This window comes from Mustelus asterias, chromosome 21 (assembly GCF_964213995.1).
Source record: "Mustelus asterias chromosome 21, sMusAst1.hap1.1, whole genome shotgun sequence".
Taxonomy (NCBI): Eukaryota; Metazoa; Chordata; class Chondrichthyes; order Carcharhiniformes; family Triakidae; genus Mustelus; species Mustelus asterias.
This window is the reverse complement of record NC_135821.1, coordinates 13,566,990-13,638,834: the sequence shown is the minus strand read 5'-3', so window position 1 is coordinate 13,638,834 and position 71,845 is coordinate 13,566,990. Positions and strand designations below refer to the sequence as shown.

General features: G+C 49.0%; 1 protein-coding gene and 1 pseudogene across 1 annotated transcript; one reads left to right on the top strand and one right to left on the bottom strand.

Moving 5' to 3' along the window:
- Positions 1-20,886: 20,886 nt before the first annotated feature.
- On the bottom strand, positions 20,887-66,411 carry LOC144509101 (interleukin-2 receptor subunit beta-like). Its single transcript, XM_078237457.1, has 9 exons — positions 66,290-66,411; positions 44,068-44,158; positions 41,534-41,654; positions 35,669-35,853; positions 33,731-33,876; positions 32,414-32,609; positions 29,991-30,075; positions 27,218-27,308; positions 20,887-22,786 (listed from the first exon to the last, which is right to left on the bottom strand). Exons 1-9 carry the CDS (start codon positions 66,314-66,316, stop codon positions 21,929-21,931), a joined length of 1,800 nt encoding a protein of 599 aa, XP_078093583.1. The 5' UTR covers positions 66,317-66,411; the 3' UTR covers positions 20,887-21,928.
- Positions 31,592-31,692, top strand: LOC144509588 (U2 spliceosomal RNA; annotated as a pseudogene).
- Positions 66,412-71,845: the final 5,434 nt, after the last annotated feature.

The following is a 71,845-nucleotide window of genomic DNA, read 5'->3' as shown; positions in this document are numbered from 1 at the left end:
TTTCCACCCAGCGAGTGGTTGGGATCTGGGATGCGCTGCCTGGAAGTGTGGTGGAGGCAGGTTCAGTCGGGGCATTCAGGAAAGAATTGGACGATTATTTGAATGGAAGCAATGTGCAGGGGGTACGGGGAAAAGGCAGGGGAATGGGCACTGAGCTCGTTTGGAGAGCCAGTGCAGACACGATAGACCGAATGGCCTCCTTCCGCGCCGTAACAATTCTGTGATTCACACCTCACTCAACATGACATAAACAAATTGTCTGAAATTTTACCTCATTTCTTTTTGTGTGGGAGTCGGTTGTTTATGAACCAATTGTTATGATTCCTCCATTACGCTCGATTGTCTGTGGAACATCATAAAGTCATGAAGGTAACCTTTTCCATTGTTTATAGCTTTATGCAATTTTTATTCTTCATCAACTTCAGGCGCTGAGGTAAACAGCTGGCGCGTCACCTTGTTGTCCAATGCTCCATTTTGTGACCTGGGTATAAGAATTGCTAAGTATAAACTGCGGTCAGTGCAGCCCACCATTGAGGGACAACATTTCATTGCTCACTGGAGGAACTTGGTTTGTTCTCACTGGAACGACGGAGGTTGAGGGGGCGACCTGATAGGAGTCTACAAGATTATGAGGGGCATGGACAGAGTGGATAGTCAGAAGCTTTTTCCCAGGGTGGAAGAGGCAATTACTAGGGGGCACAGGTTTAAGGTGCGAGGGGCAAGGTTTAAAGGAGATGTACGAGGCAGATCTTTTACACAGAGAGTGATGGGTGCCTGGAACTCGTTGCCGGGGGAGGTAGTGGAAGCCGATACGGTAGTGACTTTTAAGGGGCGTCTTGACAAATACATGAATAGGATGGGAATAGAGGGATATGGTCCCCGGAAGGGTAGGGGGTTTTAGTTCAGTCAGGCAGCATGGTCGGTGCAGGCTTGGAGGGCCGAAGGGCCTGTTCCTGTGCTGTAATTTTATATGTTCTTTGTACCCCCACAAAAAAGCATAAGAAATTGGGGGATCTCGCCGGGGGACCGGTCCTCCCATACCGCACCATGTTGAAGAAGAGCAAGAGAGATCTCCCTCAGTGTCGCGCCGAAAGTTTATCCTTCAATCAACATCACAAAAAAAACAGAATATCTCGGTCATTATCACATTGGTGTCTGTGGGATCGTGCTGTGCACATCTTGCCTGCCGCCTTTCCTACACTCCAATGGCACCGACATTTCAGAAGTGCTTAACTGGCTGCGAAGAGCTTTGAGACTCATAGAAGATCTGATATACTCGAAAGTCTTTCTCCTTTTTTCTCCATGGCTTGGAGTCTTGGTGAGACAGAATCATAGAATCCCTACAGTGCAGAAGGAGGCCATTCAGCCCATCGAGTCTGCACCAACAACAATCCCACCCAGGCCCCATCTCCATTACCCCATGCATTTACCCTCGCTAGTCCCCCTGACCCTCAGGGGCAATTTAGCATGGCCAATCCACCCAATCTGCACATCTTTGGACTGTGGGAGGAAACCGGAGCACCCGGAGGAAACCGACGCAGACACGGGGAGAATGTGCAAACTCCACACAGACAGTGACCCAAGCCGGGAATCGAACCCGGGTCCCTGGGGCTGTGAGGCAGCAGCGCTAACCCACTGTGTCACTGTATCGCCCGTTCCAGCAGTGCATCTTGTCGATAATATACACGGCTGCTACTGAGCGTTGGTGGTGGAGGGAGCGGATGTTTGTGGACGGGGTGTTAATCAAACGGGCTGCTTTGTCCTGGATGGTGTCGAGCTTCTTGAGTGCTGTTGGAGCCGCACCCATCCAGGCAAGTGGGGAGTCTTCCATCACACTCCTGACTTGTACCTTGTAGATGGTGGACAGGCTTTGAGGGAGTCAGGAGGTGAGTTACTCACCACAGTATTCCAAGCCTCAATGTGGGAAAACATCCTAAGTTGCGTCACTCGAGCGCGATAAAGGTAAACATTGACACCAAAACAAGCTGAGAGGACAAGTGACCAAAAAGCTTGCTCAAAGGAAGAAGTACTCAAGAATATCTTAAAGAAAGAGGGTGGAGAGGTACTTGAGTTCCAAGACCTAGGGTCTAGTGAACTGAAGGCAGCGCGGCCATTGGTGAAGGAATGAAAATCAGGAATGTGTGAAAGGGCAAAAACATTTGGGGCGGGATTTTCGAGCCACGCTCACCCCAAAGCCGCAAATTCCCGCCCGAGATCGACAGACCTTTGCATGACCCGCTGAATTTCCTGTCCCACCCGCTACGCTTCCTGTGAAGAGCGGGACAGGAAAATCCTGCCTCTGATGTTGAATCAACTATTACGGAATAGTATTTGGCGTCTTGTACTTCACGAGTGACTTGATTCCTGAGCCGCTCTGCCAATATAGTGATGGAGTCACCATAAGGTTTGGATGTTAAAATGTTGGTCTTCCCTGTTAGGGTCTGTCACAATGATTTTTTGTTTTAGGGAAAACTATCGTTCTCCTTAAGTAGCCAGACAAAGTCGCAGAGTGGTTTAAGATGATTTATTATTGTAGCTACAGGACTCTGACCGAAGACCAGGCGGAGAGCAGAATTCAGAAATACACAGGCAATTATAGTTTCAAATTCAAGTACAAGTAATTAGCATAAACCAATTCAGATTGTCCGAATTGTGCCTCATTTCTGTGTGAGAGTGTGTGTGTGAGTGTGTGAATGTGTGTGTGAGTGTGTGTGAGTGTGAGAGTGTGTGTGAGGGTGTGTGTGTGCGTGTGTGAATGTGTGTGTGTGTGAGTGTGAGTGAGTGTGAGTGTGTGTGTGTGAATGTGTGTGTGAGTGTGTGAGTGTGTGTGTCTGTGTGTGTGAGTGTGTGAGTGTGTGTGTCTGTGTGAGTGTGTGTGTGTAAGTGAGTGTGTGTGTGTGTGCGAGTGTGTGTGCGAGTGTGAGTGTGCATGTGTGTGTGAGTGTGCGTGTGAGTGTGTGTGTGAGTGTGTGTGTGAGAGTGTGTGTGTGAGAGTGTGACTGTGTGTGAGTGTGAGAGTGTGTGTGTGTGTGGGAGTGTGTGTGTGAGTGTGTGTGAGCGTGTGTGAGTGTGTGTGTGAGTGTGCGTGTGTGTGTGTGTGTGTGTGAGTGTGTGTGTGAGTGTGTGTTTGTGTGTAAAACAGAGATGAGGAGGAATTTCTTCAGCCAGAGAGTGGTGAATCTGTGGAACTCTGTGCCGCAGAAGGTTGTGGAGGCCAGGTCATTGAGTGTCTTTAAGACAGAGATAGATAGGTTCTTGATCAATAAGGGGATCAGGGGTTATGGGGAAAAGGCAGGAGAATGGGGATGAGAATCGTATCAGCCATGATTGAATGGCGGAGCAGACTCGATGGGCTGAGTGGCCTAATTCTGTTCCTATGTCTTATGGACTTATGGTTTTATGGTGTCTGTGTGTATGTGTGTGTGTGTGTGTGTGTGAGTGAGGAGTTGGTTGTTTATGAACCAGTTGCCGCGAATTCTCCATTACAACAGAGACGACACTTCAAAAAACACTTGACTGTCCGTGAAATGCTTTGGAACATCCTGAAGTCGCCACAATAACCTTTTCCATTGTTTACAGTTTAAGTAAGTTTTATCCTTCATTAACTTCAGGCGCCATGGTAAACCTCTCTCACATCCCCCCGTCCCCCCAGTCCCCCATCTTGTGGCTTCTATCTCGAAATTACTAAACTGGGGAGGCGATGGCCTAGTGGTATTATCGCTAGACTATTAATCCAGAAACTCAGCTAATGTTCTGGGGACCCGGGTTCGAATCCCGCCACGGCAGATGGTGGAATTTGAATTCAATAAAAAATATCTGGAATTAAGAATTGACTGATGACCATGAAACCATTGTTGATTGTTGGAAAAACCCATCTGGTTCACTAATGTCCTTCAGGGAAGGAAATCTGCCGTCCTTACCCGGTCTGGCCTACCTGTGACTCCAGAGCCACAGCAATGTGGTTGACTCTCAACTGCTCTCTGGCAATGAGGGATGGGCAATAAATGTTGGTCCAGCCGCTCTGCCATTATAGTGATGAAGTCATTGTAAGTTTTGTACGTTAAAAAGTTGGTCTTGCCTGTTAGGGTCTGTCACAATGATTTTTTGTTATAGTTAAAACTCTCATTCCCCTTAAGTAGCCGGACATGGGACGCCCATGAATGAATTAAAAAAATGATCACCAGGTATGGAGGGGGTGGGGGACGGAGATCTCCTCGTCAACCTGCTCCTGGGCCTGGCCAGCTCCCCATCAACGGAGCCAGGCAGCGGGCAACCGAGGGGGCGTCATCCGACCTGACTGTCCGCCCATCTACATTTGTGGCCGGGTGTCCCTGGAGGGTGGTGCCCGCGGGCACTTTCGAGGCCTTCTGTGCTTCCTGGGCACCGCAGAGACTGGGGTGCCTTATTGTCCCTTTTAATCATCTTTGCTTTAATGTTTTATGTGATTTTCTTTCGCTCCAGGTGGTTCCTCTTTAAGGGGTTGCCCCTTTTATTTTTGTCCTTCACCTTATTTCATTTAGTTTAATAGTTTTACAAAAGAGTGGCCTGCATTCCCATGGCGACTTCACTCCAAAAGCATTTCATTGGCTGTAAAGTGCTTTGAGGCTTTGGCTGGTTATAAAGGACGTGGTATCACAGAATCATACAGTGCAGAAGGAGGCCATTCGGCCCATCGAGTCTGCACCGACCACAATCCCACCCAGGCCCAATTCCAGTCAGCCCACATATTTACCCTGCTCATCCCCCCGACACTAAGGGGCAATTTAGCACGGCCAATCCACCTAACCCGCACATCTTTGGACTGTGGGAGGAAACCGGAGCACCTGGAGGAAACCCACGCAGACACGGGGAGAATGTGCAGACTCCACACAGACAGTGACCCGAGGCCAGAATTGAACCCGGGTCCCTGGCGCTGTGAGGCAGCGGTGCTAACCACTGTGCTCCCGTGCTGCCCCTTTGAATGGAAGTCTTTCATTTTTTTCCTCCTTGCATTGGAACCTTGGTCAGTTCCTGCAATGCATCTTGTAGATGGTACCCACAGCTGCCACTGTGGTGGAGGGAGTGGATGTTTGTGGATGGGGTGCCAGTCAAGTGGGGCTGCTTTGTCCTGGATAGTGTTGAGCTTCTTGAGTGTTGTTGGAGCTGCTCCTATCCAGGCAAGTGGGGAGTATTCCATCACACTCCTGACTTGTGCCTTGTAGATGGTGGATAGGCTTTGGGGAGTCAGGAGGTGAATTACACGCCGCAGTATTCCCAGCCTCAATGTGGTAAAATGTCCGAGGGTGCATCACTAGAGTGCTGCAAAGGTAAAAATTAACACCAAAATGAGCAGAGAGGACGGCATGGGTGGCACAGCGGTCAGCACTGCTGCCCCACAGCACTAGGGTCTCGGGTTCGATTCCCGGCTTGGGTCACTGTCTGTGTGGAATGTGCACATTTTCCCCGTGTCTGCATGAGTTTCCTCCGGGTGCTCCGGTTGCCTCCCACAGTCCAAAGATGTGCAGGTTGGTTTGATTGGCCGTGTTAAATTGCCCCTTAGTGTCAGGGGGATGAGCAGGGTAATTACAGGGGGTTATGGGGTGAGGGCTTGGGTGGGATTGTGGCTAGTGGAGACTTGATGGGCTGAATAGCCTCCTTCTGCACTGTAGGGATTCTATGATGAAGCATTCTAAAGATGGATTGTTCTGTTGGCCACTTTTATAATGAGTTAAGTATTAAACTGCTGCAGAAGGCGCTCCGACAATTATTCGCTTGTTGCTCAGTCAGTAGTTTGTGGAGTCTCGTCCCATTCCTTACCTGTGAGTGCAGGAACCTGGGGTGACACCCCAGTGCGGCGCTGAGGGAGTGCGGCACTGTCACGGCGTTGTGCTTTGAAGGAGAGGGTGAGCTGAAAGCAGCTTGGCCGTCTCCGGTGAAGTGAAATATCCCATGGGAAGCTTTCGGAGCAGCAACTTCTCCCCAGAGGCCCGGACAATATTCATCCTTCAGTCCACATCACATCAACAGATTGTCTGAATTGTACCTCATTTCTGTGTGTGAATGAGTGTGTGTGTGTGAGTGTGTGTGAGAGTGTGTGTGTGTGAGTGTGAGCGTGAGTGTCAGTGTGTGTGAGTGTGTGTGAGTGTCAGTGTGTGTGAGTGTGTGTGTGTGAGTGTGTTTGTGTGAGTGTGTGTGAGTGTGTGTGTGCGTGTGAGTGTGTGTGTGAGAGTGTGTGTGTGAGTGTGAGTGTGTGTGTGTGTGTGAGAGTGTGTGTGTGAGCGTGTGTGTGTGAGTGTCAGTGTGTGTGAGTGTGTGTCAGTGTGTGTGAGTGTGTGTGTGTGTGCGCGTGTGAGTGGGGAGTTGGTTGTTTATGAACCAGTTGCCGCGAATTCTCCATTACAACAGAGACGACACTTCAAAAAACACTTGACTGTCCGTGAAATGCTTTGGAACATCCTGAAGTCGCCACAATAATCTTTTCCATTGTTTACAGCTGTACACAACTTTTATTCTTCATTATTCTTCACTGTGTGTGGCACAGTGGCACAGTGGTTAGCATTGCTGCCTCACTGCGCCAGGGACCCGGGTTCAATTCCCAGCTTGGGTCACTGTCTGTGCGGAGTCTGCACATTCTCCTCGTGTCTGCGTGGGTTTCCTCCGGGTGCTCCGGTTTCCTCCCACAGTCCAAAGAGGTGTGGGTTAGGTGGATTGGCCATGCTAAATTGACCCCTTGTGTCAGGGGAACTGGCTAGGGTAAATGCATCGGGTTATGGGGATAGGGCCTGGGTGGGATTGTGATTGGTGCAGACTCGATGGGCCGAATGGCCTCCTTCTGCACTGTAGGATTCTACTATTCTATAACTCCAGGTGCCACGGGAAACCTTCCCATGTCCCCCTGCTGCCCAATTCTCCCATGTTGTGGCTTGTATCTAAGAATTGATAAGTTTCGACTATAGATAGTGAAGCACATCTTCTGGGGGTAATATATCCATGACCCCCCCCACCACTACACCCTTAAAAATGAGTGGGGGCGTTAGCTTGATGTGTGATCTGCACTGTAGGGATTCTATTTTTCTATATTTATCCCTCAATCAGTTAAGCAGACTATCTGGATATTGTAACATTGCTGTTTGTGGAACTTTGCTGTCTATAAATTATCTAAAAGTTAAAAAGTATATTTATTAGTCACAAGTTGGCTTACATTAACACTGCAATGAAGTTACTGTGAAATTCCCCTAGTCGCCACACTCCGGCGCCTGTTCGGGTACACTGAGGGAGAATTTAGCACGGCCAATGCACCTAACCAGCATGTCTTTCGGACTGTGGGAGGAAACCGGAGCACCCGGAGGAAACCCATGCAGACATGGGGAGAATGTGCAGACTCCGCAACAGACAGTGACCCAAGCCAGGAATCGAACCCGGGTCCCTGGTGCTGTGAGGGAGCAGTGCTAACCCACTGCGCCATCGTTTCACCCCTCCCCACGTCACAACAGTGATTACACTTCAATAATACTTCACCGGCTGTGAAGAATTTTGGAACTCACCGAGGCTCCTTCGACAGCACCTTGCAAGCTTGCGACCTCCATCATTCAGAAGGACAAGGTCAGCAGATGCTTGGGGAAACAGCACCCCCTGTAAGTTCCTCCTCATGCTCCCTCCATATTGCCATTCCTTCACTGTCGCTGGATCAGAATTCAGGCAAGTAGAGGGGTCAGTAACCAGGGGCCATGGGTTTACGGTCAGGGGCAGGAAATTTGGAGGCGATTTGGGAAAGAGCCTTTTCACCCGGAGGATGGTGGGAATCTGGGACTCGCTGCCTGAGAGGGTGGGAGAGGCGGGAACCCTCACAACATTTAAGAAGCATTTAGATGGGCACTTGGAACGCCCTGGCATACAAGACCATGGAGCAAATGCTGGGAAATGGGATTAGAATGGATAGGTGCGTAATGACCTCATACTCCACCATGAGGTGGAGTATGAGCTCCCTGATTGAGGTAATGATTGCCTGCCCAATCAGGGAGCCTCACCTGTCTATATACAATGAGGAGTGTCAGGGATACTGACAGTCTGGACTCTGACTTTGTCTCTTAAGCACGGTGGCACAGTGGGTTAGCACTGCTGCCTCACAGTGCCAGGGGCCCGGGTTCGATTCTCGGGTCACTGTCTGTGTGGAGTTTGCACATTCTCCCCCCCGTGTCTGCGTGGGTTTCCTCCGGGTGCTCCGGTTTCCTCCCACAGTCCGAAAGACGTGCTGGTTAGGGTGCATTGGCCGTGCTAAATTCTCCCTCAGTGTACCCGAACGGAGTGTGGCGACTAGGGGAATTTCACAGTAACTTCATTGCAGTGTTAATGTAAGCTGACTTGTGACCTATTAAACAAACTTTAAGTTGAGTTTGTAAATAAAGATAATCTGGTAAAAGGGACACCGGCTTCTGACGATGGTGGGCGCAGACATGATGGGCTGAAGGGCCTCTTTCTGTGCCACTCTATGGATGGGATTATCCGGCCGTGCTCACCCCCAAGGCTGGAAAATCCTGCTTGAGGTCCATGCCCCGCCCACTATGATTCCCTTGGTCGGGAGGGATGGGAAGATTCCGCACTATGACTCCATGACTTCCTCCCTAACAGCACTGTGGGTGTACCTACGCCACAGGGATTACAGTGGTTCAAGGAGGCGGCTCACCGCCACCTTCCCGAGGGCAACTTGGGATGGGCGATGCTGGCCACATCCTGTGAAAGAATGAAAACAAAATGCCCTGGAGACAAGAGAGGCGTTATAGAAATGCAGGTTCCTTGGGTACGGTGGCTTTGTGACACTTCACTCTTCCGTCACTAGGTGGCACTTTGTGTCTGAGAGAGGCTGCAGATTCTCACTGAGCAGAACACGTCTTGATCTGATTGGCTGGGGACCGATAAGAACTGAAAAACAAACAGGTTCATTCTTACAAAGACTGTAATTGTAAAATGCCACTTGGCATGGCACGGTGGCACAGTAGTTACCACTGCTGCCTCGCAGCGCCAGGGACCCGGGTTCAATTCCCAGCGTGGGTCACTGTCTGTGTGGAGTCGGCACATTCTCCCCGTGTCTGCGTGGGTTTCCTCCGGGTGCCCCGGTTTCCACCCACAGTCCGAAAGACGTGCTGGTTAGGGTGCATTGGCCGTGCTAAATTCTCCCTCAGTGTACCCGAACAGGCACCGGAGAGTGGCCACAAGGGGATTTTCACAGTAACATCATTACAGTGTTAATGTAATCCTACTTGTGACATTAATAACTTACTTTAAAAACTGGAATCGGGACTGAGCATCATCTTGCTCAGAAAAACTGAACATTGTTTCGCATTCTTGATTGAGAAAGTTCTTTTCCCCTTTCCTCCCCAATCCTTCCTCATGTCTCTCTCTTCCCCCTTGTCAAGTTGTCTCTTCCAACTCTTTCTATTTTTCCTTAAATCTAACAGCATGCGCAAGGGTAACTCCTCCAGTATCCTGAGTGTGACAACAGCGCCTCCCCATGGGATATTTTTTGCATGACTTGCTCGGCGTCACAACGGGTCTGAGGCCCAACCATCCTTGGCTGCCTCTTCAATGACCTTCCCCCCCATCGTTAAGTCAGAAGATGTTTTAATTCATTTGTGGGGCATGGGTGTCGCTGGCTGGGGTGGCATTTATTGTCCATTCCTAGTTGCCCTTGAACTGAATGGCTGGCGAGGGCCATTTCAGAGGGCAGTGGAGAGTCAACCACGTTGCTGTGGCTCCGGAGTCACATGTAGGCCAGACCGGGTAAGATTTCCTTCCCTGAAAAGGGCATTAGTGAACCAGGTGGGTTTTTCCGACAATGGTTCCATTGTCATCAGTAATTCCAGATCTTTCTTTATGGAATTCAAATTCAAATTTCACCATCTGGCGAACGTGTAGACAGAGTCAATGGGTGGGGTTTGCGTGATGGACTGGTCTTCATTCACGACCCTTTGTAGTTTCTTGCGGCCTTGGGCAGAGCAGGAGCCACACCAAGCTGTGATACATCTGGAAGGGATGCTTTCTATGGCGCCTCTGTTAAAGGGAAGGAAGTCTGTCCTTACCCGGCCTGGCCTACATGTGACTCCAGAGACACAGCAATGTGGTTGACTCTCAAATGCCCTCTGAAATGGAGGGGAGTTAGGGATGGGCAATAAATGCTGGCCCAGCCAGCGATGCCCACATCCTGTGAAAATGAATAAAAAAGCATATTTCGATCCATTTAAATATCGTTAGTGAGTCCGGGACACAGTCGTCTGGGCTCATTCGCCTTAACAGCCTAGCCAGTGAAGGTCCACACTGGTGAGGATCAGGTCTGGTCCCCAGTAAGAGGCACCTGTCATGATGGCCTCACTGGTATAACCGAAGGCCATCGAGGCCTCACTGGGAGGTCAGGGGCAAGGGAGCAGTGCCAGCCTGGCATCCTGGCAAGGCTCACTGGCCACCGAGCAGTGCCAAGGGGTGGAGCCGGAGGTGGTGGTGCCTAAGGGGAGGAGGCAGGGCCTGGTGGGAAGGCTGCCGCACGGCGCCAAGGACCCGGGTTCGATTCCGGCCTTGGGTCACTGTCTGTGTCGAGTTTGCACGTTCTCCCCGTGTCTGCGTGTGTTTCCTCCGGGTGCTCCGGTTCCCTCCCACACTCCAAAGGCTAGGTGGATTGGCCATGCTTAATGGCCCCATAGTATCCAAAGATGTGCGGGTTAAGGGGATTAGCAGGGTAAATTTCTGAAGTTGCAAGATAGGGCAGGGGGATGGGCCAGGGTAAGCTGCTCTGTCGGAGAGTAGGTGCAAACCCGATGGGCCAAACGGCCTCCTTCTGCACTGTAGGGATTCTATGATCCCCTAATTGCCCTTGATTTGCTAGGCCCTTTTAGAGGGCAGTTGAGAGTCAACCACATTGCTGTGGCTCTGGAATCACATGTAGGCCAGACCAGGTAAGGACGGCAGATTTCCTTCCCTAAAGGGACATTAGTGAACCGGATGTTGACTGAGATGTAAATAGTGGCCGGGATATTGGGGAAAACTTCCCTGTTCATCTTTGAACCAGTGCCAAGGGACTGCTGCTTAAGAGGAAAGACTAGGCCGGGATTCTCCCAAAAAAATTCTAAGTCCCCAACTTGCGGGAAAATGGGAGTAAATCCCAATGTTGTTTCTCAGTGTGATTTCCGAATGAATGTCCCACACTCTGTGCACTGCACAGTGCCCTAGCAGGATTCACTCTGAAAATGAGGCGGCGGGGCCTAGTCCAGCTGGAGAGGCCGGCAGCATTGCACTGGGTGCGCCACTGTGCATGTGCCAATCTGTCAGTGCCAAGATCAGCGCATACGCATTAGCCCTGCACTGCCGGCCTCCCGATCGCTGGCCGACCCCGCATCTCTGGTCTTGCGAACCCCCTACTCCCAGATCGCTGGTCTTCTGGACCTCCCCAGGCCAGCCCCAATGTTCCCTCCCAAACCTGCCAGTCCTGATTTCCCTGCCCCCCTCCTTGCCCCATCAGCCAGTCCAGATCTCCCCGCACCCCCCCGCCCCATCAGGCAGTCCCGATCTCCTTGACCCCCCCCCCCCCCCCCCCCCCCAGGCTGGCACTGCCAGGCATGTATTGCCCAAGGGGCTCCACCTTACCCCTGACCTCCTGTGGAAGGGCCTCAATGACCTCTCTCCCCCCCCCGCAGGCGAGGTCGACCACCCATTCCCCATTAGTGAGGAGCTGTTGTAAAACCTGCTGGAGTGAACCATTCCCGGTAGGGCGGGGGACGCTAACGGGCCGGGAGACTTCAATCCCGGGCCCTCTGATCAAATGTAAATCCCGATTTCCATCTGGTAATCAGCTCTGCTCCGATCTCCGCTGATGCCTCCCCGCTGGGAGAATGGCCTCGGTCCAATGCTTCATCCAGAACATGGCATCTCCTGACAGTGCCGCTCCCCCTCAGCACTGCACCAGATTTCAATAATTGGAAATGAAATAAATTCTTCAGTTTATTTATTTTTATATTCAAAAACTGACATAAATGTAAAAAAAATTAAAAACCTGACCTTGAGGAGGCTCTTCAGGCTTACACATTGTTTTATAATTTCAAAAACATATAAAATAATCATTATAAAACATACATTTCATTGTAAATACAGAAGATATGACCCCTTGAACATGTTCGACCATTCAATAGGACGCACATAATTAATTCTGAATTTGTGGGCCGCACTGGCTATGTCCAGTATTTATTATCCATCCCTAATCGCCCTCGAGAAGATGGGGTGAACTGCCTTCTTGAACCGCTGCAGTCCCTGTGATGCACCCACAGTGCGGTTTTGCCCCTCCGAGGTTCGATATCCAACAACTTACCATTTTGGAGAGCGGTCGAGAGTCGACTACGTTGCTGTGGGATCTGGAGTCACATGGGGCGCACGGTGGTACAGTGGTTAGCAGAGCTGCCTCACAGCGCCAGGGACCCGGGTTCGATTCCCGGCTCGGGTCGCTGTCTGTGCGGAGTCTGCATGTTCTCCCCGTGTCTACGTGGGTTTCCTCCGGGTGCTCCGGTTTCCTCCAAAGATGTGCGGGTTAGGGTGGATTGGCCATGCTAAATTGCCCCTATGTAACTGTTTACTATTTACATAGATGATCTGGAGGAGGGGACCGAGTGTAGGGTATCAAAGTTTGCTGATGACACGAAGATGAGTGGGAAAGCGAATTGCGTGGAGGATGCGGAAAGTCTGCAGAGAGATTTGGATAGGCTGAGCGAGTGGGTGAGGATCTGGCAGATGGAATATAACGTTGGCAAATGTGAGGTTATCCACTTCGGAAGAAATAATAGTAAATTGGAATATTATTTAAATGGAGAAAAATTACATCATGCTACTGTGCAGAGGGACCTGGGGTTCCTTGTGCACGAATCGCAAAAGCTCAGTCTGCAGGTTCAGCAGGTGATCAAGAAGGCGAATGGAATGTTGGCCTTTATCGCGAGGGGGATAGAATATAAAAGCAGGGAGGTCTTGCTGCATCTGTACAGGGCATTGGTGAGGCCGCAACTGGAGTACTGTGTGCAATTTTGGTCCCCTTATTTGCGAAAGGATATATAATATACTCCTTGGAGGGAGTGCAGAGAAGGTTCACCAGGTTGATACCGGAGATGAGGGGTGTAGCTTATGAGGAGAGATTGAACAGATTGGGTCTGTGCTCGTTGGAGTTTAGAAGGCTGAGGGGTGATCTTATAGAGACATATAAGATAATGAAGGGGCTGGATAGGGTAGAGATGGAGAGATTCTTTCCACTTAGAAGGGAAACCAGAATTAGAGGGCACAGCCTCAAAATAAGTGGGGGCCGGTTCAGAACAGAGTTGAGGGGGAACTTCTTCTCTCAGAGGGTGGTGAATCTCTGGAATTCTCTGCCCATTGAAGTGGTGGAGGCCACCTCGTTGAATATGTTTAAATCACGGGTAGATAGATTTCTGATCGATAAGGGAATTAAGGGATATGGGGAGCAGGCGGGTAAGTGGAACTGATTAGCTTCAGATCAGCCATGATCTTGTTGAATAGCGGGGCAGGCCCGAGGGGCTAGATGGCCTACTCCTGCTCCTATTTCTTATGTTCTTAGTGTCAGGAGCACTAGCTAGGGTAATTGCATGGGGTTATGGGGATAGGACCTGGGTGGGATTGTGGTCGGTGCAGACTCGATGGGCCGAACGCTCTGTAGGATTCTATGTACGTAGTTACAGGTACATAGTTTGTTGAAAGCGGCGTCACAGCTGGACAGGATGGTGAAGAAGGCACTTAGCACACTGATCTTCATCAGTCAGGGCATTGAGTACAGGAGTTGGGACATTATGTTACAGTTGTATAAGTCATTGGTGAGGCCGCACTTGGAGCATTGTGTACAGTTTTGGTCACCCTGTTATAGGAAACACATTGATAAACTGGAAAGAGCGCAGAGAAGGTTTAGGAGGATGTGGCTGGGACTAGTGGGCCTGTGTTATAGGAAGAGGTTGGCCAGGATAGGACTTTATTCCCTGGATCGTAAGAGAATGAGGGGTGACATTATTGAAATGTACAAGATTATGAGATAGGATAAATGCACATAGTCTTTTCCCCAAGAAAGGGGGATTGAAAACTAGAGGGCATAGGTTGAAGGTGAGAGGGGAAAGACTTAAAAGGGACCCGAGGGGCGACTTCTTCACACAGAGGGTGGTGTGTGTATGGAATGAGCTGCCAGAGAAAGTGGTTGAGGCAGGTTCAATATCAACGTTTAAAAAGCATGTGGATGGGAAAGGATTAGAGGGATATGGGCCAAACACGGGCAATTGGGACTAGCTGAGAGGGCACCATGGTTGGCACGGACCGGTTAGATTGAAGGGCCTGTTTCCGTGCTGTATTGCTCTATGACTCACTGGACGGGATTATACGGCCTCGATCGTCCCGAAACCGTAAAATCCCGCTGGAGGTCAACGGGCCTTTCCGTTGTCCGACCTTCGCCCGCTCTGATTCCCGGGGTGGGCGGGGCGCTAAAGTTCCGGCCTGTGACTTTATGTAGACCAGACCGGGCAAGGACGGCAGATTTCCTGAGTGAATTTATATTTTCAGATCATCCGGCAGTTTAATGATCTTTGCTCATACTATTTTATTCCACATTTATTAGTTGTATTTCAATTAAATTTCAGTTAAGAAGGCACTAATATGCACCTTTTCGAAAAGACAGGCCCAAGACCGCATCTTTATGCCCTCTGAATGTGCCAAGATGTTGGCACGTGGCAGGATTCCAGATCAAGATCAGTTTGTTTCGGTCTTCTGTAGCCCTCTGATGAGATTACCATGTACAGTGGGCGGCACGGTGGCACCATGGTTGGCACTGCTGCCTCACAGCTCCAGGGACCTGGGTTCGATTCCCGGCTTGGGTCACTGTCTGTGTGGAGTTTGCACATTCTCCCTGTGTCTGCGTGGGTTTCCTGCAGGTGCCCCGGTTTCCTCCCACACTCCAAAGACGTGCTGGTTAGGGTGCTAAATTCTCCCTCGGTGTACCTGAACAGGTGCCGGAGTGTGGCGACTAGGGGATTTTCACAATAACTTCATTGCAGTGTTAATGTAAGCCTACTTGTGACTAAGAAATAAACTTTAAAGCTTGTGCCCAATGTGACAATATAAAGATGTATGTTGCCTTGGTTATGGGGAAGTGTAATGGCAACATCATCGGCTGAGTAATCTGGAGACCCAGGCTCAATGTCCAGTGATGTTGGTTCAAATCCCACCCTGGGCAGCTGATGGAGTTTAAATTCGACACAAATTTGAAGGGAATCTGCTGTCCTTACCCGGTCTGGCCTACACGTGACTCCAGACACACAGCAATGTGGCAGACTCTCAACTGCCCTCTGAAATGGCCTAGTAAGTCGCTCAAGGGGAACAAATGTTGGTCTTGCCAGTGACGCCCACGTTCCGTCAAGTGATTTAAACAAATTAGGTTAAAGACCTCCATCATCACCAAATCTGTCACCACGGATATATAAATTTAAAATGTTTACCACACAGCATAAAACTATTGACAAAAAAACTCATGGTTAGGACCAGATCAGACACTCCAAGGTAAGTAATATGGTTAGCCTAGACCCCAGCTATTTTTGATTTTGGCATTAGTGTGAGCGTACGGTGTCTTTGAAACATAGAAAATAGGAGCAGGAGTAGGCCATTCGGCCCTTCAAACCTGTCCCTCAATTTATTTTGATCATTCAGTATCCTGATTCCCCCCTTCATCCCCATATAGTTCAATCCCGTTTGCTCCCAGTGTGATTCTGTTGATTCACTAGGAAGTCTTTATTACATTTTATTTAATATTACAGTTTAACTATAACAAACAGAATTGGCATAACTGTTGCCAACTGACATACTTAAATATAACACAATATAATTCTTAACTGCCAAACCTGGAGTGTCGGAGGCTTAAGGGTGATCTTATAGAAATCTATAAAATAATGAGGGGCACAGATCAGCTAGATAGTCAATATCTTTTCCCAAAGGTAGGGGAGTCTAAAACTAGATGGCATAGGTTTAAGGTGAGAGGGGAGAGATACAAAAGGGTCCGGGGGGCAATTTTTTCACACAGAGGGTGGTGAGTGTCTGAAATGAGTTGCCAGAGGCAGTAGTAGAGGCGGGTACAATTTTGTCTTTTAAAAAGCATTTAGACAGATACATGGGTAAGATGGGTATAGAGGGATATGGGCCAAATGTGGGCAATTGGGACTAGCTTAGTGGTTAAAAAAAGGGCAGCATGGACAAGTTGGGCCAAAGGGCCTGAATCCATGCTGTAAACCTCTATGACTCTCTGACTTTATCTCTCTTATTACCAATTTAAGCAATATCGTGATTGGCACGGACTCCTCTTCAGAATCAGTTAGCAAAAATACACAAAAATACGTCGGTTGCTAGTCTTCTAGCCTTTTATCGCCTCTGGACAGAGAATACAGAGATACCTGTCTTCTGGCTCTCACCCAGCAGCCTCCAGAGAAAGACCTGTCTTCACATAGCAGAACTCCAGAGAGGGAGAAAATACCTCTTGCCTTTTCCAGACCTCTAGCAGGTCCCAAACTTCAATTTCCATAGAGAGAGAGAGAGAGAGAGAAAGAGCTACTGCTCTGATCAAATTCAAACAGCAACTGCCTGCTTGTCTCTCTGTAAGCCTAGCTCCTCCCATTAGCACATGACACGCACATGTCAATCAACCTAATTAAACCCTACTCTGAAACCCCAGGGGACAAAATTAAAATCAAACAATCATTCTTCATTATCAGCGTGCGGGCTGCTGGTTGCAAACAAAATGACACCGGTTAAACAGAGTTGAATCTTAACGCCTCCTTCACAAGGAATATGACACAAATTACACATCTTAAAGATACACTATTATCAAACTAATTAAAAATATACATCAAATGCTACATGTTATAAAATTCAAATCGAAGCAGTTCCATGATTTCATGATTACCGGTTGATATTTTTCTCAAAATAAACTGTCTCCCAGTATCATTTCTTCCTCATCTTCTCTCCAATTCTACTCTTCGCTTCCCTCCTATGAGGTTCCTGCAGAGTTGGTTTGAATTCAGTTTGCTTTGAGTGTCTTGTCGATCCAGTTTGGCACTCGATCGTAGACAAAAATGGTCGCCCGCCACGTCCGATTGTGAGACCAAAGTTCATTAGGTCGGGCTTTATGGTCAGCAGATAGGCGTGAGTAGTTTCTAGCAGCAGTCACTAGAGGAATCCTGGCTGATTTCCCTCTGGGTCATTTGTACCTCAAGTAATGCGTCCCCAGAGTACTTGAAATGGAACCTGAAACCTCCTTGGCCCTCTGATATTGAATTGGTGTCAGCTGTGGCTCCACAGATTGAGTCCTTGCCTTCTGAGTCAGGAGGTTGTGAGCTCAAGTCTCACCCCCCCCCCCCCACATCCCCCCTCTCCCCCATACCCCCCCTCACCCCATATCCTCCCTCCCCTCTCCTTCCCTTCCCTTCCCCCACATTCCCTTCCTCCCCCCACCCCCCTCCCCCCACATACCCCCCACCCCCAAGTACACAATTCCCGCTTCCACTTCAGGCTGCACTGTCAGAGGAGAGGATGTTTATTTGTCAGTGTCACGAATTGGCTTACATTCACACTGCAATGAAGTTACTGTGAAAATCCCCCAGTTGCCACACTCCGGCGCCTGTTCGGGTACACTGAGGGAGAATTTAGCACGGCCAATGCACCCTAACCAGCATGTCCTTTGGACTGTGGGAGGAAACCGGAGCATTTGGAGGAAACCCACGCAGACCCTTAGAAACAGGAAAGGCGCAGTCACTATGTTGGGGGTGTACTACAGGCCCCCCAACAGCCCAAGGGAAGTGGAAGAATGGATATGTCAGGAGATACTGGATAGGTGCAGGAAATATAGGGTTGTTGTAGTGGGAGACTTCAATTTCCCTGGTATAGACTGGAAATCGCTGAGGGCAGGGACTCTGGATGGTGAGGCATTTGTAAAATGTGTACAGGAGGGTTCGTTGGAACAATATGTGGACAGCCCAACTAGAGAGGGGGCTATACTGGACCTGGTGCTGGGGAATGAGCCCGGTCAGGTCTTCAAAGTTTTGGTTGGGGAACATGTGGCAAATAGTGACCACAATTCTGTTAGCTTTAGGATAGTGATGGAAAAGGATGAGTGGTGTCCCAAGGGTAAGGTGTTGGATTGGGGGAAGGCTAACTTTATTGGGATCAGGCAGAAATTGGCAGCTCTTGATTGGGAGAGGCTGTTTGAGGGTAAATCCACATCTGGTATGTGGCAGTCTTTTAAGGAACGGTTGTTAGGGCTACAGGACAAGCATGTGCCTGTAAAAAAGAAGGATAGGAAGGGTAGGATTAGAGAACCGTGGATAACCAGGGAAATTGAGGGACTGGTCAAAAGGAAAAGAGAGGCGTATGTTAGGTCCAAGCAGCTAAAAACGGAGGGAGCTCTGGATGAGTATAATGAAAGTAGGAAAATACTCAAACGGGGAATTAGAAGAGCAAAAAGGGGTCACGAAATGTTCTTGGCAGACAGGATTAAGGAGAATCCCAAGGCATTTTATTCATACGTTAGGAACAAAAGGGTTGTTAGGGAAAAAATCGGACCTCTCAGGGACAAAAGTGGGGACTTATGCTTGGAGCCCAAAGAGGTAGGGGAGATCCTAAATGAATACTTTGCGTCGGTATTCACTAAGGAGAGGGATGTGTTGACTGGGAGTGTCTCGGAGGGGAGTGTTGAACCGTTGGAGAAAATCTCCATTACAAAGGAGGAAGTGTTAGGTTTGATAGAGAATATAAAGACTGACAAATCCCCAGGGCCTGATGGAATCTATCCAAGGCTGCTCAGGGAGACGAGAGGTGAAATCGTTGGGCCTCTGACGCAAATCTTTGTCTCGTCACTGGACACAGGTGAGGTCCCAGAGGATTGGAGGATAGCCAATGTGGTCCCGTTAGTTAAGAAGGGTAGGAAGGATAACCCGGGTAATTATAGGCCGGTGAGCTTGACGTCCGTGGTGGGGAAGTTGTTGGAGAAGATTCTTAAAGATAGGATGTATGTGCATTTAGAAAGGAATAAACTCATTAACGATAGTCAACATGGTTTTGTGAGAGGGAGGTCATGCCTCACGAACCTGGTGGTGTTTTTTGAAGAAGTGACCAAAATGGTTGACGAAGGAAGGGCTGTGGATGTTGTCTATATGGACTTTAGTAAAGCATTTGACAAAGTCCCTCATGGTAGGCTAGTGAAAAAGGTTGGATCCCATGGGATAAAGGGGGAGGTGGCTAGATGGGTGGAGAACTGGCTTGGTCATAGAAGACAGAGGGTGGTAGTGGAAGGGTCTTTTTCCGGCTGGAGGCCTGTGACTAGTGGTGTACCGCAGGGCTCTGTATTGGGACCTCTGCTGTTTGTGATTTATATAAATGATCTGGAAGAAGGAGTAACTGGGGTGATCAGTAAGTTTGCGGACGACACAAAACTGGCAGGACTTGCAGATAGTGAGGAACATTGTCAGAGGCTACAGAAGGATATAGATAGGCTGGAAATTTGGGCAAGGAAATGGCAGATGGAGTTCAATCCTGATAAATGCGAAGTGATGCATTTTGGTGGGAATAATGTAGGGAGGAGCTACACGATAAATGGAAGAACCATAAAGGGTGTAGAGACGCAGAGGGACCTGGGTGTGCAAGTCCACAGATCTTTGAAGGTGACGTCACAGGTGGAGAAGGTGGTGAAGAAGGCATATGGCATGCTTGCCTTTATAGGACGGGGCATAGAGTATAAAAGTTGGGGTCTGATGTTGCAGATGTATAGAACGTTGGTTCGGCCGCATTTGGAATACTGCGTCCAGTTCTGGTCGCCACACTACCAGAAGGACGTGGAGGCTTTGGAGAGAGTACAGAGGAGGTTTACCAGGATGTTGCCTGGTATGGAGGGGCTTGGTTATGAGGAGAGATTGGGGAAACTGGGGTTGTTCTCCTTGGAAAGACGGAGGATGAGGGGAGACTTAATAGAGGTGTATAAAATTATGAAAGGCATAGATAGGGTGAACGGTGGGAAGCTTTTCCCCGGGTCGGTGGTGACGTTCACGAGGGGTCATAGGTTCAAGGTGAAGGGGGGGAGGTTTAACACAGATATCAGAAGGACATATTTCACACAGAGGGTCGTGGGGGCCTGGAATGTGTTGCCGGGCAAGGTGGTGGAGGCGGACACACTGGGAACGTTTAAGACTTATCTAGACAGCTATATGAACGGAGTGGGAATGGAGGGATACAAAAGAGTGGTCTAGTTTGGACCAGGGAGCGGCGCGGGCTAATTGTTCCTGGTTTCTCGTTTCAAGGCTTCATTCTATGATCATCTTGCTGGTGCCAGTACAGAGTGAGACTGCGGATAGTTGGGAACCTGTCTCGGGGGCAGGGAATTCATATGGTGTTCGTGGAAGTGGAAATGACTAGGGTTGGGAAGCATTTTGTGATCAGGGCCATTGTGATCTCCTGGACTCGTTTCGATCGCCTCAGGGGGTCGGAGAGGAATTTCCCAGATTTTTTTTCCCCATATTGGCCCTGGGGTTTTTCACTCTGGGTTTTCGCCTCTCCCTGGAGATCACATGGTCTGGAATGGGGGGGTGGGGGTGATTTAATAGGTTGTAATGAACAAAGCATCGTAGCTGTGAGGGACAGCTCGGTGGATAGGATATTGGTATGTAGATAGGCTGGAAAATTGGGCGGGGATCCTGGATTCAGGATTCAATCCTGGACCGGGGAGCGGCGCGGGCTTGGAGGGCCGAAGGGCCTGTTCCTGTGCTGTATTGTTCTTTGTTCTTTGTTCTTTGACACGGGGGAGAACGTGCAGACTCCGCACAGACAGTGACCCAAGCTGGGAATCGAACCCGGGTCCCTGACACTGTGAGGCAGTGGTGCTAACCACTGTGCCACCTGATGAGACATTCAATTCAGGCTCTGTCTGGCCTCTCTGATGGATGTAACAGATCCCGGGTGCTGGAATAAAGAAGAACAGTGGGAGGGGGAGAGGGGTGTCCGCTTGTCCTTTGGTTCGTATCTTACCCCTCCCATCCTGAAAGTCGAACCGGTGATCTTGATATTATCTCATTGGTGTTTGTGAGATCTTGCTGTGCGTACATTGGCATTTCTTAAATTCATTGGCCGGAAAGCTCTTGGCGGAATCCTCAGGTCGCCAGAGGAGCTGTCTCGAAGCCAAGTCTTCATCTTGTCAAATTCTATTGACCTCCCGCCCAGAGTTACTTCATTTTTCATCCCCTTCCTCACCTTCCTCAGATTGTCGGCCATTTACACATTTCTGAAGGGCCCCGATAGCAGATTGGGGGGGGGAGTGCCTGTCTCTCAAGCATTGCGTCTCTCTGGCCTGCATTTCACCAGGTTAGTCAGTTGGACGTTAACAAAGAAAGAAAAGTCTTCACTGGAGGCACTAGGAGGCACATCGCAACAAGAATCACTCCTTCAGATGAGGAAGAATGTTGTCCTTCTCCCTGTCTGGCTCATATATTTAGCTGACCGGCGTTGTAAGTAGTTGCTAGGAAGCGCAGTTAGGCCGTATGGGCCTAGTTGAAACAGGATGCGCGGTGGCCTCTTTACACTGGACAATACGATTCAAAGGCTTTCATAATGGGCAGGAATTTCTGGCCTCGGTCGCCTGTAAATCTCACCTGAGGTCAACGGATCTTTCCGTGGTCGGCCCCTCGCCGATCCCCGAGGCGGCCGGGATGGTAAAATTGTGGCCATGGTCAAAGAATGTCGGAAATGAGAACTAAAACTGACAGGGCGCTGTCGGGTACATTGTTTACAATTTGTTTCCTTGTAATCCTTGATAAAATGTTGGCTGAAGCTGGTCAGCACGGAATCTCAATAGTGCAGATATTTGAGCTTTCAACACTGAGTCCTTATTGAAGGAATCCTTGCCCTATATTGACTGATTACTGTATTTACTCTGGACTTCCTTGAGAGAGAGATATGCATCACTAGATTGCTCCAGGTTTAGAGATGTGGTCTTAAAGATACTGGTACACTCCTGCCTGAGCCCATCTTGAGGGTACATTGTACTCAGCGGAGATTCGGTGGCGGGGAAAGGTTCTGTTTGACACTCCTCAAATATATGGCCATTGGAGCCACATCTACTGACACCTTCCACTTTACTTTTAAAGGTTAGGTCTTCCAAGGACACAAAGGCATATTGCAAAGATTCAAAGAGGGGAATCTGGGCGGTGGGATTGAGGCACTCGTGGCTTCCCTCGGCCGGGCAATCGTTCCTCTGCAGCTGTCCAATGTTGCCCAGTTCACGTGCGCGCTGAAATGGTTCCCCGTGACTCGGGTGCCCGGGTTCTCCTGGTGGGTCGTCCATTTTTTCACCAGTTGCTGCGCCTTGGGCCAAGGAGCGGTCGTGATCCAAGCCTCTTTCGAAGACGCTACAGGGCGAATACTGAATACTGCTGTCATAGAGCGAGTCACTGGATGAGGAGAGACACCGGTAGGATCCACTTCGCTCGCTGCCCGATCGAAGACCGCTGCGGTCATAGCTGAAGTAGACTTTGCAGGAATCCACCTCGTAGGCGCTGGGGTAACTGAACCAGAAGTAGCCTTGGTTGGCGAAGCTGGACAAGGAAGAGTTTCCGATGCTCTTGAAGCCGCTGCTATCCGACACGTAGTCTTGTTTGATGAAAGACTCGGAGTCCTTTATTCCTGAGATCTCGACCGAGGAGATCTCCATCTGAAGGTCCTCAGTGCTGCTGAACGAAGCTGGCAATGTCGTCCCCATCCATTTCTGCAAAGGGAAAGAGAGGAAAGCAAACTTTCAGCACCAGGGGAACCAGAGAACCATCCAATCATAGAATCCCTACAGTGCAGATGGAGGCCATTCGGCCCATCGAGCCTGCACCAACAACAATCCCACCGAAGCCCCATCCCCGTAACCTCACATATTCACCCTGCTAATCTCCCAAACACTAAAGGGGCAATTTAGCATGGCCAATCCACCCAATCTACACATCTTGGATCACTAAGAGGCAATTTAGCATGTCCAATCCACCCAATCCACACATCTTGGGTCACGAAGGGGCAATTTAGCATGGCCAATCCACCCACCTACACATCTTTAGACACTAAGGGGCAGTTTAGCATGGCCATTCCACCCTAACCTGCACATCTTCGGTAGGGGAGGTGAATTTGCGCACAGTTTGGAGACTAAGAGGATGGCTTTGCATTGTCATAGCACCTTTGAGATCCCATCCATTGACCCTGTCTACACTTCCCGCTGCCTCGGGAAAGCAGCCAGCATAAATATGTACCCCAGATATACTTTCTGCCACCGTTGGGAAAAAGATGCAAAAGTTTGGCCTTCTTTCAAGGACATTAGTGAACCAGATGGGTTTTCCCGACAATTGACAATGGTTTCATGGTCATCAGTAGATTCTTAATTCCAGATATTTTTTTTAATTGAATTCAAATTCCACCATCTGCCTTGTCTGATGGCAGCAGGGAAGAAGCTGTTCTTGAGTGGGTTGGTACATGAGTGGTGTAAGATTCCGGCCTATGATTTTTTACATCCATGCTTGATTCAGCTAGTGGGCAGGAAACTGAGTGCGAATGGAGGCACAAGAACACCCTTGCCCGCACCTTGATCCGATGCCCATGCTCCTCAACTGTGCCCAGCAGCGGCAAGTTTCACATTAAGCAAGTGGAACAAAAATTAGAATGAGCATGTATATTTAACGGGAGGTCTTGTGGTGCAGTGGGGAGCATCCCTGCCTCTGAGCCAGAAGCTCCGGGTTCGAGTCCTGTTCCAGGACTTGATGGCCAAGGAAGGTGCGTTCAAAACGCGGCCAAACAGGTTGAGTGTCAACCTACAAAATCCTTCCAAACACGCCAATGGCTGATGGTAAGAGTGGGAGAGACTCCTGGTCAGATGTGGAGTGGCGCCCCTCAAGCTATAATCCCCCTGGCTACAGACTTAGCGACTTGTTCTGGGAATTACTAGCTATGGAAATAGCGTGCCACGAGGTATTTGGAATTTATAGTTCATCGTATAACTGATTTCCCAGTGAGGTTAAGGGAAAAAAACAGTGGTACAGTGGTTAGCACTGCTGCCTCACAGTGCCAGGGACCAGGGTTCGATTCCTGGCTTGGGTCATTGTCTGTGCACATTCTCCCCGTGTCTGCGTGGGTTTCCTCCGGGTGCTCCAGTTTCGTCCCACAGTCCAAAAGACGTGCTGATTAGGTGCATTGGCCGTGCTAAATTATCCCTCAGTGTACCCGAACAGGCGCCGGAGTGTGGCGACGAGGGGATTTTCACAATAATTTCATTGCAGTGTTAATATGAGCCTACTTGTGACACTAGTAAATAGACTTAACTTTAAAAAAAAACTCAGCAAGCCTGCTGTTACTCTCATTAAAAGTTACAGGGGCTCCATAGAAGATGAGACACAGGGCCAGGACACAGATGGGTCTCTACTGGAGAAGCTAAGGAACAAAGCAAGCACGGTGACCTTTGCTTGCTCATAACGTTCTTTTAAATAAAATGCTCCATTTCGTGTCAAGGGTTGCACCTTGGTTGAAAGCTAGAGGTGGTTGTAAATGTTCCAAAGGTGTCTGTGGTTTGACTCTCGCTGAGAAGAAGCAGTGAGGGGTGATCCAGAACCTCAGGGGGGGGGGGAGACACCACCAGCGCATCGAGTGTCAATGAAGGCAAGGGGGTGAGAATGGCAAATGGGTAAGAATGGAGAACCGGCGTGTTTAGTTCTGCTTTCCAGAATGGATGTCACAACTGCTCGCTAATTAACCGACAAACGCTTTGTAGAAGGAAAGTAAACCGGTCTAACCTCAGAGGGAGGTTGTCATTTTCAGAAAATTTTATAAAAGAACCCTCCCCACACACGCACACGTGACTTAGCATAGATTTGAAATGGAACCACAAAAGAAGAAAAAAACATACTTATTAATATTTTGGAGGTATGCTTCATCTACAAGCCCATCAAACTCATATTTCCTTTCTGAAACAGATGTGGTTTTGATCTACTAACGTCTCACAGTAAGACAATGACTCAATACGGTACCCAGTCAGCAGACTCATTTCAAAGGTCAACGTAAGATTTCAGTTGCATCTTTATTCGGCCTTCCTGTACAGGCTTCTTCTCAGGGAGAGAGCCAGAGTGAGGCCTCCCTCAACTGGGGCAGACGTGACTTTACATTCCCTTTCTCCTGCATTCCCCCCTCTTGCTATAGTTAAGAAAGCCCACCAACGCCTCTACTTTCTCAGGAGGCTAAGGAAATTCGGCATGTCCGTTACGACTCTCACCAACTTTTACAGATGCGCCATAGAAAGCATCCTTCCCGGATATATCACAGCTTGGTATGGCTCCTGCTCCGGCCAAGACTGCAAGAAACTACAAAGGGCCATGAACGTAGCCCAGTCCCATCACTCAAAGTAGCCTCCCATCCATTGACCCTGTCTACACTTCCTGCTGCCTCGGAAAAGCTGCCAGCATAATCAAGGACCCCACGCACCCCGGACATTCTCTCTTCCATCTTCTTCGGTCGGGAAAAAGATACAAAAGCTTGAGGTCTGGTACCAACCAACTAAAGAACAGCTTCTTCCCTGCTGCCACTTCTGTACCCTAACTTTTCTACATTGCTGTGAAACATCGGTACATAGATACATAGAAACTAGAAGCAGGAGTAGGCCATTCAGCCCTTCAAGCCTGCTCCACCATTCATTTTGATCATGGCTGACCATGCACTTCAGTCCACCTCTTTCCCCCACATCCTTTGATCTCCTTCACCCCAAGAGTTATATCTAACTCCTTCTTGAAAACACAGGGAGGGGTTTAATGGCCTCGCTCATCCCAAAACCGTAAAATCCCACCCGAGGTCAACGTACCTTTCCATTGTCCGTCCCTCGCCCGGTCTGATTCCCGTGGCGGACTGGGTGGTAAGATACCAGCCACAATGTTTTGGTCACAACTGCTTTCTGTCGTAGTGGATTCCTATTACCCTCTGGGTAAAGAAATTTCTCCTCATCTCCGTCCTAAATGGTCTACCCTGAATCCTCAGACTGTGACCCCTGGTTCTGGACACCCCCACCATCAGGAACATCCTTCCTGCATCTACCCTGTCTAGTCCTGTTAGAATTTTATAGGTTTCTATGAGATTCCCCCCTCATTCTTCTAAGCTCTGGTGAATATAATCCTAACCGATTCAATCTCTCCTCAGACATCAGTCCCGCCATCCCAGGAATCAGCCTGGTAAACCTTCGCTGTACTCCCTCTACTGAGGAAGGACATCCATCCTCAGATAAGGAGACCAAAACTGCACACAATATTCCAGGTGAGGCCTCACCAAGGCCCTGTACAACTGCAACAACACATCCCTGCTCCTGAACTCGAACCTTCTCGCTATGAAGGCCAACATACCATTTGCCTTCTTTACCGCCTGCTGCACCTGCATGCTTACCTGTTTGGATTTGATTTAATTTATTATTGTCACATGTATCAGTATACAGTGAATAGTATTGTTTCTTGCGCACTATACAGACAAAGCATACCATTCATAGAGAAGGAGAGGAGAGAGTACAGAATGTCGTGTTACAGTCATAGCTAGGATGTAGAGAAAGATCAACTTAGTGCGAAGTAGGTCCATTCAAAAGTCTGATGGCAACAGGGAAGAAGCTGTTCTTGAGTCGGTTGGTACGTGACCTCAGACTTTTGTATCATTTCCCAACAGAAGAACGTGGAAGAGAGAATGTCCGGGGTGTGTGGGGTCCTTAATTATGCTGGTTGCTTTCCCGAGGCAGCGGGAAGTGTAGACAAAATGAATGGATGGGAGGCTAGTTTGTGTGATGGACTGGGCTTCATTCATGTCCTTTGTAGTTCCTTGCGGTCTTGGGCAGAGCAGGAGCCATACCAAGCTGCGATACAACCAGAAAGAATGCTTTCTATGGTACATCTGTAAAAGTTGGTGAGATTTGTCGCTGACATGCCAAGTTTCCTTAGTCTTCTGAGAAAGTAGAGGCGTTGGTGGGCTTTCTTAACTATAGCGTCGGCATGGGGGGACCAGGACAGGTTGCAGATCTTGTACTCAAACCCTCTTGCTCTGAAGGCCAACATACCATTTGCCTTCTTTACTGCCTGCTGTACCTGCACGCTTACCTTCAGCGACTGGTGAAGGAAATAGGCTGATGACACTAAATGTTCTGACTTACCTGAAAATTACCGCCATAGGTGGAGTTCAGCTCGTAGAAGAATTTCCCTGGATCTGGGATAGAAAGCCAATGAAGTTTCTTCACTTTGTACCTGGGGAACAAACAAACCTCTTGAGTATCAGAACACATAAGAACCAGGAGCAGGAGTAGACCATTCGGCCCGTCAAGCCTGCCCCGCCATTCAATACAATCATGGCTGATCTCATCTTGGTCTCAGCTCCACTTACCTGCCGGTTCACCATAGCCCATCAAACCCTTACCAATTCACAATCTGCCCACCTCTTCCTTAAATGTACTCAATGTCCCCGCATCCACCACAGTCTGGGGTCGTGAATTCCACAGACTCACCACCCCTTGAAAGAAATAGTTTCTCCTAATCTCTGTTTTAAATCTGCTACTCTTTACCCTAGCACCTCTTGTTCTAGATTGCCCCACAAGAGGAAGCATCCTCTCCACCTCACAGGATCCTGACAGCGCAGAAAGAGGCCATTCAGCCCATCGAATCTGCACCGACTCTCCGAAAGAGCAATCCACCCAGACCCTGTCCCCGTCACCCCACATATTTACCCCGCTAGTCCCATGATAATGGCTTGTGTGATGTTGATTGAGTGATGAATATTGGCCAGGACTAACTGACAACAGGTGAAACCTACTCAACTAAGGTTGGTAAATTTAAATGAGCGGGGCTGGGTTCTAAGCCTGTGACAATTCTTTGATTCCCTCCAGCAAACATAGGGCAAGGGTCAAAGTCCATCAACTTGACATCATAGTTGACTCAAGAAGGTTGACACCATCTAAAGAAAGCACTACGATAACTCAGCAAGGTCCACAAGCTCTAACACCTAGAAGGACTAGGGCAATGGATGCATGGGAACACCATTGCCTGCAAGTGGCCCTCCGAGCCACTCGCCGTCCTGACTCGGAAATATATCGGCCGTTCCTTCACTGTCGTTGGGTCAAAGACCTGGAAAACTCTCCCGAACAGCACTGTGGGTGTACCTACACCACCATGGGCTGCATCGGTTCAAGATGGCAGGTCCCCACCACCATCTCAAGGGATGGGCAATAAATGCTGGCCTAGGGAAGGAATAGTTGATGTTGAGCAATGAAGTCAACAGACTATAGACCATGGGAGGGAAAAAAAGAGACCAAATAATAATTTTCTGTGGTTGTGATGCCATCTTGTACAGTATTCGGTGACCATGGCAACCCACATGATTCAAGTGAAGTTTATCATAGGATCACACAGTGCAGAAGAAGCCCTTCTAATCTGTACCGGCACATTAGAAACACCTGAGCTCCCACCTAATTCCACTTACCAGCACTTGACCCATGGCCCTGAATGTTATGACGTGCCAAGTGCTCATCCTGGTACTTTTTAAAGGATGTGAGGTAACCTGCCTCCACCACCCTCCCAGGCAGCGCATTCCAGACCCTCATCACCCTCTGGGTATAAAGGTTTTTCCTCACATCCCCCCCTTAACCTCCTGCCCCTCACCTTGAACCTATGCCCCTTCGTGACTGACCCTTCAACTAAAGGGGAACAGCAGTTCCTTATCCACTCTGTCCATGTCCCTCATAATCTTGTACACCTCGATCAGGCCCCCCCTCAGTCTTCTCTGCTCCAACAGGAACAACCCAAACCTATCCAACCTCTCTTCATAACTTAAATGTTCCATCCCAGGCAGCATCCTGGTGAATGTCCTCTGCACCCCCTCCAGTGCAATCACATCCTTCCTATAATGTGGTGACCAGAACTGCACACAGTATTCGAGCTTATATTTGAAATCGATGGTGAGGTCCTGTGCAGTATGACAGCTTGACAATTGGTGTCTATGCTTCCACCAATGGCGGCCCACGATACTAAGAGGTGTGTGGGTTTGGATGTCGGGATAATTCTTCTCCCCAGAATCCTCAGTTGTTGGTCAAGTGAGTCAGGCGGCCAATCACGCAGAGGGAATTTCACCCACTCAGCGCTTCAGTGTACAAGATTATGAGGGGCATGGACAGAGTGGATAAGGAACAGCTGTTCTCCTTAGGTCAGTCACGAGGGGACATAGGTTCAAGGTGAGGGGCAGGAGGTTAGTGGGAGATATGAGGAACACATTTTTTTACCCAGAGGGTGGTGAGGATCTGGAATGCGCTGCCTGGAAGGGGTGCCTCAGATCCTTTAAGAAGTACCAGGATGAGCACTTGGCACGCCATAACATTCAAGGCTATGGGCCAAGCACTGGTAGATGGAATTAAGTGGGAGTTCAGGTGTTTCTTGTGTGCCGTTGCAGTCTCGATGGGCTGAAGGGCCCCTCTCCTGGAGTGTATGATTCTATGATTCAGCAAGACAGAAAACGTGTGAAGAAGTGAAGAGATTACGGCCTGTTTGCAAGCAAGGCAGGACAGCACGGTGGCACGGTGGTTAGCACTGCTGCCTCACAGCGCCAGGGACGTGGGTTCGATTCCCGGCTTGGGTGACTGTCTGTGTGGAGTCTGCACATTCTCCCCGTGTCCGCGTGGGTTTCCCCCGGGTGCTCCAGTTTCCTCCCAGAGTCTGAAAGACGTGCTGGTTAGGTGCTAAATTCTCCCTCAGTGTTACCCGAACAGGCCTCGAAGTGTGGCGACTAGGGGATTTTCGCAGTAACTCCATTGCAGTGTTAATGTAAGCCTATTTGCAAGACTAATGAATAAAATAAGTGGTAAACAGGAAACCTGCTCCCTGGCAGCACCACAGAACCCCAACCTCACTGAGGTAACTATTAACATTCCAGAATGTTCTTACCTCTTTGCGGTCACATATTTAACGGCAACCGCAATCAGGATTCCAGCGAATATAAGCGAGCTAAACAGGATGGGCCGAATCACATCTGGGAAAGAAAATGAGATAGCAGATAGATCAACATTGGATAGATCCTGTTGAGCCAATGGCTGTTGACATCTTGGCAAGAGGACGCATGTATTCATAGGATCATAGAATCCCTACAGTACAGAAGGAGGCCATTCGGCCCATCGAGTCTGTACCTTCCACAATCCCACCCAGACCCTATTTCCGTAACCCTCATTTACCCTGTTAATTGCCCCTGACACTAGGGCCAATTTAGCACAGCCAATCATAGCCAATGAACTCGGGCAGGATTTTGGGCCAACACGGCCGGAAACTCCCACCCTTGATTTGATTTTGATTTGATTTATTATTGTCACATGTATTAACATACAGTGAAAAGTATTGTTTCTTGCGCACTATACAGACAAAGAATACCATTCATAGAGAAGGAAAGGAGAGAGTGCAGAATGTAGTGTTACAGTCATAGCTAGGCTGTAGAGAAAGGTCAACTTAATATAAGGTAGGTCCATTCAAAAGTCTGACAGCAGCAGGGAAGAAGCTGTTCTTGAGTCGGTTGGTGCGTGACCTCAGACTTTTGTATCCTTTTCCCGATGGAAGAAGTTGGAAGAGAGAATGTCTGTTCATAGAAATCATAGAAATCATAGAAACCCTACAGTGCAGAAGGAGGCCATTCGGCCCATCGAGTCTGCACCGACCACAATCCCACCCAGGCCCTACCCCCACATATTTACCCGCTAATCCCTCTACGCATCTCAGGGACAATTTTTAACCTGGCCAATCAACCTAACCCGCACATCTTTGGGCTGTGGGAGGAAACCCACGCAGACACGAGGAGAATGTGCAAACTCCACACAGACAGTGACCCAAGCCGGGAATCGAACCCGGGACCCTGGAGCTGTGAAGCAGCAGTGCTAACCACTGCGCTACCGTGCCGCCCCACGTGGGTAAGTGGGGTCCTTGATTATGCTGGCTGCTTTGCCGAGACAGCGGGAAGTGTAGACAGAGTCAATGGATGGGAGGCAGGTTTGCGTGATGGACTGGGCTACGTTCACGACCCCCGGTTCTAGAATTCTCCGCCAAGGGAAACAATTTTATCCTGTCCACTCTATCTCTTCTCCTCACAAGTTTGTACCCCTCTATCAAGTCACCCCCTCAGCCTTCGTTGTCCCAATGAAAATAACCCCAGCCTGTGAAATCTTTTAGAACATAGAACATAGAACAGTACAGCACAGTACAGGCCCTTCGGCCCTCGATGTTGTGCCGAGCTTTGTCCGAAACCAAGATCAAACTATCCCACTCCCTATCATCCTGGTGTGCTCCATGTGCCTATCCCATAACCGCTTGAAAGTTCCTAAAGTGTCCGACTCCACTATCAAAGCAGGCAGTCCATTCCACAGCCCAACCACTCTTTGAGTAAAGAGCTACACTTTTCCAGTCCTGGCATGTTAGGACGAGCAGTCTAACTCAGTAAGCAATGGGAGGTAAGGGCTGCGATGGAAGCAGAGAGATGGCAGAGAAGTAGGATACCGTTGAGCCAAATCCCTTTTCGGCCTTTTGGCTCAGATCAAGTGTAGCATCTGTTCTTATCAGTTTAATATCTGCTATGGGCGGCACAGTGTCGCAGTGGTTAGCACTGTTGCCTCACAGCGCCAGGTACCTGGGTTCAATTCCTGGCTTGGGTCACTGTCTGTGTGGAGTCTGCACGTTCTCCCCGTGTCTGCGTGGGTTTCCTCCAGGTGTTCTGGTTTCCTCCCGCAGTCCGAAAGACGTGCTGGTTAGGTGCTAAATTCCTCCTCAGTGTTACCCGAACAGGCGCCGGAGTGTGGCGACTAGGGAATTTTCGCAGTAACTTCATTGCAGTGTTAATGTAAGCTTACTTGTGACACTAAATAAATAAACTTTAAAAGAGGGCGGCTAAGAGTGAACTTGTGGTGGCTCTGGAGTCACATGTAGGCCAGACCGGGTAAGGATGGCAGATTTCCTTCCCCAAAGGGCATTAGTGATACTTTTATGAACATTACTAAGGTGACACACTGGTTAGCACTGCTGCCTCACAGCGCCAGGGACCAAAGTTAGACTCCAGCCTCGGGTCACTGTCTGTGTGGAGTTTGCACGTTCTCCCCGTGTCTGTGTGGGTTTCCTCCGGGTGCTCCGGTTTCCTCCCACACTCCAAAGATGTGCGGGTTAGGTTGGATTGGCCATGCTAAATTGACCCTAGTGTCAGGGGGATTGGCAGGGTAAATATGAAGGGTTACCGGAATAGGGCCTGGGTGGGATTGTGGTCGGTGCAGACTCGATGGGCCGAATGGCCTCCTTCTGCACTGTAGGGATTCTATGATTCAATGGTGTTGATTACTTACTGACAGAGGGTATGGGTGTTTTGGATTTCCATTTCACCGTGTCACTCCAATCGCTCCACGTACTGATGTATTCCTCTAGATTGTCCTCGACGATCCTAACACGGATTTGCGCCTCATAGACACGCTCTGCTTTCAGGTTAGCCGCATCGATCTTCGTTCTCTGTTCAGATTGCACAATCTGAAACCTCTTGGCATTCTAGGACATGAAAGAATGGCGGGTAACTCAACCTGAAGCTCCCAACAAAGACTTCCTTTTTATTCATTCATTGGACAATGGTTGGCCAGCATTTATTGCCCATCCCAAGTTGCCCTTGGAGGGCGGTTGAGAGTCAACCACATTGCTGTGGCTCTGGAGTCACATGTAGGCCAGACCGGGTAAGGATGGCAGATTTCCTTCCCCAAAGGGCATTAGTGAACCAAATGGGCTTTTCCGACAATGGTTTCATGGTCATTAGTAGATTCTCCGATATTTTTTATTGAATTCAAATTCCACCATCTCCCGTGGTGGGATTCGAACCCCAGGTCCCCAGAACATGAGCTGAGTTTCTGGATTAATAGTCTAGCGATAATACCACTCGGCCATTCCTTCCTTGCTTGGCGGTATGACCTGGCACGGTGCTGAACCATGAGCTGTGCTCCATCACTAAAGAATCGTAGAATTCTTACAGTGCAGAAGGAGGCCATTCAGCCCATCGAGCCTGCACCAACAACTCTCCCATTCAGGCCCTATTCCCATAACCCCAGATATTTACCCTGCTCCTCCATCTGACACTAAGGGGCAATTTAGCATGGCTAACCCACCTAACCCGCACATCTTTGGACTGTGGGTGGAAACCAGAGCACCCGGAGGAAACCCACACAGACACGGGGAGAATGTGCAAACTCCACGCAGACAGTGACCCGAGGCTGGAATCGAACCCGGGTCCCTGGCGCTGTGAAGCAGCAGTGCTAACCACTGTGCCACCGTGCTGCCCATTTTGGTATGATCTGAAAATGTTCTCCATCTTCCTCCCGATTTCGTAGACTTTATAAACTTGGGGTGGCACAGTGGTTAGCACTGCTGCCCCGCAGCACCAGGGACCCGGGTTCAATTCCCAGCTTGGGTCGCTGTTTGTGTGGAGTTTGCACATTCTCCCCGTGTCCGCGTGGGTTTCCGTTGGGTGCTCTGGTTTCCTCCCACAGTTCAAAGTATGGTTAGGTGGATTGGTCATGGTAAATTGCCCCTTAGTGTCTAAAGACAATTTAACATGGCCAATCCACCCTAACCTGCACATCTTTGGAAAATCCCACCCGGTATACAAAAATGAATGGACTTACCTTCCACTGTTCGTCCTCAATCTTGTATCTCATTTCGAATTTCAGTTTTGCCACAAAAGCGAGATCATGGTCCGCCAGCCAAACAAAATCTGTCCCGGTTCTGGAATTATTGACGATCGTCAAGTTGTATGGTGGCTTCAGCTTGACTACAAGACAGAACAGAAAAGATCAGACGCGTACTTTTTTCAGTGGCTAAAGAGGCCTTTCCGGATATATCACAGCTTGGTATGGGCTCCTGCTCTGCCCAAGACCACAAGAAACACAAAGGGTCGTGAACAAAGCCCAGTCCATCACGCAAACCAGCCTCCCATCCATTAACTCCGTCTACACTTCCCGCTGCTTCGGGAAAAGCAGCCAGCATAATCAAGGACCCCACACACCCCGGACATTCTCTCTTCCACCTTCTTCCGTCGGGAAAAAGATACAAAGGTCTGAGGTCACGTACCAACCGATTCAAGAACACCTTCTTCCCTGCTGCCGTCAGACTTTTGAATGGATCTACCTCGCATTAAGTTGATCTTTCTCTACACCCTAGCTATGACTGTAACACTACATTCTGCACCCTCTCTCTTCCTTCTTCCCCTATATACTCTATGTACGGTATGCTTTGTCTGTATAGAGTGCAAGAAACGATTGGAAAGGAATTGGTTAAGCATTTGAAAAGGAAAATTGTAAAAGGAGATGGAAAATGGGCTTCCAGCAGAGATGTGATGGGCCAAATGGCCCTTTAGTGTGCCTTATTGTCTCTGAGGCCAGGAGGCCGTTCAAGGAGCGAACACTCGGGGGTTTATTGAAGTTGGGAGGGATGGGAGATGTATCCAAGGCAAAGGTTGTTTTGGACATCTGGTGGCTGAGACAGAAATTCATCCAGCGAAGGTTCACAATTTTTGTTTCAGACTTGCTTAGATTTTGTCGCTATCCAGTATGTTAAAACTGTCACGTTTATGATCATGTTCTAGCCCATAGCCCAAAGAAGGCTGAGTGGTCATGTGATGATGTGGCTACAAAAGTGGGCAGGTGTCAGGACTGTGGGAGTGTGGGAGTTCTCCCTGTGAGTGTGGGATTTTGGATGTTCTCCCCGGGAGTGTAGGAGTTCTCCCCGGGAGCGTGGGAGTTCTCCCCGGGAGTGTGGGAGTTCTCCCTGGGAGTGTGGGAGTGTGGGAGTTCTCCCCGGGAGTGTGGGATTGTGGGAGTTCTCCCTGTGAGTGTGGGAACTCTCCCTGTGAGTGTGGGAATTCTCCCCGGGCGTGTGGGAGTGTGGAAGTTCTCCCCAAGAGTGTGGGAGTTCTCCCCGGGAGTAGGGGATTGTTGGAGTTTTTCCCGGGAATGTGGGAGTGTGGGAGTTCTATCCGGGAGTGGGGGAGTGTGGGAGTTTTCCCTGGGAGTGTGGGAATTCTCCCCGGGAGTGTGAGATTGTGGGAGTTCTACCCGAGAGTGTGGGAGTATGGGAGTTCTCCCCAGGAGTGGGGGAGTGTGGAATTGTGGGAGTTTTCCCCAGGAATATGGGGAGTGTGGGAGTTCTCCCCAGGAATATGGGAATGTGGGAGTTCTCCCTGAGAGTGTGAGAGTGTGGGTTCTCCCCATGTCTGCGTGGGTTTCCTCCGGATGCTCCGGTTTCCTCCCACAGTCCAAAGATGTGCAGGTTAGGTGGATTGGCCATGCTAAATTGCCCCTTAGTGTCCAAAGATGTGTAGGTTAGGGGGATTGGCCATGCTAAATTGCCCCTTAGTGTCCAAAGAGGGGCAAATTAGATGGCTGGTAAATATGTGGGGTTACGGTGATGGGGCAGGGAAGGGGGCCTGGGTAAGATACTCTGTTAGAGGGTTGGTGCAGACTTGATGGACCGAATGGCCTCTTCAGGATTCTATGATCTACGTACAGGTACAGGCAGGCCGGAAGAGAGTGAATGGTTAAAATAGAATGCTTAATTTCACCTACTGTGTTGAAACGGTCTAAACTCAGGAATCCACGCAACTTCTTTCAGAGACCCAGGCCTTGGGCACGACAGAGTGATGTTAAAATTCTGCATGGCAGCAAAGTAGGGAACCTCGACGTTGCAAATTCTGTTTTGTCTCTTCGATGAGCGTAATTCCTGCTTTGGGCTGCAGATCAGTGGGAAAGAGCTGTAAAACACAAATGGGGTCAGAGGGTAAGAGCAACGAGAAAACTAAACTGGAATTGTCCTTCTGAGCTGGCCCCAGGGTTGCCGGACGATGCTGCTTCCTGCAGGGAATGCTGGGAGTGTGGTCATCTACAAGGGCTACCCCACAAGAACGGACCCCAGCCGTGCGGGGAGACCAGAGAAGCCGTACCTTTGGCAGAGAGGGTCGGGGGAGATTTAATCGGTGCGTTCAGGAAGGAGCTTCGTATAATCCCTACAGTGCAGAAGGAGGCCGTTCAACCCATCGAGCCTGCACAGACGACAATCCCACCCAGGCCCTATCCCTGTAACGCCACACATTAACCCTGCTAATCCCCCTGATGTTAAGGAGCAAGTTAGCATGGCCAATCCATCTAACCTGCACATCTTTGGACACTAAGGGGCAATTTAGCATGGCCAATCCACCTAACCTGCACATCTTTGGACACTAATGGGCAATTTAGCATGGACAATCCACCCTAACCCGTACATCTTTAGACACTAAGGGGCAAGTTAGCATGGCCAATCCACCTAACCTACACATCTTTGGACACTAAGGAGCAATTTAGCATGGCCAATTCACCTAACCTGCACATCTTTAGACACTAAGGGGCAATTTAGCATGGCCAATCCACCTAACCTGCACATCTTTAGACACTAAGGGGCAATTTAGCATGGCCAATCCACCTAACCTGCACATCTTTTGACATTACGAGGCAATTTAGCCTACTTAGCCAACTTAGTCTGTCGCTTGTAGCTTGAGGGCGCCACTCCACAACAAACATGGCTGACCACGGATCTCTCCCGCTCTTACCGCCAACCATTGGCGCGTTTGACAGGTTGAGGCTCTGTTTGGCCACGTTATGAATGCTCCTTCCATGACCATCAAGTCCTGGGTTGGGACTCGAACCCGGAGCTTCTGGCTCAGAGACAGGGACGCTAACCCCACTGCGCCACTAGACGATAACGGTAACAGTCAATCTAACAGTGACATATCTTCTTTGGCTAGTTTGGCATCGAACGTTGCCTGGCAATCCTTTTGTGAAAGTCTCCGGGACATTTTTTTGTGATGTGAAAGATGCTACCCTCAGCGTCAGCTGTTGCCGTGTAAATGCCAATGTTAATCTTGGTCACGCTAAACTGTCAAAACAAGGTGTAACCAGAGACAGTTTTGGCCTTTAGCCAAAGTGAGGTTTTGAACGACCTTTCTGCTACAGAACATTCTGTTGTTTATTAAGTCAGGAAGTGGCTTCAGTCAATACACGATCGAGGCTTTAAATTTATTTACGATTTCAAGCTCACGTCTTGAGAATTGCAAAAAGACTTAGCACCTCAAATCGCGAATGTTGTTTGCCTGTATTGTGCGTGGATGAAGGGAAGTCATCTGTGCGCTATTTACCACCCCACATGTTTATGCATGAAGATACGGCATCCCTCTCCAAACTAAAAGAAATGCGCTGCTTTGCACTCCAGTGGATCTTTAGTCTCGACACCATAAGGTTTTGAACACCTCATGACTGCAGCACGCTGGCACAGTGGTTCACACTGCTGCCTTACAGCGCCAGGGACCTGGGTTCAATTCGGCCTTGGGTGACTGCATGTTCTCCCCCGTGTCTGCGTGGGTTTCCTCCTGCACTCCGAAGGTGTCCAGGTTAGGTGGATTGACCATGCTAAATTGCCCCTTAGTGTCCAAAGATGTGCAGGCTAGGTGGATTGGCCATGCTAAATTGTCCCTTAGTGTCCAAAGATGTCCAGGTTAGGTGGATTGGCCATGCTAAATTGCCCCTTAGTGTCCAAAGATATGCAGGTTAGGTGGATTGGCCATGCTAAATTGCCCCTTAGTGTCCAAAGATGTGCAGGTTAGGTGGATTGGCCATGCTAAATTGCCCCTTAGTGTCCAAAGATGTGCAGGTCAGGTGGATTGGCCATGCTAAATTGCCCCTTAGTGTCCAGAGATGTCCAGGTTAGGTGGATTGGCCATGCTAAATTGCCCCTTAGTGTCCAAAGATGTGCAGGTTAGGTGGATTGGCCATGCTAAATTGCCCCTTAGTGTCCAAAGATGTGCAGATTAGGTGGATTGGCCATGCTAAATTGCCCCTTAGTGTCCAGAGATGTCCAGGTTAGGTGGATTGGCCATGCTAAATTGCCCCTTAGTGTCCAAAGATGTGCATGTTAGGTGGATTGGCCATGCTAAATTGTCCCTTAGTGTCCAAAGATGTGCAGGTTAGGTGGCTTGGCCATGCTAAATTGGCCCTCAGCATAGAAGCATATAATTCCTACATTACCTACAGTGCAGAAAGAGGCCATTCAGCCCATCGAGTCTGCACCGACAGCAATCCCAGCCAGGCCCTATCCCCGTAATCGCACATATTTACCCTGTTACTCCCTCTGACACTAAGGGACAATTTAGCATGGCCAAACCACCTGCCCCGCACATCTTTGGAGTGTGGGAGGAAACCGATTGGGGCAAAGAAAAACCGCACCTTTTTTTGTCAATGTTGCACTCCAGTCTCACCCCAGCTCCTCCGACCAATGGGGTGGCTAAAGGGAGGACACTTGAAGCCCTGGATCTGAGAGCGCTTCCAGCGGGCACGGAGGGACTCGGGACCGGGCAGGCAGGGACCATGCCACTCATTGTCAGGTTTGCTTTGTGTTGGGACTAACCTTTTTTTCCTTCGTTTCTGGGGCTGGCTGAATTGGTCGTAACCCTCCTAAACATCCTCTACATGCTACACTTTGTGGACATGGGCATCACTGGCTGGCCAGCATTTATTGCCCATCCCTAGTTGCCCGAGGGCAGTTGAGAGTCAACCACATTGCTGTGTCTCTGGAGTCACATGTAGGCCAGACCGGGTAAGGACAGCAGATTTCCTTCCCTAAAGGGACATCAGTGAACCAGATGGGTTTTTACAACAATCGACAATGTTTTCATGGTCATCAGTAGATTCTTAATTCCAGATATTTTTTATTGAATTCACATTCCACCATCTGCTGTGGCGGGATTCGAACCCGGGTCCCCAGAACATTAAAGTTTATTTATTCGTCACAAGTAGGCTTACATTAACACTGCAATGAAGTTACTGTGAAAATCCCCTAGTCGCCACACTCTGGCGCCTGTTCGGGTACACTGAGGGAGAATTTGGTATGGCCAATCTTTGGACTGTGGGAGGAAACCCACGTGGACACGTGGAGAACGTGCAAACTCCACACAGACAGTGACCCGAGCCGGGAATCGAACCCAGGTCCCTGGCGCTGTGAGGCAGCTGTGCTAACCACTGTGTCACCCTGCCGCCCATTAGCCGAGTTTCTGGATTAATAGTCCAGCGATAATACCACTAGGCCATCGCCTCCCCAAAAAATACTTTCCCTGACCGGGGAATCGAACCCGGGCTGCGGCAGTGAGAGGGCCGAATCCTAACTGCTGGACCACCAGGGAGGGATCCACGGTGATTTATAGCAAAGACCAAAAAGAAAATGGTGGACAAAATTCTGCCTTGTTGGATTGGAACAGGGTTGGGGGCACCGTCTAAATTCTAGGCGGACAACGGGGGTGGATTTACGCGTGATGAGTTCCAAGATATGTGTGAATATTTCAATATTGGGGCGATGCACGCCATAGCAGAAAGCCCAGTCATCCAGACTCGAAACGTTGGCTCGATTCTCTCTCCACAGATGCTGTCAGACCTGCTGAGATTTTCCAGCACTTTCTGTTTTTGTTTCAGCGGGAAGCAGTGGCCTCTGTGAATGGAATCACGCAGGAAAAGATGATACGCTGCGTAAGGTTTTGGCCGACCAACCGGGCTGTAAGTTGCAGATGGCATTAACCCGAGAACAGTATAGCTCCCATCCAGCCTTGTTTGGGTGCATAGCCAATTCAACTGTCTTATCAATCTCCTCAACATTCCTGGTTCCTGGAATTTGCATTCTTATAGTTTAATGTTTATTTTGTTGGTCTCACAAGCTTACATTAACACTGCAATGAAGTTACTGTGAAAATCCCCTAGTCGCCCCACTCCGGTGCCTGTTCGGGTACACTGAGGGAGATCGGCACGTCTTTCGGACCGTGGGAGGAAACCCACGCAGACATGGGGAGAATGTGCAGACTGCGCACAGGCAGTGACCCAAGCCGGGAATCGATGCCAGGTCCCTGGCACTGTGAGGCAGCAGTGCCAACCGCTGTGCCACTTGTGTGTGCGTGTGAGTGCAGAAGGAGGCCCCCACAGCGCAGAAGGAGGCCATTCGTCCCATCGAGTCTGCACCGACCACACTCCCACCCAGGCCCTATCCCCGCAACCGACATATTTCCCCAGCCAATCCCCTGACCCCAGGGTCAATTTAGCATTTAGCAAATCAACCTATACCGCAATTTTGGGACTGTGAGAGGAAACCGGAGCACACAGACACGTGGGGAGAACGTGCAAACTCCACACAGACTGTGACCCGAGGCGGGAATCGAACCCCGGGTCCCTGGCGCTGTGAGGCAGCAGTGCTAACCACTGTGCCACCATGCTGCCCAGGCGTTTTGTGCAGGGGATTGTTCCTGTGTGAGTGCGGTCTTGCCCTTTGAGTGCATGAATGTCAGCGTGTAAGGTCCCGTGTGTGTGTGTGCATGTGTGTGTGTGTGTGTGTGATGTCCGTGTGGCAGGTGAGGTTTGGGGACTGTGATCGCTCTATCACAGTGTTGGGGAGAGATAAAGTTGTATGTGAGATTTTGACGCCATTTGGGGTATTTCTGAACTTGTTAGTGTGCCTCTCCGCAGTGGTTTATTTTCATTAACGAGTTCACCAGAAAAACCACCTTATGTCCTGAAAAACATATTTTTCTTCTTGTTCTTGGAGTTCACGTGAGGTGTACGCTGCGTGGGGCGTGGTAATCCTCTCGAGATTTGAAGTGATCTACTTATTCACTGACTGATGAACATGTGCATGTCGGTGGCTCATTCTCTTTGGGGAGGCCATGGCCTAGTGGTATTATCGCTAGACTATTAACCCAGAAACTTGGCTAACGTTCCGGGGACCCGGGTTCGAATCCCGCCACGGCAGATGGTGGAATTTGAATTCAATAAAAAATATCAGGAATTACAAATGACTGTGAAACTATTGTTGGAAAAACCCATCTGGTTCACTAATGTCCTTTAGGGAAGGAAATCTGCCACCCTTACCCGGTCTGGCCTACATGTGTCAACCAGAGCAATGTGGTTGACAATCAACCACCCACCAAGGGCAACTAGGGATCATAGAATCCTACAGTGCAGAAGGAGGCCATTCGGCCCATCAAGTCTGCATCTACCACAATCCCTATCCCTATAAGCCCATGCATTTACCCTAGCTAGTCTCCCTGACACTAAGAGGACAAGTTAGCATGGCCAATCCACCTAACCCGCACACCTTGGACTGTGGGAGGCACCCAGAGGAAACCCACGGGGAGAATGTGAAAACTCCACACAGACAGTGACACCAGGCCGGAATTGAACCCGGGTCCCTGGAACATTAGCTGAGTTTCTGGATTAATCGTCTAAAAAATACCACTAGGCCATCGCCTCCACTATCTCTTTCATCTACAATGAAGAAAGGGCTGATAAAGGGTTTCCTAAAGGTATTATCGACCACGTGCGTCAGTCCTCATGAGTAGCGATTAGTTTGGAGAACAAGGGGTCACTTACTCAGGGTCTTCTGGGTCATCCACGTTCACTTTGCACCCAGGGTCATTGTGGGAAACCTTTTGCGACCAGCAGCATGTCATCGACTGACCGTAATCCACAAAGCACTTCAGATCTTGATTTCCTATTCCGAAGCAGAGTTGGGGGAAAGGGGTAAAAAATAAAATTATCCAAGGGCTACAAAGTCACCTCATTGTGGCGGCACGGTGGCACGGCGGTTAGCACTGCTGCCTCACAGCGCCAGGGACCCGGGTTCGATTCCCGGCTTGGATCACCGTCTGTGTAGAGTTTGCACATTCTCCCCGTGTCTGCGTGGGTTTCCTCCGGGTGCTCCGGTTTCCTCCCACAGTCTGAAAGACGTGCTGGTTAGGTGCATTGGCCATGCTAAATTGTCCCTCTGTGTACCCGAACAGGCACCGGAGTGTGGTGACTAGGGGATTTTCACCAGTAACTTCATTCTACGTGTCTGTTGGTCCTCCATAATAAGATTATTGGTTGAGTTCAAAATGAGAACCCGTGGTAGGAACTTCATTTATTTATTTATTAGTGTCACAAGTAGGCTTATATTAACACTGCAATGAAGTTCCTGTGAAAACCCCCTAGTCGCCACACTCCGGCGCCTGTTCGGGTACACTGAGGGAGAATTTAGCACGGCCAATGCACCTAACCTGCACATCTTTGGGACTGTGGGAGGAAACCGGAGCACCCAGAGGAAACCCACACAGACACGGGGAGAACGTGCAGACTCCACACAGACTATCACCCAAGCCGGGAATCGAACCCGTGTCCCTAGCGCTGTGAGGCAGCAGTGATAACCACTGTGCCACCGAAGGTGATGCTGAATCTGGCTCGGTGCATTGATCAGGATGGCAGATTTTTTTTTCTCAAGGGTGAACCAGATGGATTTTTACAACACCCGATGATAGTTGTCATGGAGACCAGCCTTTAACTCAAGATTTGTGGATTGAATTTAAATTCCACCAGCTGCCATGGTGGGATTTGAACCATCGTCCCTCAGTGCATTAGTCAGGGTGCCTGGATTAATAGTCCAGCGACATTACCACTGCGCCACCATTGTGGTAGGGAACGCCACATCCCAGCAGCAGAGGTTTCTCCTGAGTTGTCTGCTGGGTTTATTAGAAGCGATGACGTACTCATGGGGCAGGATTTTCGAGCCGCATTCGCCCCAAGACCGGAAAGACCCTCCCGAGGACAACAGATTTTTCCATGGTCCGCCCCTCCGCCCACTACGATTGGAGGACGGGATGGGAAAATTCCTACCATGGGCTCGAGCTTTGAGCTCAACCACATGTGAAACATCTTCTCAATGATGTTAGGGAGCAGATCAGAAATCCAACGGTTTATTAGGAAGTTAGACCAGACCCAAACGTTTTTTGATTTTGACCTTAGTGTGAGGATAAAGTGTTTAACTCCAGGTGTGATTCTATTGACACACTAGGAAGCATTTATCAAAGTAAACTTTATTTAACAATACTGTTTAACTGTAACAAATGAATTAGCTTAACTTTTAGCTTAATAGGTACAAATCTTAACTGCTAACCTATCTCTATTAGTTCCAATTTAAGCAATATTCCTCATAGACTTAAACTCCTCTTCAAAATCAGTTAGAAAACAAAACGGGCTTATGTGCTTTACTTGTTAATAGTCCTAGAGTGGGATTTTATGGCCTCACTCACCCCAAAATCATAAAACCCCACCTGAGGTCAATGGACCTTCCCCGCTCCGATTCCCATGGTGGACAGGACGGTAAAATTTTGGCCCTAGAGTTGGACACCGCTGAAGAGAGAGAGATGTCTGTTTTCTGACAGCTGCCAAACAGCCGTCTCCACAGAGAGAGAGGAAGATGCGTCTTGCTCCTTCTAGACCCTGCCTGCTTTTCCCTGTAAGCTTAGCTCCTCCCTTAAGCACATGACTCTGTCCCTTGTCAATCGACATAATCAAAGCCCTATTCTGAAATCCTGGATGGTGGGTTGGGGGGTGGGGAGGGGGTGGGGGGCGGTGGGGAGAAAACAAAAATAAACAGAAAAATGCATTCACTCAGATTAAAACAAACGCTACATTGGCTAACATCAATTAGTAGCCTGCATTCTCAGCCTGTGAGCGACCTGGTGCAGACAATTGGGCACCGTGTAAACAGAGCTGAATTTTAAACATACCCCTTCCAAGGAACATGACATAAATTTTTAAAGGCACAGTATCATCACAATGATGAAATCATCAAATCCATTCACAACCTTAAACTTCTTTCTTGAATGTAATAAATATGAAAGAATGTTGCCACTTTATTTGAGCCATAATGTGAGGAATTTATTTTTAAAAATTCATTCGTGGGACGTTGGCGTCACTGGCTAGGTGAGCATTTATTGCCCATCCCTAGTTGCCCTTGAGAAGGTGGTGGTGAGCTGCCTTCCTGAACCGCTTCAGTCCCTGTGCAATGGGAAATATCCCACGGGAATGAGTGCTTAAAAACACGGAAACAATTCCCGAAGAGCATAGAAAAACATTTGCTTACGCACCGCTGTGACATCCAAGACCTGATGACCACAAGGAAGCGATGAGGGCAATGAACCCAAACTGAAGCCCGAATCCTTTCATCTTTTGACGATACTGTGAAAACACAAAAAAAGGGCAAAACTGATGATCCTTTCTTTCATTTTACCCATTCCAGCGTCAGCAATATGGGAATTAAGATCACCTTTCCTCCGCACGAGAGGTCTTGTGGTGCAGTGGGGAGCGTCCCTGCCACTGAGCCAGAAGCTCCGGGTTCGAGTCCCACCCCAGGACCCAATGGCCGAGGAAGTTGCATTCATAACACCCCAAACAGGTTGAGTGTGGGTTTCCTCCGGGTGCTCCGGTTTCCTCCCACATTCCAAAGATGTGCAGGTTAAGTGGATTGGCCATGCTAAATTGCACCTTAGTGTCCAAAGATGTGTAGGTTAGGTGGATTGGCCATGATAAATTGCCCCTTTGTGTCCAAAGATGTGTAGGTTAGGTGGATTGGCCATGCTAAATTGCCCCTTAGTGTCCAAAGATGTGTAGGTTAGGTGGATTGGCCATGCTAAACTGCCCCTTAGTGTCCAAAGATGTGCAGGTTAGGTGGATTGGCCATGCTAAATTGCCCCTTCGTGTCCAAAGATGTGCTGATTAGGTGGATTGGGCATGCTAAATTGCCCCTTCGTGTCCAAAGATGTGTTGATTAAGTGGATTGGCCATGCTAAATTGCTCCTTAGTATCCAAAGATGTGTAGGTCAGGTGGATTGGCCATGCTAAATTGCCCCTTAGTATCCAAAGATGTGTAGGTCAGGTGGATTGACCATGCTAAATTGCCCCTTAGTATCCAAAGGTACGCTGATTAGGTGGATTGGCCATGCTAAATTGTCCCTTAGTGTCCAAAGGTGTGCAGGTTAGATGGATTGGCCATGCTAAATTGCCCCTTAGTGTCCAAAGATGTGCAGGTTAGGTGGATTGGCCATGCTAAATTGCCCCTCAGTGTCCAAAGATGTGCAGGTTAAGTGGATTGGCCATGCTAAATTGCCCCTTAGTATCCAAAGGCGTGCTGATTAGGTGGATTGGCCATGCTAAATTGCCCTTAGTGTCCAAAGATGTGCAAGTTAGGTGGATTGACCATGCTAAATTGCCCTTAGTGTCCAAAGATAAGCAGGTTAGGTGGATTGGCCATGCTAAATGAATGGGGTTACAGGGATAGGACAGAGGGGAGGGTCCATTTCCACTCATCTGTTGCTCATCTGTCTTTTGGGAGCTCAGCCATACTAAAGCTGTGCGGTTGGCTTGTGTTCTTAACCCTCCATTTAACCCATCCAGAACCCTTATCTCATCCCATAGCGAGTTTGTTGGGTCATCGGTTACGTACACTGGCTGCTGCTTTCACACCAGCTCAACCTGCCCATCTTTAAACCATTACGTTGCCTCACCTCGCCCTATCTCTGTAACCTTCTTCAGTATCTCAACCTTCCTCTCCAACTCTTCTATTTCTGTGCAATCTGGTGGTTGCTGTGAAACCTGCTGTCTCTACTCAAACAGACAAACATCTTGAAACATTACAACTCAGTCACTGACACCGTGGAACACAGCCTAAAACTTTATTGGCCATGCCACCTAATCAGCACACCTTTGGATACTAAGGGGCAATTTAGCATGGCCAATCCACCTAACCTACACATCTTTGGACACTAAGGGGCAATTTAGCATGGCCAATCCACCTAACCTGCACATCTTTGGACACGAAGGGCCAATTTAGCATGGCCAATCCACCTAGTGTCACAAGTAGGTTTACATTAACACTGCAATGAAATTACTGTGAAAATCCCCCAGTTGCCACACTCCGGCGCCTGTTCGGGTACACTGAGGGAGAATTTAGCACGGCCAATGCACCTAACCAGCACGTCTTTCGGACTGTGGGAGGAAACCGGAGCACCCGGAGAAAACCCACGCAGACACGGGGAGAACGTGCAGACTCCGCACAGACAGTGACCCAAGCCGGCAATCGAACCCGGATCCCTGGTGCTGTGAGGCAGCAATGCCAACCACTGGGCCACCGTTTGTGTGGCGTCTGGCCCCTTTAGGGGGCAATCTTCTGAAAGTGTCACCTGACCCGAGCTGACAACCAGGAGCCAAGTAAGGGCTTCACCCCAACTTGCCTGGGCTTGTCCCGGCAGTTTGATCCTGGAATCATGTCTGGCTGCTTTGAATCTGCATCACCCTGTAAATAGTTCTTGTTTGTTAATAAACATCGCTGGTTTGTTCTAAAGAGGTGGAGCCAAGTTGCAACAGTTTGCAAAAATAGACTGGTCATTGACTTATACCAGAGCCTCTAACATTTAACACAGGAAACTAAACATTGGCTTTGGTCTATTGAGTAAACACAATACAGGGTACCGTCGCTGTTTGGTTCGCACCTGATAGGTTTTACTCTGTTCTTAGATTTTGGGTCTGATCTGTGTCTGACTACATTGGAACCTCAGCTGAAGCCAAATTCAGACCTTTATGTTTGGCCATTACACCCAGGGTCTCATCCCGGTTTTCCATTCATAGAAACACAGAAACCCGAAGCAGGAAGAGGCCATTCGGCCCTTCGAGCCTGCTCAGCCACTCACTTCTATCATGGCTGATCATCGAATTCAACATCCTGATCCCCCCTTCACCCCATATCCCTCGATCCCTTTAGCCCCAAGAGCTATATCTAATTTCTTCTCGAAATCACACAACGCTTTGGTCTCAACTACTTTCTGTGGGAGTGAATTCCACACATTCACCACCCTCTGGGTGAAGAAATTTCTCCTCACCTCAGTCCTAAAAGGTTTACCCCTTATCCTCAAACTATCACCCCCGAGTTCTGGACTCCCCCCACCATTGGGAACATTCTTTCTGAATCGACCCTGTCTAACCCTGTGAGAATTTTATAAGTTTCTATGAGATCCCCTCTCACTCTTCTAAACTCCAATGAATATAATCCTAACCGACTTAACTTCTCCTCATATGACAGACCTGCCATCCCAGGAATCAGCCTGGTAAACCTTCGCTGTGCTCCCTCTATAGCAAGGACATCCTTCCTCAGATAAGGACACCAAAACTGCACACAATACTCCAGGTGTGGCCTCACCAGCGCCCTATACAATTGCAGCAAAACATCCCTATCCCTATACTCAAATCTTCTCGCTATGAAGGCCAACATACCATTTGCCTTCTTTACTGCCTGCTGTACCTGCACGCTTACTTTCAGCGACTGATGCATGAGGACTCCAAGGTCTCGTTGAGTATCCACCTCTTTCAATTTACATCCATTCAAGTAATAATCTGTCTTCCTATTATTGCTACCAAAGTGAATAACCTCACATTTATCCACTTCATACTGCATCTGCCCATGCAGATGCCCACACACTCAGCCTGTCCAAATCACGCTGAAGCATCTCTGCATCCTCCTCACAGCTCACCCTCCTACCCAACTTTGTATCATCTGCAAATTTGGAGATAATACACTCAGTTCCCTCTTCCAAATCATTAATATATAATGTGAACAGTTGGGGTCCTAGCACAGATCCCTGTGGAACCCCACTGCCAATCAGAAAAAGACCCATTTGTGCCAACTCTTTGCTTCCTATCTGCTAACCAGCTTTCTATCCATCTCAAGACATTACCCACAATTCCATGTGCTTTAACTTTACATCGTAGTCTGTTATGTGAGACCTTGTCCAAAGCTGTCTGAAAGTCTAAATAAACCACACACACTAGTTCTCCTTGGCCATCTCTACTAGTTTAACGCTCAAAGAATTCCAATAGATTCGTCAAGCATGATTTCCCTTTTGTAAATCCATGCTGACTTTGTCTGATTATACCACTGCCTTCCAAATGCCGAGTTATGAAATCCTTGATAATGGACTCTAGCAACTTCCCCAGTACCGACGTTAGGCTCACTGGTCTATAGTTCCCTGTTTTCTCTCTACCTCCCTTTTTGAATAGCGGGCTTACATTAGCTACCCTCCAATCTGTAGGAACTATTTCAGAGTCCAAAGAATTTTGGAAAATGACCATCCAGCTATGACTGTAACACTACATTCTGCACCTTCTCCTTTCCTTCTCCCCTATGTATTCTATGAATGGTATGCTCTGTCTGTATAGCGCGCAAGAAACAATACTTTTCACTGTATCCCTCTACATGTGACAATAATAAATCAAATCAAATCAACCCTACCATACACTGGTGGTCAGGACACATCGAAACTGGTCCCATTCCTCTGGCTATATTGCCTGGAGTTTCTCATCAGTTATTCAGTAGCTGAGCGAACCACCAAATTCCTTCTCTTCCCTTTGTGAAGTGATCCCATTCCCGTATTACAGCCGAAAATAAGGGGCAGGATTTTCCAGCGACGTGATCCCCATCCGCCCCCCCCAACCATAAAAGCTGGAAATTCCCACCCAAGATCAATGGGAGTGTACACGGTCTGCTGAGTTTTCCGTCCCGCCCACTACGATTCCCGCGGCGGGCGCGATGGGAAATTTACGGCCAAGGGGTGGAATTTTCTGGCCGTGCACCCCCCACCCCTGCCCTCCAATTTGAGGTCAACGGGGCCTTTACACGGTCTACCGAACCTCCTGCCCCGGGCGGGACAGGATGTTTCCGGCCAAGAATGTGGCCATGAGGGTCCTGTCACTTCCTGGCACGTCCCTGAGGGGGGAACCACAGAACTGCAACAGGGTCCCGTTGACTTTGCTTCGATCGTGCTGTCACTTGGCGAAAAGCAAAGAGTTGACGTTCTCTGCAGCCGTTTGTTTACAAAAACAAAGAAAGAAAGCGAAAGCCAACCCCTGATCCCTGTTATCTACCAATCAAGCGCCCACAGTGCCACACATCTCTTTGCAAAGGCTCGGCCGAATAAAACTTGACAACTCGATAGCGTCTTGTGGGCTGCAGCACAAGAGCACCAAAATGGAGGTTTCAGTTCGTATCTTGCTGCACAGTTAACAAAAATAACTGCAGTGGTGTGGGAGGGTAGGCGTTTGAGGTTCTCGAATATTTCTGATACGAGAGAGAGAGAGCGAGGCCATTTTAAGCCGTATGGAAGCCTGAAATTTGACCATTACCTTTCGTTAACCCATTCAAACTCTTCAAATCAATCTTATTTCAAAAAAGCAACAGAGACCAACATGGGAATTTCCTGCATCTCAACATGTTTTGTTTCACAATTACAGCAAATTTAGTGAGGGGACACGATTATAAACAACTAAGGAAACCTCTGGTCCAAATATAACTTCAGTAACTGCTTTGCACTAATGTCATAGAGAGGGGGAAGGCCCTGGTATAGGGGTCATTACACTGAAGTCCAGGCTAATAGAAACTAGAAGCAGGAGGAGGCCATTTGGCCCTTCGAGCCTGCTCTCCCATTCATTTTGATAATCGAATTCAATATCCTGATCCCCCCCTTCCTCTCATATCCCTTGATCCCTTTAGCCCCAAGAGCGATATCTAATTTCTTCTTGAAATCACACAAAGTTTTGGCCTCAACTACTTTCTGTGGGAGTGAATTCCACACATTCACCACTCTCTGGGTGAAGGAGTTTCTCCTCACCTCAGTTCTAAAAGGTTTACCCCTTATCCACAAACTATGGCCCCTAGTTTTGGGACTCCCCCACCATTGGGAACCCTTTTTCTGAATCTACCCTGTCTAATCCTGTCAGAATTTTCTAAGTTACTATGAGATCCCCTCTCACTCTTCTAAACTCCAGTGAATATAATCCTAACCCACAAGTTATTCTTTTTGTAGTATCACTTATAGAACCAGCTCCACTTTCTAGAGGATTTGGCCAATAAATTTAGTCATGGAGCAAGTAGGCCAAAGCTACGCAATGAATGCAAAAAAGTTTGAAGCTCATTTATTCGTGTCACTAAGTGGGCTTACATTAACACTGCAATTAAGTTACTGAGAAAATCCCCTAGTCGCCACACTCCGGTGCCTGTTCGGGTACATTGAGGGAGAATTTAGCATGGCCAATGCACCTAACCAGCACATCTTTCAGACTGTGGGAGGAAACCGGAGCACCCGGAGGAAACCCATGCAGACACGGGGAGAACGTGCAGACTCCACACAGACGGTGACCCAAGCCAGGAATCGAACCCAGGTCCCTGGTGCTATGAGGTAGCAGTGCTAACCACTGTGCCACCGTGCCCCGCACGAACAGTGTACCCGAACAGTGTGGCGACTGGGGGGATTTTCACAGTAACTTCATCGCAGTGTTAATGGAAGCCTAATTGTGACACTAGTAAATAAACTTTTTAAAAAAAGTTTAAACTTTATTGCGAGAGAGAGAGATGAGAAGGTGGAACTCTCTACTGCATGGAATAGCTGAGGCAAATAGCAAAGATAGACTGAGGAGGAAGTTAGATAACCAGATAAGCACATGAGAGAGTAAGGAATAGATGGAGATATTGATGGGCTGAGTTGGGAGGGGACTCGAGTGTGGAGCATAAATACCAGCACAGATGAGCCAAAAGGTTTGCTTTTAGAGTCATAGAGGTTTACAGCATGGAGACAGGCCTTTCGGCCCAACTTGTCCATGCTGCTCCTTTTTTTTAAACCCCTAAGCTAGTCCCAATTGCCCACGTTTGGCCCATATCCCTCTACACCCATCGTACCCATGTAACTGTCTAAACGCTTTTTAAAAGTTGAAATTGTAATAGTATCTTGTGCTATTCTATTGTCTATGTAATTCTGTGCAACTCCCCCCCCCCACTGCCGTGTGTGAGGTCTAAACCCACATCTTAAAAAGCCTCCTGATTGCTGCATCTTTGGATTGTTTATGTCGATTGCAGATAAGGGGAGGCCTCGTGTCTGAATATAGCATTAACCGATGGTTGTGGAAGTCTTCACAAGTGCAAAGATAGCGCAATGACTTATATAGAAAGCATGCCTGATCAAAGTCAGAACACAGACAACTGGTGCTATCCCGAGTATGCAAAACATGATGATAAAAGAAAGAAAGACTTGAGTTTATATACCACCTTTCCTGACCTTGGGACGTCCCAAAATGTTTCAGAATCAGTTTTTAATTTTAATTAGTTTCAAAGGTTGTGGCTGTCGCTGGGGGAGGGGCAGCATTTATTGTCCACATCTGATTGCCCCCGATAAGGTACAACCGAGTGGCTTGCTGGGCCATTTCAGAGGGCATTCGCCCTGATGGTCTCTGGGTAGAGTGTATACTGTTTAAAACTGAGATGGCGAGAAACATCATGGAATCCCTACAGTGCAGAAGAGGGCCATTCGGCCCATCGAGGCTGCACCGACCCTCTGGCAGAGCATCTTACTCTTGCCCTCTCCCCCCGCTCTATCCCCGTAACCTGACACATCAACAAGATTCTTCACTGCAGCTGGCGAACTTGTGGAATTCTCTGCCACTTCTGGCCAAGTCACTTAAGTCATTTAAGAAGGCAATGGATAGATTTCTGGACACTAAGAGTGTCAAGGGGAGAGCACCGGAGTAAGGCATCGAGATAGAGGATCGGCCATGATCGTAATGAATGGCGGAACAGGCTCGAAGGGCCGAATGGCCTCCTCCTGCTCCTATTTTCTATATATTTTCAATGTTTGTTGCATTTCTAATGAGTCCCCAATTGTTGTCCCAAGAACCTGTCTATAGTTCATCCTGAGATGGCAACAGGAGCAATCCATTCAGCCCCTCGAGCCTGTCGTGCTAACCCATTTAAATGTTGTATTTAACATGCCCTTTTTCCTTTCAATAAAATAATTCCTCCCTCATTCCCAAACTTCCTTTTGCTGTCCTAATTTTGTATCTATTCAGTTTTGTACACAAGATAACACAAATCCAATTTTGTCCAAACATTTCGTACCTTTTAACCATTTCTATCATCTCCTCACTCTACCCTGTCTTTCCAAAGAAGGGACCCATGGGAATTGAGAAGAGACCCATGGGTAGCACGGTGGCACAGTGATTAGCACTGCTGCCTCACAGTGCCAGGGACCCGGGTTCGATTCCTGGCTTGGGTCATTGTCTGTGTGGAGTTTGCATGTTCTCCCTGTGTCTGCGTGGGTTTCCTCCAGGTGCTCCGGTTTCCTCCCACAGTCCGAAAGATGAGCTGGTTAGGTGCATTGGCCGTGCTAACATTGCCCCTTCGAGTCAGGGGGACTAGCTAGGGTAAATGCATGGGGTTATGGGGATAGGGCCTTGGTGGGTTTGTGGTTGGTGCAGGCTCGATGGGCCAAATAGCCTCCTTCTGCACTGTAGAGATTCTATGATTCTATGAACCAATCTTTGCTCACACAAGGGCGGCACGGTAGCACAGTGGTTAGCACTGCTGCTTCACAGCGGTTAGCACTGCTGCTTCACAGCAACAGGGACCTGGGTTCGATTCCCGGCTTGGGTCACTGTCTGTGTGGAGTCTGCACGTTCTCCCCGTGTCTGCGTGGGTTTCCTCCGGGTGCTCCGGTGTCTTCCCACGGTCTGAAAGACGTGCTGGTTATGTGCTAAATTCTTCCTCAACGTCCCCGAACAGGCGCCGGAGTGTGGCGACTAGGGGATTCTCACAGTAACTTCATTGCGGTGTTAATGCAAGCCGACTTGTGACACTAATAAATAAACTTTGCTCTGCTCCCCGACAATCTTGTTACTTTTAAAAATTGTATCGTGACGATGGTCTCACTGACCTATCCGTTTGAAACCACAAGGCCTCTCATCTGCATCCAGTGCACGGAACATTCAGACCAGAGCTGAACCGGATGGTTAGTTTTAAGTTCGTGGAAATGGAATTTAAAATAGATTTCAGTCAGGACTTCTTTTATCTCAAGATCTTAAATATTTGTACTATTCCGCCAGGTAGCTGTTTGTATTCCCTGGGAGTTGAAGGACAATTTGGAATAAGTTTTCCAGATATTGAGTGGGCTTTTACAGCCTTGCTCGAGCGAAACTGGAAATTCCCGCCCGAAGTCAAAGGATATTTCCATTGTCAAGCCCCTAAGGAGCAATTTAGCATGGCCAATCCACCTAACCTGCACATCCTTGGATTGTGAGAGGAAACCCACGCAGACACGGGGAGAACGTGCAGACTCCGCACAGACAGTCAGCTAAGGCTGGTATTGAACTCGGGTCTCTGGCGCTGTGAGGCAGCCGTGCTAACCACTGTGAAACCATGCCACCCATGGCCCACTTGCAAAGCCCTTTGCAGTATCTTTCAAGGACGGGTGATCACCAAATGAACGAACGGTTTACTAAGGTAAGTAACTATTTACAGAGAGTGATATAAAGGCTACCATATTCCTTGACTCCAGACTCCTAACTGGCCAGGGAAATGCGCACTCAGCCCCAGGATTCATGCATGGAAGAGGGGGTGGGGTGCGGGGGGAGTGCAAGTGAAGGGGGGGAGGGACGGAAAAGGGAGAGAGAGAGAATGGGGTGAGAGAGGGGGGAAGAGAGAGGGGGAGGGAGAGAGGCATGGGCAAGGGGGAGAGAGATGGGACAGATGGTGGAGCGAGGGGGAGGAGAGAGGGGGAGGAGAGGGGGTGAGGGGGAAGAGAGGGGGAAGGGCAGAGGGGGAGAGAGAGGAAGAGGAGAGGTTGGGAGAGAAGGAGAGGAGAGGGGGGGGGGAGGAGAGAGGGAGAGGAGAGGCAGGGAGAAAGGGGAGAAGAGGGGAGTGTGGGGGAGGAGAGAGAGGGAGGAGAGGAGGAGCGGGGAGCGGGGAAGGAGGGGGAAGCGGGGTGAGAGCGGGGAGAGAAGGGGGAGGAGTGGGTGTGGCAGAGGGATAAGGGGGAGGGATGGGGAAAGGGGGGCTGAGGGGGGAAGAGAGGGGGAGGAGGGGGGAGTGCAAGGGGGGGGGGGGAAGGAGAGAAAGGGGGAGGGAGGGACCAGGAGAGAGTGGGAGGAGAGGGGAAGAGGAGGTGGGAGGCAGAGAGAGGGGTTGGGAAGGGGAGAGAGAGGGGGAAAGGGAGGGGAAAAGGAGAAAAAAGGGGGGAGAGGGGGCAGGAGAGATGGGGAGAAGGGAAGGGGTGGGGAGTGGCGGGGGGAAGGGGTGAGAGGGGAAAGGGAGGGAGAGGAGGAGAAAGAGAGTGACGGGAGGAGAAAGGGGGAGAGAGAGGGGGAGGAGAGAGGGGAGTGAAGGGGTGTGAGGGTAGGAGAGAGGGAGCGAGAGAAAGAGGGAGAGTGAGGGGTTACAAATGAACTGTTGCTGAGGTACACAGGACAGTTAGTTTACAGACACGCTTCTTCCAATCAACACTTATTATTTCCTGTTTTTTTTACCATTGAGTTACCACAAAGCCACAAAATAGTCAGCTCACCCCATTAAAGAATTTGCGCTCAGCATTCTGTCTGCCTCAGAAATATTTAACCCTTCTGAATCTCCAGGGGAGTCGAAATACCTCAATACAAAAAGCACAAACAGCTCCGGTTTAGCAATGCTCCCCGACCCACAAATACCCCAATTTTAATATTCTCACTCTTGTTTCCAAATGGGGTGAGAGAGGGGGGAAGAGAGAGGGGGAGGGAGAGAGGCATGGGCATTGCCCCTTGCCCCTTTCGCTGTGTCATCTCCTTCAGCCCCACAACACCCTCAGATCACTGGGCTCCTCACGTTCTGGCCTCTTGACCATTCCCTATTTTAACCGTTCCGTCATTGTTGACTGAGGTCTGGATTATTACGGAGTCACGGAGACTGCGTGGTGTATCCAAGATGGCGGATGGATGAGATCTGGAAGTCCCACTTCCATATCCACTGGAAGCCATTTTTGCTGGGGGTTGCAGTGGGTGGGGGGGGTGGGGGGTGGGTGTGGGGTGGGGGTGGGGGTGGTGGTGCTTGGGACAATGGCGAGACTCCCACAAATGATAAACCCAAACTCGGCAAGGCCATTTGAACTCAGTGCGGAATTCCAACACACCCCATTTTTCTGTAGCAGAGACCTTATCCCACACTGTTGGAGTTGTGAATGTTTTAGATAAGTCATAAATGCTTGCGAAGGGTAGATCAGAACTGTGGAGCTATCCAGCTGGCAAGTTATTTCAATGGTCAGCCCTTTAAAAATTGAAAAAGACTGCCTGCCTGTGTCTGTGAGAGTGGAAAAATATCTATCATAGCAGTTTCAATAGCTGTTTGCTGACATGAACCCAAGGGCTATCGATCAATATTTGATGTTTGACCGCCTACCACAACCTAATATTATCGCAGTGGGGTTTGGGGGTTTAGGCTGTAAGTTTACATTTGATTGGCAGAGGTTATTAAAAGATTAGCTGTCTTCAATGTGGGGTCATGAACACAAATGTTTGTTTTTATGAGGGATTAAAGACTTGAGAGAAGTCAAAAGTATTGAATACTTTAAAGGCAGGGCATGGGTTGACTGACAGGCCTAGTTTTAGAAGTACCAGTAAGGGCAAAAGAGAGAAGATGGAGAACAGGGAAAAGGAAGTGAGGGAAGGCTTGAATGTTGACAGTGAGCAAAGAAATGTTTGCCTCCCAAAGGGCAAGAAAGAGATAAGGGCTGAGTGAAGTTGGATACAGCAAGTAAATGCATGGAGTATAGTGAACAAAATTGGGGAAATGGAAGCAGAAACTACACTAAGAGGATATGACGTAGTAGCATTGACAGAAACATAGAATCACAATCATAGAATCCCTACAGTGCAGAGGCAGGCCATTCGGCCCATTGAGTCTGCATTGACTCTCCAAAAGAGTATCCCATCGAGACCCTACCCCATAATCCCATGTATTCACCCAGCTAATCGCTCCAACCTTCACATCCTCAGATGGTAAGGGGCAATGTAGCATGGCCAATCCACCTAACCTGTACATCTTTGGACACCAAGGGGCAACTTCACATGGCCAATCCACCTAACCTGTGCATCTTTGGACACTAAGGGGCAATTTAGCATGGCCAATCCACCTAACCTCAACATCTTTGGGTACGAAGGGGCAACTTAGCATGGCCAATCCACCTAACCTGTACATCTTTGGACACTAAGGGGAAATTTAGCATGGCCAATCCACCTAACCTGCACATCTTTGGACACAAAGGGGCAATTTATCATGGCCAATCCACCTAACCTACACATCTTTTGGGGTGTGGGAGGAAACCGACGCAGACACGAAGAGAAGTCACCCAAGGCCGGAATCAACCCTGGGTCCCTGGCTCTGTGAGGCAGCAATGCTGACCACAGTGCCTCCATGCCACCTATGGCTCAAGTCAGAACAGGACTGGTTACTTAATATCCCGGGTTATAAGGATTTTAGTGTGTTTCCTCCGGGTGCTCCGGTTTCCTCCCACAGTCCGAAAGATGTGCTGGTTCGGTGGATTGGCCATGCTGAATTGCCCCTTAGTGTCAGGGGGATTAACAGTGTAGATGTGTGAGGTTACGGGGATGAGCTTGGGTGGGATTGTGGTCGGTGCAGGCTCGATGGGCCGAATGGTCTCCTTCTGCACTGTGAGATTCTATGATTCTATGATTCCAGTGGGTGGGTAAAAAGACGGGGGTGTAGCAGTCTTGGTCAAAGATAATATCATAGCCCTTGAACGAGATGCAGTTCCGATTTTGAATCTATATAGTTGGAGGTGAGACGCAGGAAAGGAGCGGTGACCTTGTTTGCGGTTTATTAAAGACCTCCAAATAGTGGGAAGTAGGAGAGAGCATCTGCAGGTAGTTTATGGATATCTTCAGGACAAGTAGGGTTGTGATAGCTGGGGATTTCAATTACCCTGAGGCAGAGTAGGAAAAGGGTAGAGTGTGGCTCACTGAGGGCAAGATATTCCTGCCGTGCGTGCAGGAGAACATTCTGGAACAGTCCCACCAGGGAGGAAGCTGTGCTGGATCTGGCCCTCGAAATGAGGCAGGCCGGATGGAGAGTCTCAGATTTGGGGAGCAATTGGGGAAGAGCGATCACATTATAATAAGCTTCGATATTAAATGGAAAAGGATGAAAATCAGTCATGGATTAAGATCCCAGACTGGAAAAGAGAAGATATTAGGGGTCTACCAGTTGTACAGGAGCAGATAGAGGCGTATAGGATTATGAGGGGCATGGATAGGAAGAAGGTTTTTCCATTAACAGAGGGGTCAAAAACCAGGGGCTATAGATTTAAGCTTAGAGGCAGAAGATTAAGAGGGGATTTGAGGAGGTATGTCTTTCACCCAGGAGGTGGTGGGAGTCTGGAACTCACTGCTTGAAAGGGTGGCTGAATCAGAAACTCTTGTAACATTGAAGAAGTGTTTAGATATTCACTTGTGCTGCCGTGACCTCCAGAGCTATGGGCCAAGTGCTGGAAAATGGGATCAGTGTAGTCAGATCTTTGTTGACTGGCATGGGCACAATGGGCCGAATGGCCCCTCTGGAAGCGTCTGTGACTCTATAATGTTAATGAAACATACTGGCGAGATACCCATGGGATTAGGTGAGTCTCTGGTTCTGACTAATATTACAATCAATACTAGGGGTGGCACAGTAGCACAGCGGTTAGCACCGCTGCCTCACAGCGCCAGGGACCAGGGTTCGATTCCCGACTCGGGTCACTGTCTGTGTGGAGTTTGCACGTTCTCCCCGTGTCTGTGTGGGTTTCCTCCGGGTGCTCCGGTTTCCTCCCACAGTCCAAAGATGTGCGGGTTAGGTGCATTGGCCATGCTAAATTGCCCCTTAGTGTCCCAGGATGCATAGGTTAAAGGGATTAGCAGGGCAAATATGTGGGGTTACAGGGATAGGGCCTGGGTAGGACTGTTGTCAGTGCAGGCTCGATGGGCTGAATGGCCTCCTTCTGCACTGCAGGGCTTCAATGGTTTCAATCGAGAGTTAATCAGGGCTAAATCAGATTTGCACCTAGAATCGTAGAATCCTACAGTGCAGAAGGAGGCCATTCGGACCATCAAGGCCATTCCCACCACAATCCTACCCAGGCCCCATCTCCACACATTTACCCTCGCTAGCCTCCCTGACACTGAGGGGCAATTTAGCATGGCTGAGCCACCTAACCCGCACGTCTTTGGACTCATCCTGTCAAAGGCCAATGGGCCCTTCGGGCCTGCTTTTCCATTCTGTAAAGTCATGGTTGATCTAATTGAAACCTCCACCTTCCTGCCTACCCATGATAATCTTTATCCCCCTTGCTCTTCTAGAATCTATCAGCCTCTCTCTTGAAGCTATTCAAGAACTCTGCCTCTATCTTCCTCTGATGAAGATAATTCCAAAGTCTCACTCCAATCTGAGATTTCTTTCTCTTCATCTCTGTATTAAATGGGTACTCTTTATTTTTAAACAGCGACCTCTGGTTCTAGAATCTTCCATAAGGGAAAAGATCCTCTCCACATCCACCCTGTCAAGACCCCTCAGGTTCTTATATCAAGTTTTTTTTATTCATTCATGGGACGTTGCTGGCTGGCCAACGTTTATTGTCCATCCTTACTTACCTCTTGGAGGGCAGTTAAGAGTCAACCACATTGCTGTGGCTCTGGAGTCATGTGTAGGCCAGACCGGGTAAGGATGGCAGATTTCCTTCCCTAAAGGGACATTAGTGAACCAGATGGGTTTTTCTGACAATGGTTTCATTGGTCATCAGTAGATTCTTAATGACAGATAATATTTTTCTCATTGAATTCAAATTCCACCATCTGCCGTGGCGGGATTCGAACCCGGATCCCCAGAACATTAGCTGAGTTTCCGGATTAATAGTCTCACGATTAAGCTGCCTTCTGAACTCCAGTGGATTAAAACCCAACCTGTACAACCTTTCATAGAATCCCTACAGTACAGAAGGGGCCACTCGGCCCATCGAGTCTCTACCGACCACAATCCCACCCCCTATATCTGTAGCCCCACACATTTATCCTGCTAATCCCCCAAACACTAAGGGTCAATTTAGCACGCCCAATCAGCCTAACCCGCACATCTTTGTGGGAGGAAACCGGAGCTCGCGGAGGAAACCCATGCAGATACGGGGAGAATGTGCAAACTCTGCACAGACAGTGACTCGAGGCCGGAATTAAACCCGGGTCCCTGGCGCTGTGAGGCAGCAGTGCTAACCACTGTGCCCTGTGCCTTTCCTCAGATGATAACCCTCCCAGTCCAGATATTAATCTGGTAAACAAGACGCAACAACTGTTAGACCCCTAATATTTTCTCTTTTCCAGTCTGGGATCTTAATCCATGATTGATTTTTATCCTTTTCCAACTTAATATTGAAGCTTATTATAATGTGATCGCTATTACCCAATTGCTCCCCAACTCTGACACTCTCCATCCGGCCTGCCTCATTTCGAGGGCCAGATCCAGCACAGCTTCCTCCCTGGTGGGACTGTTCCAGAACGTTCTCCCGCACGCACGGCAGGAATTTCTTGCCCTCAGTGAGCCACACTCTACCCTTTTCCTACTCTGCCTCAGGGTAATTGAAATCCCCAGCTATCACAACCCTACTTGTCCTGAAGATATCCATAAACTACCTGCAGATCCTCTCTTCTACTTCCCACTATTTGGAGGTCTACCCTAAGGGCAATTTAGCATGGCCAATCTCCCTAACCTATGCATCTTTGGACACTGAGGGGCAATTATTTAGCATGGCCAATCCACCTAACCTGCACATCTTTGGACTCTAAGGGGCAATTTAGCATGGCCAATCCACCTAACCTGCACACCTTTGGACACTAAGGGGCAATTTAGCATGGCCAATCCACCTAACCTGCACATCTTTGGACTCTAAGGGGCAATTTAGCATGGCCAATCCACCTAACCTGCACATCTTTGGACTCTAAGGGGCAATTTAGCACGGCCAATCCACCTAACCTGCACATCTTTGGACTCTAAGGGGCAATTTAGCATGGCCAATCCACATAACCTGCACATCTTTGGACTCTAAGGGGCAATTTAGCATGGCCAATCCACATAACCTGCACATCTTTGGACATTAAGGTACAATTTAGCATGGCCAATCCACCTAACCTGCACATCTTTGGACACTAAGGGGCAATTTAGCATGGCCAATCCACATAACCTGCACATCTTTGGACACTAAGGGGCAATTTAGCATGGCCAATCCACTTAACTTACACATTTTTGGAGTATGGGAGGAAACCGGATCACCTGGAAGAAACCCATGCAGACATGGGGAGAATGTGCAGACTCTGCACACACAGTCACCCAAGGCCGGAATTGAACCTGGGTCCCTGGCGCTGTGAGGCAGTAGTGCTAACCACTGTGCCACTGCGCTGCTAATATAATATAGTACAACATTAATATAACATAAGCTAATGTAAAATATTATTATCTTAGCTTTTCCAATTACTTGCTGCACCTGCCCCCCCCAACGTTCGGCGACCCATGTCTCGAATTAGTTGACCCCTTTAGCTTTTGGTGGGCTGTAACAAAGTTTGACCCATTCTTTTCCTTCCGGGTCACTGGCTGACCCTCAGGATCGGACATTGCATTGTCCCTGATGTTGGCTCAGCTGGTCCCTCAGGAACAATAAAGAATTGTCCTTACATAGTGACTCCCATGACCTGAGGGAATCCCAGAGTGCATCACAGTCAATGGAGCGCAGCAGCTAATTTTGTGCGCAGCAAGATCCCACAAGCGGCAATGCGGAAATGGCCGGAGAATACGTTTTGATGCGACACCCACTGGTCGAGCCTTAGTCTGGACACCGAATTTGGCAGGTCCGGCAGCATTTGCAGAGGGAGAAAGGGTTAATGTTCCCAGTCAGGCCAGAGTTGAGGTGGGGTTATACGGACTGCAAATGTTGGCCGGGGTTTTCCAGCTTTGTCAGCATCAGGCGTCCTTGTGGGCGGGGCGAGAACGTCGAGAGTGGCCACCTTTTCGCCGTTCACCAAATTCTCCCGTTGCGCCCACACCGCTAGCTGCCGCTGACGGGGCCAGCGCTATCCGCCAGCTTTCCCCCTCCACGGATGCTGAGTTTCCAAAGATTTGCAGGTTAGGTCGATTAGCCATGCTAAATTGCCCCTTAGTGTCCAAAGATGTGCAGGTTAAGTGGATTGGCCATGCTAAATTGCCCCTTAGTGTCCAAAGATGTGCAGGTTAGGTGGATTGGCCATGCTAAATTGCCCCTTAGTGTCCAAAGATGTGTGGGTTAGGTGGATTGGCCGTGCTAAATTGTCCCTTAGTGTCCAAAGATGTGCAGGTTAGGTGGATTGGCCGTGCTAAATTTCCCCTAAGTGTCCAAAGATGTGCAGGTTTGGTGGATTGGCCATGCTAAATTGCCGCTTAGTGTCAGGAGGATTAGCAGGGTAAATACGTGGTAAATATGTGGATAGGGCCTGGATGGGATTGTTCCTGGTGCAGGCTTAATGGGCTGAATGGCCTCCTTCTGCACTGGAGGGATTCTATGATTCTATGAATTTATCATGGCCAATCCACCTAACCTACACATCTTTGCACACTAAGGGGCAATTTTGCATGGCCAATTCACCTAACCTGCATCCCTTTGGAGTGTGGGAGGAAACTGGGGCACCCGGAGGAAACCCACGCAGACATGGGGAAAACGTGCAGACTCCACACAGTCACCCGAGGCCGGAATCGAACCCAGGCCGCTGGCTCCGTGAGGCGGCCGTGCTAACCACTGTGCCACCATGCCCCCTTTTGGAGGAAGAGACTTCCATAAGACTCACGACACTCTTGAGACGGAAAATAATTATCCCTGCCTCAAAGGGACGACGCAAGACTCCAGAGAGATCCTGAAGGGTCGGCAGACCCTGCTGCATCGCTGCCTTTAGCGAGTCTTATTTATCGAAAAGTTCAACGCCAGCGGCGGAAAGCCAAAAATAGGGCTGCCGCCCATCTGATGTGTCGCAAGATAGCCCCGCCACACATAACGCCTACACAGCGGAGGATGGACAAATGGACAGGATATCACAGCAGCAAGCTGATACAGAAAAGGTGTGAACAAACTTACCCTGGCTGGATCTGGCAAAGCACCAGCTCCTCATTTTAACTTCAGATGTGCAGTATGCAAATTTGTTTTCCCGACCGCATTGTGTGAAGCAAATCGAATTTATCTTTTCTTTGCCTGTTTGTGTGTGCGACCACAGAGAGTACAATCATTTCTGCTCAACCCCAAAAAAGCAGCAACTGACTAATAACCCGCAGTATTGGTACGATCCTTGCTGCATCAAGGATCTGGGAACCTTGTACTCGCTAATTCACTGCAGTACCTCGGCCTCTCAATTAGTTTTGGAGATGACACAAACAACAACTTGCATTCATGTAGCATCCTTAATGCCCCAATGCACTTCGCAGGCATGTTGTTGGACAAAACGTCACTCATGCGGAGAGAGGAGACCATAGAAAGCCTTCTTTCCAGTTGCATCAATGATACAAGGTGATCAAGAAGGCAAATGGGATGTTGGCCTATATCGCAAGGGGGATAGAATATAAAAGTTGCCGCTGCATCTGTACAGGGCATTGGTGAGGCCGCAGCTGGAATACTGTGCGCAGTATTGGTCCCCTTATTTGCGGAAGGATATATTGGCCTTGGAGGGAGTGCAACGAAGGTTCACCAGGTTGATACCAGAGATGAGTTGATTATGAGGAGAGACTGAGCAGATTGGGTTTGTACCCGTTGGAATTTAGAAGGCTGAGGGGGGATCTTATAGAAACCTATAAGATAATGAAGAGGCTGGATAGGGTAGAGGTGGAGAGATTCTTTCCACTTAGAAAGGAAACTAGAACTAGAGGGCACAGCCTCAAAATAAAGGGGGGTCAGTTTAGGACAGAGTTGAGGAGGAACTTCTTCTCTCAGAGGGTGGTGAATCTCTGGAATTCTCTGCCCACTGAAGTGGTGGAGGCTACCTCGTTGAATATGTTTAAATCATGGATAGATGGATTCCTGATCGGTAAGGGAATTAGGGGTTATAGGGATCAGGCGGGTAAGTGGAACTGATCCACTTCAGATCAGCCATGATCTTATTGAATGGCGGGGCAGGCTCGAGGGGCTAGATGGCCTACTCCTGCTCCTATTTCTTATGTTCTTATGTTCTTATATTATTGTAACAATCATCTCTCCCGAATGTCAACAAAACGAAGGAGATTGTCATCAGGAAGCGTAGTGGAGAACATGCCCCTGTCATCATCAATGGCGACGAAGTAGAAAGGGTCGAGAGCTACAAGCTTTTAGGTGTCCAGATCACCAACAACCTGTCCTGGCCCCCCCATGCCAACACTATAGTTAAGAAAGCCGACCAACGCCTCTACTTTCTCAGAAGGCTAAGGAAATTTGGCATGTCAGCTAAAACTCTCACCAATTTTTACAGATGCACCATAGAAAGCATCCTATCTAGATGTATCACAGCTTGGTATGGCTCCTGCTCTGTCCAAGATAGCAAGCAACTACAAAGGGTCATGAATGTAGTCCAATCCATCACGCAAACCAGCCTCCCATCCATTGACTCTGTCTACACTCCCCACTGCCTCGGCAAAGCAGCCAGCATAACTAAGGACCCCATGCACCCCGGATATTCTCTCTTCCACCTTCTTCGTCGGGAAAAAGATACAAAAGTCTGAGGTCACATACCAACCAACTCAAGAACAGCTTCTTCCCTGCTGCCATCAGACTTTTGAACGGACCCACCTTGCATTAAGTTGATCTTTCTCTGCACCCTAGCTGTGACTGTAACACTACGTTCTGCACTCTCTTGTTTCCTTCTCTATGAACGGTATGCTTTATAGCGCGCAAGAAACAATACTTTTCACCGTATACCAATACATGTGACAATAATAAATCAAATCAAACAGGTGGCCAAAAGATAAGTCAAAATGGGAGGTTTTGATACGAAAGAGTTGGAGAGGTTTAGGGAGTGAATTCCAGTACCATGGGCCAAAAGTAAAGTTCTAAAGTTTGTTTATTAGTGTCACAAGTTGGCTTACATTAACACTGAGCGTACACTCACCAGAGTGTATACACCTCCCCCCACCCCACCCCCACTCTGTGTCACCTCATCACTATTACTATTACATGGTTCTCCCCTTTTCCCCGTGTTAAGTCCCAGTTCTCTCCAGCCTCTCCTTATAACTCAAACTATCAAGTCCCGATAGCATTTTGCCACATCTCTCAGGTATCTGAATTAAACTCCATCTGCCATTCCTCGGTTCACTGGCCCAGTTGATCAAGATCCCATTGTAATCTTAGATAACTTTCTTCACTGTCCACTACACCACCAATATTGGTGTCATCTGCAAACTTACTCACTGTGCCTCCTATATTCTCATCCAAATCGTATATATGTGAAAAACCCCCTAGTCGCCACACTCCAGCGCCTGTTCGGGTACACTGCAGGAGAATTTAGCACGGCCAATGCATCTAACTAACACATCTTTCGGACTGTGGGAGGAAACCAGAGCACCCGGAGGAAACCCACGCAGACACGGGGAGAACGTGCAGACTCCGCACAGACAGTGACCCAAGGCGGGAATCGAACACGGGTCCCTGGCGCTGGGAGGCAGCAGTGCTAACCCACTGTGCCACCGTGCCATCCTACCATAGAGTCATAGAGATATACAGCACGGAAACAGGCCCTTCAGCCCAACTCGTCCATGCCAACCATTTTTCCTAAACTGAACTAGTCCCATTTGCCTGCGTTTGGCCCATATCCCTCTAAACCTTTCTCAAACATGTACCTGTCCAAATGTCTTTTAAATGTTGTAATTGTACCCGCCTCTCCCACCTCCTCTGGCAGCTCATTCCATGTACACACCACCCTCTGTGTGAAAAAGTTGCCACTCTGGTCCCTTTTAAATCTTTCCCCTCTCACCTTAAACCTCTGCCCTCTAATTTTGGACTCCCCTACCCTGGGGGAAAAGACATTGGGCTATTCATCCTATGTACGCCCCTCATGATTTTATAAACCTCTATAAGGTCACCCCCCCATCCTCCTACGCTCCAGGGAAAAAAAGTCCCAGCCTATCCAGCCCGTCCTTATAATTCAAACCTTCCAGTCCCGGTAATATCCGTGTAAATCTTTTCTGCCCCCTTCCCAGTTTAATAACTTCCTTCCTATAGCGGGGTAACCAGAATTGTAGGCAGTGCTCCAAATGTGGCCGCACCAATGTCTTGTACAGCTGGAACATAATGTCCCAACTCCTGTACTCAATGTTCTGACTGATGAAGGCAAGTGTGCCAAACACCATTTTCACCATCCTGTATACCTGTGACACCACTTTCAAGGAACCATGTACCTGCCCCCCCCTCTGTTCGATAACACTTCCAGGAACCGACCATTAACTGTGTAATTCATAGAGGTTACAGCATGAAAACAGGCCCTTCGGCCCAACTTGTCCATGCTGCCCAGTTTTTACCATTAAGCTAGTTTGGCCCATATCCCTCTGTACCAATCTTACCCATGTAACTGTCTTCTTAAAAGACAAAATTGTACCCGCCTCTACTACTACCTCTGGCAACTTGTTCCAGACACTCACCACCCTCTGTGTGAAAAAAGTGCCCCTCTTGTATCTCTCCCCCACACTTAAACCTTTGCCCTCTAGTTTTAGACTCCGCTACCTTTGGGAAAAGATGTTGACTAGCTGATCTGTGCCCCTCATTATTTTATAGACCTCTATAAGATCACCCCTAGGCCTCCTACACTCCAGGGAAATGGCCCCAGTCTATCCAGCCTCTCCTTCTAACTCAAACCATCATGTCCCGGTAGCTTTCTGCCCCAGGTCCGATCTATCAAAATGCAACACTTTGCATATAGAGGTTTACAGCATGGAAACAGGCCCTTCGGCCCAACTTGTCCATGCCGCCCTTTTGTTTTAAACCCCTAAGCTAGTCCCAATTGCCCGCATTTGGTCCATATCCCTCTATACCCATCTTACCCATGTAACTGTCTAAATATATATATATCTGAATTAAACTTCATCTGCCATTCCTCAGCCCACTGGCCCAGTTGACCAAGGTCCCGTTGTAGTCTTAGATAACTTGTTTCACTGTCCACTATTCCACCAACATTGGTGTCATCTGCAAATTTATTCACCATACCTCCTATTTTCTCATCCAAATCGTTTATATAAAAGACAAGCAAAAATGGTGGAGCAAAGGAAATTAGAGAAATGAGGAGGAAACACACTAGAGTGTACACACCTCCCCACCCTCTCCCCACCCCACCCGCCCCAATCTGTGTCACCTCAACATTATTACAATTACTTGGCTCTCCCCTCTTCCCCACCTGGTTGATGCTCTATATTACAAAGCTAAAGGAAGAAATCCTTGTTTTTTTAATTATGAAGAGTTTCCGTCTCACCTGAGGGGTTTTCGGCCCACTCCACATCCAACAACCTGCTCTGAAAACTCTGCTCACGTCTCGACGGCCGCGACAGATTGCAGCACAGTGGCTGGGGCCACCACAAATCTTAAAACAATCGACGGCGTTCTAAATCAAACAACCCTCAACACTCCCAAAGGAAGTGTCAATTCCCCAATCTCTCAATGTCGACGGATCTGTGAAAAAATAATCCAGGATCCAGGTCGGCATCTTAATCATAGAATCAGAGAATCATACAACGCAGAAGAGTCCCTTTGGCCCATCGAGTCCAGGCTGGCACATTAGAAACACCTGAACTCCCACCTAATCCCCTCTGCCAGCACTTGGCTCATAGCCTTGAATGTTATGACGTGCCAAGTGCTCATCCAGATACTTTTGAAAGGATGTGAGGCACCCCGCCTCCACCACCCTCCCAGTCCAAGGAATAATCAATGCCTCCTTGTCTGTGCAGTATGTGTTGCTGAAATCTGTCCATTAGTTTTTGAGATAACTTATTTACAACAAAAAAACTTACAAACAGGAGTGAAAATATTATCTTCGGTCATCCTCAGTGACGGAGCTAATTATTATTCCCGATTCATTTCTTTGCACTTTGGTCTTCTAAATGCAGATTGGAGCTTAACTCAATGACGTGCTGAATGCTTGCCTTCTACATTCTCCCCCACCGGAACCATAGACTCCCTACTGTGCAGAAGGAGGCCATTCGGCCCATTGAGTCTGCACCGAATCTCCGACAGACCTAACCTACACATCTCTGGACACTAAGGGGCAACTTAGCATGGCCAATCCACCTAACCTACACATCTTTGGACATTAAGAGGCAATTTAGCATGGCCGATCCACCTAACCTACACATCTTTGGACATTAAGAGGCAATTTAGCATGGCCAATCCACCTAACCTGCACATCTTTGGACATTGAGAGGCAATTTAGCATGGCCGATCCACCTAACCTACACATCTTTGGACATTAAGAGGCAATTTAGCATGGCCAATCCACCTAACCTGCACATCTTTGGACATTGAGAGGCAATTTAGCATGGCCAATCCACCTAAGCTGCACATCTTCTGAGTGTGAAAGGAAACTGGAGGAAACCCATGCAGACATGGGGAGAACGTGCAGACTCAGCACAGAGGTGGGAATCAAACCTGGGTCCCTGGCACTGTAGGACAGCAATTCTAACCACTGTGCCAGCCTGCCGCCCCCCTAATGCGGTCAAACAGGTTGAGTCTCAACCTACAAATCCATCCAAACATGCCAGTAGCTGGCGGTAAGAGCGGGAGCGACTCCTGGTCAGCCATGCTTGATATGGAGCTATAAGCCCCCTGGCGATGGTCTAGCGACCTGTTCCCGAAATTACTAGCTATGGAAATGGATGAAAGGCTGTCCTAGTGCCCCACTAGGGTGCGGGAAGAGAATTGGGATTGGAATCCAAGAAATGATGAGGTAAGATGGGAGGAGGCTGGGGGGGGGGAGCCGAATGGCCTCTTTCTGTGCTGTGCATCCTATTTATCTTGGACACAATCCTCACCAGTGAATAATGTGTCAGCGTTTGGCCTCTGAATTGAGTGCTTTTCATTCTGACACCACAGGCTGTGGTCTGCCGGCTATTCCGAAGTCGAGAGCAATACATCTGAATGTGGCACGGTGGCACAGTGCTGCCTCACAGCACCAGGGACCTGGGTTCGATTCCTGGCTTGGGTCACTGACAGTGGGGAGAGTGCATGTTCTCCCAGTGTCTGCGTGGGTTTCCTCCGGGTGCTCTGGTTTCCTCCCACAGTCCAAAAGACGTGCTGGTTAGATGCATTGGCCGTGCTAAATATTCCCTCAGTGTACCCGAACAGGCGCAGAAGTGTGGCGACTAGGGGATTTTCACAGTAACTTCATTGCAGTGTTAATGTAAGCCTACTTGTGACAATAATGAATAAACTTAAAAAAAAACTGTTTCTTCTTGTGGAAGAGTGTAACTCAAGGCCGTTGGTGTAAAATATTCACCAAGAAATCCATGTGAGGTGGTGTTGTGTAGTGGGAGAGTGTCCCTGCCTCTGAGCCAGAAGGTCTGGGTTCGAATCCCACCCCAGGAATTGATGGCCAAGGAAGGTGCGTCCATAAAGTTAAAGTTTATTTATTATTGTCACAATGTCGACATCCTGTACCATTGAACCCATGCTCACGTTGTACCTACCTCTGTCTCGTAGTGCGTGGAGCTAGCTTTAAAAGCATTGAGCAATGCCACTTTGAAGTGGATGGGTATATATGCGTCAGGGGCTGGTCTGCACTATGTATAGACCTAGAATAGAGAACAAGAGATGAAAGACCACATCTATAGAGTAGATTGGGCTGATATAAATATTCAACCTTATCTGATGCCTCCATGTTGAGGTGTTGGTTCCTGCAGAGGCTGATAGGAAACAGTGATAGACCCAAATAAGGTCAGGCTGGGCAGAATAAAAGTGGCTTTTCCTCAGCAATGATACCATTGCAGTCTTATGTTTACAGACCCGAAGAGCGACTTGCACCGGCTTGACTGAATTATTGCGCCAAGCCGCCATCGCGTGCAAAGTGGTGAGGTCACGGGTCATTGCCAAGGCAACGAGGCCATTCCTCCTCCCCGTTCAGCAACACCAATATTCCTGGCCCCCCCAATCCTAGTCGCAAGGTGAGGGCCCCAATCATCATTTGTAAGGGGCGCGTGGGCGGGCAGGATGTTTCCAGCCAGTCAGGTCAATGCCAGCCGTCTGCATGACTAACTCACCTGATGCCACCCAGCACACCCCCCCCACCCACCTCCTCCCCAAGCACCCCTCCACCCACCCCCACCCACGCCCACCTCCCCACCCCTCCCCCCCAAGCTCCCCACCCCCACCCTCCACCCACCTCTCCACCCCTGTAGTCCGGCAAAAGTTTTAAAATAGAATCATGGAATCCCTACAGCGCAGAAAGAGGCCATTTGGCCCATCGAGTCTGCACCGACCACAATCCCACCCAGGCCGTATCCCCCTAACCCCACTAACTTTTACAGGTGCACCATAGAAGGCGTTCTTTCTGGTTGTATCACAGCTTGGTATGGCTCCTGCTCTGCCCAAGACTGCAAGAAACTACAAAGGGTCGTGAATGTAGCCCAATCCATCACGCAAGCCAGCCTCCCATCCATTGACTCCGTCTACACTTCCCGCTGTCTCGCAAAAGCAGCCAGCATAATCAAGGACCCCACGCACCCCGGACATTCTCTCTTCCACCTTCTTCCGTCGGGAGAAAGATACAAAAGTCTGAGGTCACGTACTAACCGACTCAAGCTTCTTCCCTGCTGCCATCAGACATTTGAATGGACCTACCTCGCATTAAGTTGATCTTTCTCTACACCCTAGCTATGACTGTAACACTACATTCTGCGCTCTCTCCTTCCCTTCTCTATGAACGGTATGCTTTGTCTGTGCAGCGCGCAAGAAACAATACTTTTCACTGTATCCCAATACATGTGATAATAATAAATCAAATCAAAGCAACATTTACCCTACTGATCCCCCTGACACTAAGGGGTAATTTAGCATGGCCAATCCAGCTAACCTGCACATCGTTGGAGTGTGGGAGGAAACCGGAGTACCGGGAGGAAACCCACGCAGACACGGGGAGAACGTATCTACAATGAGGCCATTGAGGTTGGCCTATTGGAGTAGGAGCTCCCCGATCAAGGATCCAATTGATGGGCGAATCAGGGAGTCTTTGCCTTGTACTGAACCGGAGTGTCAGTTCCTCTGGCACCCCCGGAGGTAGACTGCTAACTGCTAGCACTCTGTGTACTGCTGTTAGAGTTTGTAAAGAAAGGGGTTTTGATGAAGGGATTTCTGCCTCTGAAGAATTATTACAGTATCCTTTGTGGTCAACGAGGTGTAGTCACCCTTGTCTTGAAGGTGAACTTGGCAGCCATGTTTGTGCACAGCAAGATCTCATAAATAAAGGAGATGAAAGGGCCTGGGTGAGGGGGAGGTGGGAAGGGTGGGGGGGGGAAGGGAATAAGTTAGTCAGGGGCCCCTTTCCTGCCTGCTATCCAGAGACCCCTTGGTCAGTAATGGCTGTTAGATTGTGCTCCCTGTCAAATGGCCTGTCCACACCGGATGTCTGGTCCTGTACGAGAAGGGTGACCACTTGAGTTCGCATTGTGTTGTAGCCTTGTGGTAAATTTGCAAAAAATAGATCCTGAGGTCACGGGCAATGTGCAAGTACACTTAAAAAAAACCCCAGAAAAGGTCACCTACCCACAGAAGGATGGAAACGTCGATACAAAGCACACACCTTCACCAGTGTACACGTTTGACAAAGTTAATCTGTGTGCAGTAAATGTTCCACATCACAGTGCGGAATTTCTTAGTCAAAAGCTAGCAAGCTCTGTCGGCTTGTCGATCCCCTTCTTAAAACCATGGGTGGCACAGCGGTTAGCACTGCTGCCTCACGGTGCCGGGGTCCCGGGTTCGATTCCCGTCTCAGGTCATTGTCTGGACGCCCAGCCAGTAGTCCGAGATGGGGCGTGGTTTTGTGAGCATTAACTCTGCCCCCGCCCCCCCCCCCCCCCCCACCACCACCCCGATATCCCCCATCCCGTGGGTGGCACGGTGGCACAGCGGTTAGCACTGCTGCCTCACCGCGCCGGGGACCCAGGTTCGATTCCAGCCTCGGCCTACTGTCTGTGTGGAGTTTGCGTGTTCTCCCCGTGTCTGCATGGGTATCCTCCGGGTGCTCCGGTTTCCTCCCACACTCCAAAGATGTGCGGGTTAGGTGCACTGGCCGTGCTAAATTGACCCTTAGTGTCAGGGGGATTAGCAGGGTAAATATGTGGGGTTATGGGAGTAGGGCCTGGGTGGGTTTTTTTTTATTGATTCGTGGCACATGGGCGTCGCTGGCTGGGCCAGCATTTATTGCCCATCCCTAGTTGCCCTTGGAGGGCAGTTGAGAATCAACCACATTGCTGTGGCTCTGGAGTCACATGTAGGCCAGACCGGGTAAGGACGGCAGATTTCCTTCCCTAAAGAGCATCAGTGAACCAGATGGGTTTTTCTGACAATCGAAAATGGTTTCATGGTCATCAGTAGATTCTTCATTCCAGATTTTTTTTCTATTGAATTCAAATTCCACCATCTGCCGTGGCGGGATTCGAAGCCGGGTCCCCAGAACATTAGCTGAGGCTCTGGATTAATGGTCTAGCGATAAAAGCACTAGGCCATCGCCTCCCCATTGTGGCTGGTGCAGACTCGATGGGCCGAATGGCCTCCTTCTGCGCTGTAGGGATTCTATGAGTTCACTCGAGGGACCAAGATGGCCGCATTCAGAAACTGAGGGAAAGACACTTCTTCTGCTCACAACTCAGAGCACCCGTGCGGTGAAATTATTGTGTGGTTTGGCTTGGTGGAGGTGACCCAAAACTGCTCTAATAATATTCAGTCAAGTCAAGTCATCTGATTAGTTACCAGATTATTTGATTGACTCAGGATAACACTGAGGTCGGATAGAGCTCAGATGAGCATTCGCACTTCACGCTCG

What these genes read in the sequence shown, in the direction of transcription:
- LOC144509101 (XM_078237457.1), bottom strand. Translation starts at nt 66,316, where the DNA reads ATGTGGAGTGGGCCGAAAACCCCTCAG. An exon ending in GTTTAGACCGTTTCAACACA is followed by an intron (nt 33,877 to 35,668) that starts GTAGGTGAAATT and finishes TCTGTCTTGTAG; the next exon opens with TCAAGCTGAAGCCACCATAC. An exon ending in AACACCCATACCCTCTGTCA is followed by an intron (nt 30,076 to 32,413) that starts GTAAGTAATCAA and finishes TTTCTTTCCCAG; the next exon opens with ATGTGATTCGGCCCATCCTG.